The 72,089-nt window shown below is 43.2% G+C and overlaps 2 protein-coding genes and 1 long non-coding RNA gene across 7 annotated transcripts in view; 1 reads left to right on the forward strand and 2 right to left on the reverse strand.

Moving 5' to 3' along the window:
- The window catches only part of snap29 (synaptosome associated protein 29), a 23,247-nt gene extending 1,764 nt beyond the window's left edge, over positions 1–21,483 (forward strand). The window contains exons 2-6 of the mRNA XM_071354041.1: positions 10,782–11,012; positions 11,765–11,961; positions 12,286–12,371; positions 19,447–19,548; positions 19,760–21,483. Of these exons, the coding sequence (XP_071210142.1) occupies positions 10,782–11,012; positions 11,765–11,961; positions 12,286–12,371; positions 19,447–19,548; positions 19,760–19,920 (777 nt within the window). The 3' untranslated portion in view covers positions 19,921–21,483. The remainder of the gene's footprint in view (positions 1–10,781; positions 11,013–11,764; positions 11,962–12,285; positions 12,372–19,446; positions 19,549–19,759) is intronic.
- LOC139545823 (uncharacterized) lies at positions 106–1,650 on the reverse strand. The gene is made up of 4 exons (XR_011669147.1): positions 1,410–1,650; positions 813–1,292; positions 594–732; positions 106–489 (listed from the first exon to the last, which is right to left on the reverse strand). It is a non-coding gene; the product is annotated as an uncharacterized lncRNA (long non-coding RNA).
- A 2,742-nt stretch (positions 21,484–24,225) lies between the features above and the next one.
- LOC139545820 (uncharacterized) lies at positions 24,226–59,985 on the reverse strand. 5 transcript variants are annotated; one of them, XM_071354036.1, is made up of 16 exons: positions 59,648–59,985; positions 59,240–59,343; positions 45,981–46,087; positions 45,690–45,844; positions 45,362–45,473; positions 44,204–44,282; positions 43,965–44,053; positions 43,503–43,585; positions 43,180–43,383; positions 30,575–30,705; positions 30,319–30,415; positions 30,080–30,193; positions 29,640–29,756; positions 29,469–29,547; positions 29,211–29,332; positions 24,226–29,073 (listed from the first exon to the last, which is right to left on the reverse strand). In XM_071354036.1, the coding sequence occupies exons 2-16, from the start codon at positions 59,275–59,277 to the stop codon at positions 28,303–28,305; spliced, it is 2,298 nt and encodes a 765-aa protein (XP_071210137.1). In that variant the 5' UTR covers positions 59,278–59,343; positions 59,648–59,985; the 3' UTR covers positions 24,226–28,302. The 5 variants fall into 5 exon arrangements, with proteins under 5 accessions (XP_071210137.1, XP_071210138.1, XP_071210139.1 ...); XM_071354037.1 differs by having other exon boundaries at positions 59,644–59,985; XM_071354038.1 differs by adding an exon at positions 46,470–46,539 and having other exon boundaries at positions 59,240–59,985.
- Between the last annotated feature and the right edge of the window lie 12,104 nt (positions 59,986–72,089).

The following is a 72,089-nucleotide window of genomic DNA, read 5'->3' on the forward strand; positions in this document are numbered from 1 at the left end:
CGCCAGCTCCTACGGGGTTCTATGCTAACCTTTTTCCCAAAGAGTACATGCGCTCCTAAATGAAAAGGAGCGCACAAAGAAATTTAGGAGCACAGTGAGAAATGTAACAGAGTTTATTAACAAACAATTTATTACATACATATTTATACAGCGTGTGTGTGCGTGTACTAAGGGACACACATCTGTGGAACAGCACATGCCACCAAAATCACACATTGACCCATGCCTACTTGACGCAAAGGATATCAGTTGTCCAGCTGCTTTTGTATGTTGGCCGTCTGGCACGCTTAGAGGTCAGCCAGCGGTCCACGGCAGGAGTGGGCTCGAACTCCTCGACAGAAGACCGCTCCAGGCTGATCCTCATCAGGTCTTCGGTGGTGGAGAGCTTCTTGTCGAATTCTTAATCCGGTTCTGCGCAGAGAAGCCTTGCTCACACTCGGTGGCTGAAATGGGCAACACCAGCATAAGCCGCACCAACTCCAGTATGTTCTAGGGAAAAGATTATATCTTCCAATTTCATTTAAACTCTTACCATTAACGTATCAAAACCAACCATAGGATACCATTACATGGACTCAGGACTGTTAGTCTACCTTGTAATCGTGCCTGTAGGGGTCCTTTGTCAACATGGTCTCCCACATGCCACTGTAGGACTTGTCCTTGAAATTGTGGCTAACCAGAAGTTTCAGCCCCTGCCACTAATCCTGGATTGCAGCCATGTTGCACCCCGATCTACAGGATTGAACAGAGCAAGTGAGTATGCAAACGTAACATTGTCTCATATGGCAATGCAGTGTCAAATAAATTCTTACCTCTCTAGAGGCTCCTTGAAATGCCTCATCAGGTATGCCACACCATCATCGCCAAAGGTGAGGAGGCTGGCCTGGTCTTCTGGCCATGTGTCAGGGTTTAGCATGCTGGAAGACAGCTCTAGTCTGTGAAAGTCAGAACAGAATCTTCGAAACAATTATTCTCCTCCCCCCCCCATGTCTCTTGTGCAACATAAAATAATAATTCTGTGGTATCTACCATTCCAGCACTTAGCGCACGCACACACACACACACACAGAGTATTGTGTAACATTCTCTGCCAGCAAATAAAACTAGATCATAGAGAATTAATTAGTTACAAATCTATGTGGCATACAGTGGATTGGGATTATGTGCCCCCCTGCCTCTCTCTGCATGTGGGCAATCACTCCCCCATGTTCACGGAGGCACCATCTGCCCCGAAGGAGATGCACTTCTTCATCCATGATCCTCCTCTGGGCCCTTGGTGGCATCCAAAACACCTTGAATGACAAATCAAAAAAACAATTATACAAAAGTATTTCTGACAAACTAAATAAAAGTATCTCTTATGAATAAACTTTACACAAGAATAAAGCCTATGAAGAGGAACAACTCACCAATGGCATGAGTGCTCAAGGGTCTGTTGTCCGACCAATAGATTGACTGGCTTCCCATCCTCCAACAAACGTACGTAGATTGGACTGCGTCCTCACAGAAACCTCTGTGGTTGGGGCATGCTTGTGGAATGTGGGACTTGTAGTTTTTAAACAATTAGCAGCGGGGGAAAAATAGATTACGGTAGGTTGTAATCTTTAATCGCACACTGTGCTCGTAAATATTTTTCGGTTTGCACATCTATTTTTAGGGGCAAATGCGAGTGAAATACTTGCATTGTAGAGCCCTGTTCTAATGAGCACCATAGCACAAACTAGTCTTCGAACGTTCTATTCCCAGCTCATTGTTTTGCACAATAATGCTAGCTTTAATGTTAGCAATGAGATCTACCTGCATAAACCTTATGGGTTTACCTCAGGAAACTTGACATTAATGCAACCGCTGTGTCAGATTTCAAGAAAACTTTACGGAAAAAGCACACCACGCTATAATCTGAGTACAGCGCTCAGAGCCCAAACAAGCCATACATATATCCGCCATGTTGTGGAGTCAACAGAAGCCAGAAATAGTATTATAAATATTCACTTACCTTTGATGATCTTCATCAGAATGCACTCCCAGGAATCCCAGTTCCACAATAAATGTTTGTTTTGTTCGATAACGTCCATAATTTATGTCCAAATACCTCCTTTTTGTTCGCGTTTAGTACAGTAATCCAAATGCGCAGGCACTAGGTCCAGAAAGTCAAAAAATTCCATTACAGTTCGTAGAAACATGTCAAACAATGTATAGAATCAATCTTTAGGATGTTTTTAACATAAATCTTCAATAATGTTCCACCCGGAGAATTCCTTTGTCTTCAGAAATGCAATGGAACGCAAGCTAACTCTCACGTGAACGCGCATGGTCAGCTCATGGTAGACCTTACTCAATCCCCTCTCATTCGGCCCCCCTTCACAGTAGAAGCATCAAACGAGGTTCTAAAGGTTCTAACAAGGTTCTAACAAGGTTCTAAAGACTGACATCTAGTGGAAGGAAGTGCAACATGACCAATATCCCACTGTCTTCAATAGGGAATTCGTTGAAAAACGACCAACCTCAGATTTCCCACTTCCTGGTTGATTTCTCAGGTTTTTGCCTGCCATATGAGTTCTGTTATACTCAAGGACATCATTCAAACAGTTTTTGAAACTTCAGTGTGTTTTCTATCCAAATATACTACCAATATGCATATTCTAGCTTTTATGGCTGAATGGCAGGCAGTTTACTCTGGGCACGCTTTTCATCCGGACGTGAAAATACCGCCCCCTACCCCAAAGAAGTTAAGGCAGGTTTCAGAGCTCTACGTGATTTCTGTGATTTTCTGAAATCACACACACACACAGTCAATGTGGAGTGACACAGTGTGAGGATAATAGACACACAGAGCCTGTAATAGTTACCTGCGTTTGAACTATCAATGAACCGTCAGACCTAGAGCTCTGAAACTTGATATACGTGTTCTAGAGCTCAAGTCGATAGTGCACGTGGCTCTAGAAGGTTCTCAGGCCGAGAAACAGCCTTGTACATTTGCAACGACTTCAATTCATTTTGACCATCGTGAAAATGACGACATTTTAGAAAAGTCCCAGAGTCACAAGACTAGGTGCACTGAAACCGCATCGGCCCATAGACGGACCCTGAAGTTTCTGTCCGATAGCTTCAGGGACCCCGTAGCAACGTCCGGAAAAATGTTCTGCGCTAATTAAGGTCGCTGCTTGGAATCTGAATGACCTATCCAGCTGAAATTCGGGGTCGCTTTAGCTAGGCCTATACATAATGTCGGAACTGGACCCGCAGCTAGAACGTAACTACGGGTTTAATGTTTTTATTGTGGTTTAAATAAGCATGCCCCTTTCAAAAAATGTAGACCTAAGAACAGATATAGACCTTGGTTCAGTCCAGACCTGACTGCCCTTGACCAGCACAAAAACATCCTGTGGCGGACTGCAATAGCATCGAATAGTACCCGCGATATGCAACTGTTCAGGGAAGTCAGGAACCAATACACACAGTCAGTCAGGAAAGCAAAGGCTAGCTTTTTCAAACAGAAATTTGCATCCTGTAGCTCTAACTCCCAAAAGTTTTGGGACACTTTAAAGTCTATGGAGAACAAGAGCACCTCCTCCCAGCTGCCCACTGCACTGAGGCTAGGTGACATGGTCACCACCGATTTAATAATAATGATAATCGAAAATTTCAATAAGCATTTCTCTACGGCTGGCCATGATTTCCTCCTGGCTTCCCCAACCCCGGCCAACAGCTCCGCACCCCTCGCAGCTACTTGCCTGTGCATCCCCAGCTTCTCCTTCACCCAGATCGCAGATGTTCTGAAAGAGCTGCAAAACCTGGACCCATGCAAATCAGCTGGGCTAGACAATCTGGACCCTCTCTTTCTAAAATTATCCGCCGCCATTGTTGCAACCCCTATTACCAGTCTGTTCAACCTCTCTTTCATTTCATCCGAGATCCCTAAAGATTGGAAATCTGCCGCGGTCATCCCCCTCTTCAAAGGGGGTGACACTCTAGACCCAAACTGTTACAGACCTATATCCATCCTGCCCTGCCTTTCTAAAGTCTTTGCAAGCCAAGTAAATAAACAGATCACTGACCATTTCGAATCCCACCGTACCTTCTCCGCTGTGCAATACGGTTTCCGAGCTGGTCACGGGTGCACCTCAGCCACGCTCAAGGTACTAAACGATATCATAACCGCCATCAATAAAAGACAGTACTGTGCAGCTGTCTTCATCGACCTGGCCAAGGCTTTCGACTGTGTCAACCACCGTATTCTTATCGGCAGACTAAATAGCCTTGGTTTCTCAAATGACTGCCTCGGCTGGTTCACCAACTACTTCGCAGACAGAGTTCAGTGTGTAAAATCGTAGGGCCTGTTGTCCGGACCTCTGGCAGTCTCTATGGGGGTACCACAGGGTTCAATTCTCTGGCCGACTCTTTTCTCTGTATATATCAACGATGTCGCTCTTTCTGCGGGTGATTCTCTGATCCACCTCTACGCAGATGACACCATTCTGTATACTTCTGGCCCTTCTTTGGAAACTGTGTTAACTAACCTCCAAACGAGCTACAATGCCATACAACACTCCTTCCGTGGCCTTCACCTGCTCTTAAACGCTAGCAAAAACTAATGCATGCTTTTCAACCATTCGCTGCCCGCCCGACTAGCATCACTACTCTGGACGGTTCTGACCTAGAATATGTGGACAACTACAAATACCTAGGTGTCTGGCTTGACTGTAAACTCTCCTTCCAGACTCATATCAAACATCTCCAATCCAAAATCAAATCTAGAATCGGCTTTCTATTTCGCAACAAAGCCTCCTTCACTCACGCCGCTAAATTGTAATTACTTTGCTACTATAGCCTATTTATTGCCATACCACCTCATGCCATTTGCACACACACTGTATATAGACTTTCTTTTTTTCTATTGTGTTGACTGTACGCTTGTTTATTCCATGTGTAACTCTGTGTTGTTGTTTTTGTCGCACAGCTTTGCTTTATCTTGGCCAGGTCGCAGTTGTAAATGAGAACTTGTTCTCAACTAGCTTACCTGGTTAAATAAAGGGGAAATAAAAAAAGGCGCTGTGAATTTTGGGCCTGCTCTGAAATATGTGATAGTTGGCTTCTAAAAGAGTTGGGTTTGGTGTCAGAATGATATCTTATTGACTGATGGGCACTGACTTGATGGCTGACTTTTGTCCAATTGCAATAATTTTAAAAGTGAGGAACCATCACTAAATTGACATGCAGAAATCAACACCAACGAGCGATGGAAAGGAACCACTATCACTGCCCTGCCATCCCGAGTTCAACGGGCCAGTCAATTGGGCATATCTGCAGTATTTTAGAGCATGCCAAATTCGTGATGGTAATTGCCCATTGAAAGACATTGCAAATGGACAGCCGTGCACCTGGTGATCGGAACGGGTTTCCAAGAGCACATTTTTAAAATGGTTTTTAATGCCTTTAGGGGGGTTGCAAGGGGTCCACGGCTGTGTAGGGAGCACCCCACCCATGCCCATCCAATAGGGAGCGCCCCTGGTAATGTTGGACGTTTTTCTAAAAATCTTTCAAAACACATGACAAATAGACCTAGGTTGATTCAGGGCTTAATATACACTGCTCAAAAAAATTAAGGGAACACTAAAATAACACATCCTAGATCTGAATGAATGGAATATTCTTATTAAATACTTTTTTCTTTACATAGTTGAATGTGCTGACAACAAAATCACAAAAATTATCAATGGAAATCAAATTTATCAACCCATGGAGGTCTGGATTTGGAGTCACACTCAAAATTAAAGTGGAAAACCACACTACAGGCTGATCCAACTTTGATGTAATGTCCTTAAAACAAGTCAAAATGAGGCTCAGTAGTGTGTGTGGTCTCCACGTGCCTGTATGACCTCCCTACAACGCCTGGGCATGCTCTTGATGAGGTGGCGGATGGTCTCCTGAGGGATCTCCTCCCAGACCTGGACTAAAGCATCCGCCAACTCCTGGACAGTCTGTGGTGCAACGTGGCGTTGGTGGATGGAGCGAGACATGATGTGCTCAATTGGATTCAGGTCTGGGGAACGGGCGGGCCAGTCCATAGCATCAATGCCTTCCTCTTGCAGGAACTGCTGACACACTCCAGCCACATGAGGTCTAGCATTGTCTTGCACCCAGGGCCAACCGCACCAGCATATGGTCTCACAAGGGGTCTGAGGATCTCATCTCGGTACCTAATGGCAGTCAGGCTACCTCTGGCGAGCACATGGAGGGCTGTGTGGCCCCACAAAGAAATGCCACCCCACACCATGACTGACCCACTGCCAAACCGGTCATGCTGGAGGATGTTGCAGGCAGCAGAACGTTCTCCACGGCGTCTCCAGACTCTGTCACGTCTGTCACATGTGCGTGTGAACCTGCTTTCATCTGTGAAGAGCACCGGGCGCCAGTGGCGAATTTGCCAATCTTGGTGTTCTCTGGCAAATGCCAAACGTCCTGCACGGTGTTGGGCTGTAAGCACAACCCCCACCTGTGGACGTCGGGCCCTCATACCACCCTCATGGAGTCTGTTTCTGACCGTTTGAGCAGACATGCACATTTGTGGCCTGCTGGAGGTCATTTTGCAGGGCTCTGGCAGTGCTCCTCTTTGCACAAAGGCGGAGGTAGCGGTCCTGCTGCTGGGTTGTTGCCCTCCTACGGCCTCCTCCACGTCTCCTGATGTACTGGCCTGTCTCCTGGTAGCGCCTCCATGCTCTGGACTCTACGCTGACAGACACAGCAAACCTTCTTGCCACAGCTCGCATTGATGTGCCATCCTGGATGAGCTGCACTACCTGAGCCACTTGTGTAGGTTGTAGACTCCGTCTCATGCTACCACTAGAGTGAAAGCACCGCCAGCATTCAAAAGTGACCAAAACATCAGCCAGGAAGCATAGGAACTGAGAAGTGGTCTGTGGTCACCACCTGCAGAACCACTCCTTTATTGGGGGTGTCTTGCTAATTGCCTATAATTTCCACCTGTTGTCTATTCCATTTGCACAACAGCATGTGAAATTTATTGTCAATCAGTGTTGCTTCCTAAGTGGACAGTTTGATTTCACAGAAGTGTGATTGACTTGGAGTTACATTGTGTTGTTTAAGTGTTCCCTTTATTTTTTTGAGCAGTGTGTGTATATATATATATATATATCAGTATCATTTGGTCAGTATAAATGCCATTTGGACATGGATCACTGACTTTTGGGTTCAGAAGCCACCTTCCTATGATCATATATGGACATAAAATCCTGATTTGGTATTTTCAATACTTATGTATGGCATTTGGCCATGGTTCACTGACTTGACTTCCTATGGTCATATATTGCAAATGGACAAAACATAGGCCTTGTGGATAAAGAAGACATAGGTATGTTCATATGGTTGTTATATATGTATTATTGACAAATCAAAACCATTTCTAAAAAAGGGTCCAGAACGCACTTTTTTAGAAGGAGTTGTGTTTTTGAAGAAAAAATAAACATTTTCAAAATTTGACCCTTGGAGCTTGACTTTATGTCCGTTTGCAATATGAACATTTACAGTGGAGCGTGCTCGCCATCTTTGGGATTTTTACTGTATGACATTAGGCATATGCCAGTTGCCATAAGCTTAGAATGAACTGCCGTCCATTTGAGTGGTATTTGCGATCGTGTGTATGTTTCGCCCAATGGCAATATGTTGCCATTAATTTTTGTCCATTTCATGGGGGTCTTCCCTTACCATGGGACACCTCTCTGAAATGCCATGTTACATGCTTAAATCCTCGCCCGAACGGCACTATTTCGATATTGAGATGAAGTGGATGTTCCTGGCATTTGGATGCTCCTCTCGTATGCTCCTCAGTACTGGGTCAAGGTGAGCCCATGTGTCTGTGGTGTCGTGTTGAAGACAGGCTGACAGTGACGCAAATGACTCCACCCTGCCCCCACCGATATAACTCCAGTATGGAGGGTTACCTGCTGGTTGCCACCTCAAATTTGTTTTCTTTATTTCCCTGGTGTATTTACAAGTGTAGTTCTGACTAGTCTGTGAACCACTACATCATTCTGGGTCAGGGTCTCAATCTCCTCAGTCTTTCAAACTGGTGCTTGATGTTATAAATGTGTCTGGAGAAGTTTGAGAGGTGGTCCTGTGTGAGGTCCACCAGCTTTCCAATGGAGGTATGCCTCTTCTCAAGAAACCCATTCCTCACTTCCTTCTCTTCAGTGGGCCCATCTTTGCATTTCTTTGTTATTGGTACAGATTTAGTGACCCACTCCTCCCATACGATGATGTTTGCTTTCGTTGAAGGATCCAGTGCTGTGTAAAATCTTATGCTTGCAATTGCTGCATGTCCTGTACATGCAGGACATGTCATCGTCACTACACACAATGGCCTGTATAGTGTCCCTTGCGGTCATAGAAACATCATCCCCAAGCTGGTGCAGCTTCTTTATCTTCAAGCCAAAGTTTTCATGCGTTTTGCAAGCACATGTTTCTCTGTCTGATTCTTTGCTGGCCAATCCAAAATGGCTTAAGTTTAAAGAATTGAGCCTTAGATTCTCAGACAAATCTTTTATGAAAATGTGCCATAGTGTGCATTTTTTTAAGGCTCTCTTACGGAATATCTGGCCCTTTTTCTGAATTTCTCCTGTTTTCCCATTTATTACAGTGGAGACTTCATCTTGATGAAGGAAGCGGCTAAGAAGTGTGCGCATTAGTTTTCACTTGATGTTATTGGGTAATGTTCTCTGACCTCTTTGTAGTTTTCTTCTGGACCTCTCTGCCTTCTATGTTGACTATTACCTGCTTCCTCTTGGTCATCTCAAGTCTTTTCTTTAGGTTGACCTTCTCTTTGGTCCTCTCCAGAAGTAGCGCAACTTTGACCTCAATTTTGATAGTGTTTTCTTTCTTCTGTTCCTCTTTTTGGGTGATTCCTTTGGGGTAGATGTCTTCATTGGTCCTGGTGTCTGTAGATATGTTCATTCTTTTAGGAGTTGAGTTGATGGCAGGGGCATTTACCTGCTGAGGTGAGAATGGCTGTTCTCTTGGAGGCTGTGTCTTCTAGAAGATTTTGAATGACTTAATTTTGCTTCTTGAACGTGTTGAAGTGTATAATCTTGCTCGCTTGATGGTGTTATGTCCAATACAGCTATTAGCGATTTCTTTTTTCTGTAATATCTTTTGAGTTCCCCTGCCACTTTTCTTCTTTATGTTGCTTCTTTGTCAGATCTTTTTTTATTGATTTGACAATTTTGCTTTCGTTTTTGAAATCTGGAAATGGAAAGGAAGCATGACATGAAATGAGCATGTCTGAAAGCATAGGGAAAATCTTACTGTTATGGACACATCATCCTATAGTAAAGACTGAATGGCTTACAGACTGGAATCCTATAGTACAAACTAGATGGCTTACTGATTGTGTGTGATGGACGTGTGAGCTCGCATATGTAGACTTCCTAACACTGTAGGGTATTGACTTCCTATAGACACTGTATGAGGGTGTAGGCTTCCTATAGATTATACAGTTGAAGTCAGAAGTTTACATACACCTTAGCCAAATACATTTAAACAAAGTTTTTCACAATAACTGACATTTTAATCCGAGTAAAAATTCCCTGTCTTAGATCAGTTAGGATCACCACTTTTTTAAAGAATGTGAAATGTTAGAATAATAGTAGAGAATTATTTATTTCAGCATTTATCACATTCCCTGTGGGTCAGAAGTTTACATACACTCAATTAGTATTTGGTAGCATTGCCTTTAAATTGTTTAACTTAGGTCAAATGTTTCGGGTAGCCTTCCACAAGCTTCCCACAATAAGTTGGGTGAATTTTGGCCCATTCCTCCTGACAGAGCTGGTGTAACTGAGTCAGGTTTGTAGGCCTCCTTGCTCAGACACGCTCAGACAAGCCATTTTGCCACAACTTTGGAAGTCCGCTTGGGGTCATTGTCCATTTGGACGACCCATTTGCCATCAATCTTTAACTTCCTGACTGATGTCTTGATGTTGCTTCAATATATCCACATAATTTCCCCTCATGATGTCATCTATTTTGTGAAGTGCACCGGTCCCTCCTGCAGCAAAGCACCCCCACAACATGATGCTGCCACCCCCATGCTTCACTGTTGGGATAGTGTTCTTCGGCTTGCAAGCCTCCCCCTTTTTCCTCAAAACATAATGATGGTCATTATGGCCAAACAGTTCTATTTTTGTTTCATCAGACCAGAGGACATTTCTCCAAAAAGTACGATCTTTGTCCCCATGTGCAGTTGCAAACCGTAGTCTGACTTTTTTTATGCTGATTTTGGAGCAGTGGCTTCTTCCTTGCTGAGCGGCCTTTCAGGTTATGTCGATATAGGACTCGTTTTACTGTGGATGTAGATACTTTTGTACCTGTTTCCTCCAGCATCTTCACAAGGTCCTTTGCTGTTTTTCTGGGATTGATTTGCGCTTTTCGCAACAAAGTACGTTAATCTCTAGGAGACAGAACGTGTCTCCTTCCTGAGTGGTATAACGGCTTGGCTGATTTGATTTTCCCATGATGTCAAGGAAAGAGGCACTGAGTTTGAAGGTAGGCCTTGAAATACATCCACAGGTACACCTCCAATTGACTCAATTATGTCAATTAGCCTATCAGAAGCTTCTAAAGCCATGATGACATTTTCTGGAATTTTCCAAGCTGTTCAAAGGCATAGTCAACTTAGTGTATATAAACTTCTGACCCACTGGAATTGTGATGCAGTGCCTGCTGTGTCCACTCCACTGTCATAACTCTGCTGTTCTGTTGAAAAGATGGCGTACCCCAGAACCCACAACCCATTTGCAGATGATGAGGAGGAGGAGCAGTGCCGGTCAAGTGGGGGATTTGATGACCCCCAAGAGAGGGGAATGAGTGAGGCAGAGAGCAAGCAGAGATGCCTCCAACAGGAAGTGATGCGTACGGCCAAGTCGGCGGTGGACAGCAGCCACCGCTCCCTGGGGCTCATCTATGAGTCGGAGAAGATCGGCGCTGAGACTGCAGAGGTAAGCCTATGCATTCAGAAAGTATTCAGATCCCCTGACTTTTTCCACATTTTGTTACGTTACAGCCTTATTCTATTTCAAGCTACACACAATACCCCCCTTTTAATTAAAAAAACATGTTTTTAAAAATGTTTGCAAAATGTTTTTATAACTGAAATATCACATTTACCTAAGTATTCAGACCCTTTACTCAGTACTTTGCTGCTGGAAAAACATCCCAACATCGTGATGCTGCAACCACCATGCTTCCCCGTAGGGATGGTGCCAGGTTTCCTCCAGACGTGACACTCGGCTGCAGGCCAAATAGTTATCTTGGTTTCATCAGACCAGAAAATCTTGTTTCTCATGGTCAGACTCCTTTAGGTGCTCTTTGGAAAACTCCAAGTGGGCTATCGTGTGCCTTTTACTGAGGAATGGCTTCCATCTGGCCATCTGGCCACCATCTGCGGAGATGGTTGTCCTTCTGGAAGGTCCTCACACCTCCACAGAGGAACTCTGGAGCTCTGTCAGAGTGACCATTAGGTTCTTGGTCATGTCCCTGACCAGGCCCTTCTCCCCCTATTGCTCAGTTTGGCCGGGTGGCCAGCTCTAGGACGCTGATCTGTAACTTGGGGAAAGTTCACCCTGGAGCATCTGTATTATCAAAGTCCAGCATTGTTAGATGTATTTCTCCATGTTTTTGGCCAACTGTAAAGAGTGATACAGCCGAGTGCATTTGATAACATTGATTTCCTCTCTGTGTCCATCCGTAGGAGCTGATGCGTCAGGGGGAGGCTCTGAAGAGGTCCGAGAGGATGGTGGACAACATGGGCCAAGACCTGAAAACCAGCCAGAAACACATCAACAGCATTAAGAGTGTGTGGGGAGGCCTTGTCACTTACTTTACGGCCAAGCCTGAGACCACCAAGCCCCTGCCAGAAGAGCCTGTTGCCTACCAAGCCAGCAGCAAGTAATGCCCAGTCCCTCCCTGCTTATTCCTGTACCTCTATCTCTTTACTCTGGCATGTGCTGTTGCTATATACATTGCTAGTGAAAAACTTTTCATGGGGTATCCCAAACATTCCACCATCAGTAGCCCTGCCATGTTGCCCATACAGGTTCTGTGTGAAGAATGAAGAGGTGTAAGATGGCAGTAGAGGGCTCACTTACACTGCCGGTCTTTACTTTTTCTGTGTTCAAGTCTCTGATTAAACTGTGAAGTGTGTAATGTCTTTAGTATTTGGTCAAAGATCATCCTGACTTGAGTCTCTGACTGTGTGTGTGTGTGTGTTAGATTGCAGAATGCCATGTCTCACAGTCAGGAGCATGAAGGCAAGTACCAGGCCAGTCACCCCAACCTGAGGAAGTTGGACATTGGAGGTAAGGCCACAAACCTCAGCCACAGAATAATATCTCCTTTGTCATCCCTTGTTCCCTTTCAGTTGGTCAACTTGGTACAACACAGCTATGAGGAGTTTGTGTGCTAGAGTCCTCTACTGAAGAATATTATAATTACGTTTGACAAGGCCAGTGAACACCATGCCTCACTGGGAGCTCTGCCTTCCACAGGTGATAAACCCGAGGCATGGATTAATTCCTTCAATTCTTCCGCTCTTCACCTTGAGCTGAGCAGAACAATTTACGAATTTTAAGGATCATTTTCCGTTCCAATGTTATTTATCAGGCTTTACGCCAACTTAACTGTCTTATGTAAGGAGGGCGTGCTCATCCTTCTGGACATTGTGTTAAAGTTTGGTAACTAGTTTTGTGAAGTTCCCTACAATTTGTTAGTTATGCTTTGGCCTGTTTAGCCTCGCTAACTGGTTGTTATTAAGATGACCAGCACGAACGAGTCGACAAAGGCTGGTTTGAGTTCACGATCTTGCCCACAGTCAATGTCTTTGAATGATACTCATGAGTGTTGTATGTCTCGGCTGGGTACATGCTCAGGCTGCCCTGGATCGAACCAGCCCATGTATATTCATTATGTATCTTATTTATCACATGCGCAGAGCATACAGATAGAAGCTTTGAGTGAAAAATCTGTCCGACACCTCTGTTATAAGCCCAATCAATACGCAATAATTCTTAATATAATCGTTTTTTGGCCAAGATTCAAAAGAGCTATTTTTATTTCTCAATTGGTAACTGAATGCAGGCTTCATCAACACGTCACACACCACTTTGCAATGAGCTGGAGGCAGTATGCATTTTGAAAACACATACTTTTGTATATATAGTGTATGTATGTGGACACCCCTTCAAATTAGTGCAAATTGGTTTCAAAGAAAAAGCCATCTCAGACTGATCAATAAAAAAGATTAAGATGGGCAAAAGAACAGAACAGACACTGGACATCGCTTCTTCACTGTTGACATTGAGACTGGTGTTTTGTGGGTACTATTTAATGAAGCTGCCAGTTGAGGACTTGTGAGGTGTATGTTTCTCAAACTAGACACACTAATGTACTTGTCCTCTTGCTCAGTTTTGCACCGGGGCCTCCCACTCTTTCTATTCTGGTTAGAGCCAGTTTGCGCTGTTCTGTGAAAGGAGTCGTACACAGCGTTGTACGAGATCTTCAGTTTCTTGGCAATTTCTCGCATGGAATAGACTGATTTTTTTGCCTGTAATGGAACCCACAAATGCTGATGCTATAGATACTCAACTAGTCTAAAGAAGGCCCGTTTTATTGCTTCTTTAATCAGGACAACAGTTTTCAGCTGTGCTAACATTTTTGCGAAAGGGTTTTCAAATGATCAATTAGCTAATCCAAGTTTAGCATTTTAAAAGGCTAACAACATGCCATTGGAACACAGGAGTTATGGTTGCTGATAATGGGCCTCTGTAGATATTCCATAAAAAATCTGCTGTTTCCAGCTACGATAGTCATTTACAATATTAACAATGTCTACACTGTATTTCGGATCAATTTGATGTTATTTTAATGGACAAAAACAAACTTTTGTTTGTGCGTATGTGTGCTAGCTAGCAGATTTTGCTGTTTTGGTACTGCCCATATGTAGATTGGTTGGGAATGGCAAAAAAGAAATACATTTACTTAAGAGTTAACTCTGCAAATGGCTGGGTGATTTTGATTAGTCAATTGGTCAATAATATAATACTCTTAGCAAAGGTGTTTATCTTTAATTTACAATCTGTAGAAACTATGAGAATATAAATATTTTGTGAAACAGCACAGTGGATAAATATATGGCAGCTAGAAATCAACCTGATGGTCTTCAGGGATAGATTGGAGGGGTTGAGGGTTGCTGAAGGCTGGGACTAAAAACAAACAAGAGTTTACATTAGTTATGTCTGAAATGTATGTATAAGCTGGAAGTAAAAGCCTAAGTGTTGTTGTCCATTCGTTTACTCAATTTAGGGGGGAGTAATAAACATTTAATATATGTAATATATAATTAGTTTACTCCAATTAGGGGTAATAGGGTTAGGGAAAATATTAAAGGCAGAAAAATATATATAAAAGTCCCTTTTTCAGGACCCTGTCTTTCAAAGATAATTTGTAAAAATCAAAATAACTTCAGATATTCATTGTAAAGTGTTTAAACATTGTTTCCCATGCTTGTTCAATAAACCATAAACAATTAAGGAACATGCACCTGTGGAATGGTTGTTAATTGCCTACTGTCTGTAAGCTGTTAGTGTCATAAGGTCACAGGTATGAAAACGTAGGACACTAAAGAGGCCTTTTTACTGACTCTGAAAATCACCAAAAGAAAGATGCCCAGGGTCCCTGCTCATCTGCGTGAATGTGCCTTAGGCATGCTGCAATGAGGCATGAGGGCTGCAGATGTGGCCAGGGCAATAAATTGTAATGTCCGTACTGTGAGATGCCTAAGACAGCGATGCAGGACGGACAGCTGATCGTCCTCGCAGTGGCAGACAACACCTGCACAGGATCGGTACATCCGAACATCACACCTGTGGGACAGGTACAGGATGGCAACAACCACTCCCCAAGTTACACCAGGAATGCACAATTCCACCATCAGTGCTCAGGCTGTCCGCAATAGGCTGAGAGAGGCTGGACTGAGGGCTTGTAGGCCTGTTGTAAGGCAGGTCCTCACCAGACATCACCGGCAACAACGTCGCTTGACCAGACAGAACTGGCAAAAAGTGCTCTTCACTGACGAGTTGAGGTTTTGTCTCACAAGGGGTGATGGTCGGATTCACGTTTATCGTCTAAGGAATGAGCGTTACACCAAGGCCTGTACTCTGGAGCGGGATCGATTTGGAGGTGGAGGGTCGTGGTCTGGGGCGGTGTGTCACAGCATCATCGGACTGAGCTTGTTGTCATTGCAGGCAATCTCAACGCTGTGCGTTACAGGGAAGACATTCTCCTCCCTCATGTGGTACCCTTCCTGCAGGCTCATCCTGACATGACCCTCCAGCATGACAATGCCACCAGCCATACTGCTCTTCCTGTGCGTGATTTCCTGCAAGACAGGAATGTCAGTGTTCTGCCATAGCCAGTGAAGAGCCCGGATCTCAATCCCATTGAGCACGTCTGGGACCTGTTGGATCGGAGGGTGAGGGCCAAGGCCATTCCCCCACCCCAGAAATGTCCGGGAACTTGCAGGTGCCTTGGTGGAAGAGTGGGGTAACATCTCACAACAAGAACTGGCAAATCTGGTGCAGTCCATGAGGAGGAGATGCACTGCAGTACTTAATGCAGCTGGTGGCTACACCAGATACTGACTTACTTTTGATTTTGACCTCCCCCTTTGTTCAGGGACACATTATTCAATTTCTGTTAGTCACATGTCTGTGGAACTTGTTCAGTTTGTCTGTTGAATCTTATGTTCATACACATATTTACACATGTTAAGTTTGCTGATAACAAACGCAGTTGACAGTGAGGGGACGTTTAATTTTTGCTGAGTGGTATGTATTTATATAAAAATGGGACTCGACACCTGGATTTGGTCTTATGTAGCTAAATTGTGTTTTACATTTGATAAAAGTAGAGAAAATGGGATATCTAGGGCCTCCCGGGTGGCGCAGTGGTCTTAGAGCACTGCATCGCAGTGCTAGCTGCGCCACCAGAGTCTGGGTTCGCGCCCAGGCTCTGTCGCAGCCGGCCGCGACCGGGAGGTCCGTGGGGCGACGCACAATTGGCATTAGCGTCGTCCGGGTTAGGGAGGGTTTGGCCGGCAGGGATATCCTTGTCTCATCGCGCTCCAGCGACTCCTGTGGCGGGCCGGGCGCAGTGCGCGCTAACCGAGGAGGGCGGGTGCACGGTGTTTCCTCCGACACATTGGTGCGGCTGGCTTCCGGGTTGGAGGCGCGCTGTGTTAAGAAGCAGTGCGGCTTGGTTGGATTGTGCTTCGGAGGACGCATGGCTTTCGACCTTCGTCTCTCCCGAGCCCGTACGGGAGTTGTAGCGATGAGACAAGATAGTAATTACTAGCGATTGGATACCACGAAAATTGGGGAGAAAAGGGGATAAAAAAATTTTTTTTTTAAATAAAGAAAATGGGATATCATACACTGCATTTTTGAGGAACAATGGGAAAGTAATTCTGCTTGAAAGTTGATATTTTGCCGGTTTTGATATCTAGTGAAGAGCTCTTTGTCTACACCCATTCAGCATCGTTCACACCCTCTTAAGCTTTAGCCTCACCCATCTCGTTTTGCTCTCGGAGCGTTCAAAGCGTACGCTTGACGCTCTGGCCGCTGATTTGTTTACCTCTGGATAACATGAAACAGCCTAACCAGCTCTGCTGGCAACAATTTCATTACGCTTTTTTGCCGACGTTTACTGACACCGGCCATATTCAACAGGTGTTGTACACTTTAGCTTAAGACATGTAGCTAGCTAGCTAAACAATGAACCTAGCTAGGTAAACAACGTCATGTAACGTTAGCTAATGAGCCAGCCAGCTAGTTGAACAACAATGAACATAGTGCCAAATCATGTCATTACTACCCTGCATGAATCTGCTGGGAACTAACCAACCAGGTTCAATGTTGGCTATCTAACATTAGGCTCTAACTAGCAAAGCAAATGGCTCTGGGATACAAATAATAACATCATACATGTAATGTTAGCTAGGGAGCCAGCCATCTAACGTTAGCTAACAGTACACTTTGAAATTAAACCACTTTCTGTCAAAATTAGAAACGTGTAATATCTGAAAATGTAGCTAGCTAGACTATCTTACCCGTATACATCATCATGCATAATGGATGCGTCTCCCTGTCACGGATGCCATGCCACGGTTGCCCTTAGTTTGAAGTTGTAATCCGGAGACACGTGTTTTCTCCATCTCTTTAGCTATCATACTCCAATTCCACTTATTTCAAAACTCGATCCTCCAGAAAGTGGAGAGCAACACTTATGCAGCTCCACTACATGATTCATTTTTTAAATGACCAACAAAGACTGACCAGCTGAAATAGACAGTTGTGAAATTGTTAGATTACTTGTTAGATATTACTGCATGGTCAGAACTAGAAGCACAAGCATTTCGCTACACTCGCATTAACATGTGTATGTGACAAATAACATTTTATTTTATTTGAAGCCTTCTATATGGCAGAACAATCCAAACTCCTCTCGGCATGTCCAGCCCACTCATTATCTAAGCCAATCATGGCTAGTGGGAAGGTTGCTGACTTTTTTTTTTCTGTGGCTTAACCAACAAGGCTCATAATTTAACAATTGTATATTTACAGATGGCATATAAGTTTGTTATTAAGGCACATGAAAGTTCACATTCCAGAAGGCATTTCGATGAATTTTTTTTCTTCAAATGGCTCTCCTGTGGAGTCGTGACTTGCGACATGCGCCTAGTTTCCTGAAATGGGTCACGTGTGAGTGTGTGTGTATACACACGCACGTTATGACAATAACTGCTGTTCCCTGAAGGAGGGAACCTTGATAGAAGCCACAATCTGTAATATTACATTTTATGTATGCTGCCGGTCAAATGTCCAGTGCCACATTTTCAGAACGGAAACCCTGTTACGTGCCCACTCCACCAGGTGTGTTTTTAAATGGTTGCCTGTAGGAGATAATTGTGCTGCGGCAAGTTTGGCATCACCATGCTTGGATGGCACTGCCCACAGTGTGCTTACGGCAGGGGCAGGAGAGGGTCATTAGGCATCGCGCAACAGGTTTTCCTGTTGCGTTGGATCTCTCGGTCTGCCGTGGGCCATTTTAATTTGGTGTTTGCTTGGGGTGTGATTTCATGTCCTCATCGTTGTGTACTACCGAGTTGACTGACTGAAAGAGAACATACAGTTATGGCTATCTACTGTTCCCTGAAGGAGGGAAACGATGTTCGGCCCTCTGGTTTATCACCTGTGGAAAGGTGGGGCTTATTAGCCATGTCAGCCGTGATTCGACTGTAGTTCAGGAGAGGGCGCTTGCGTTCACTACTCCCCATAACTGTGTTGTACCTCATTTCCCTCCTTCAAGGAACAGTAGTTATGACTATATGTTGCACACGATTATTTTTAAATGTATTTTGTTAACCCATAACCAAATGTTATTGGTTCATCCTTTAATTGTAGTTGTGGCCAACACAAAGTAAACCAAAAACACCCCATCTCAAACATACGTTTTCAAAATGATAAACGCAACAATTTCAAAGATTTTACTGAGTTACAATACAGTTCATATAAGGAAATCAGTCAATTGAAATAAATTAGGGCCTAATCTATGGATTTCAAATGACTGAGAATACAGATTTGGATCTGTTGGTCACAGATACCTTAAGAAAAATAAGGGTGTGGATTAGAAAACCAGTCAGTATATGGTGTGACCACCATTTGCCTCATGCAGCGTATAGAGTTGATCAGGCTGTTGATTGTGGCCTGTGCAATGTTGTCCCAAGTTGCTGGATATTGGCAGGAACTGGAACAAGCTCAATAGGTGACATGTCTGGTGAGTATGCAGGTTATAGGAGAACTGGGACATTTGTAGCTTCAAGGAATTGTGTACAGATCCTAGTGACATGGGGCTGTGCATTATCATGCTGAAACATAAGGTGATGGCGGCGGATGGAACCACAATGGGCCTCAGGATCTTGTTGCGGTATCTCAGTGCATTCGAATTGACAATCAATAAAATGCAATTGTGTTCGTTGTCTGTAGCTCATGCCTTCCCATACGATAACCTCACCGCCACCATGGGGCACTCTGTTCAACTTTGGCATCAGCGAATAAGCTTTTTGTGCATATATAAAATGTCTGGGATCTTTAATTTCAGCTCATGAAACATGGGTCCAACAGTTTGTTGCGTTTATATATTTTTGTTCAGTGTATTTCCTGATTATGTGACCTCACATACTTTGGCTGAGACAGGCCCTTCTGATTTTTTGATAACTTTTATGCAAATGCAAACTTCTTTATTTAGCTCATATTTCATAAATCTGGAACACTTGTCAGCTACTTTAAGCTACTTTATCTCCTCCTGTGTGTGGTGTAGGGTTCGGCGCATTTGCATCAGATGACAGCTCATCCAGTCAAAATGGCTACCCTGCAAACAGACAGCTTAGAGCCGCCCACCAGACACTGGACAACAACTTAGGTAAGAGCCTTCCAGGACCTATGGGGAAATAACAATTACATTTGTCTAAATTTTATTCATGACTTTTGATGGCGATCAACAAGATTCCAACTCCTTATCAGCAGTAACATCTGTTTTTGTGTGAAGCCGAAAGCAAATTTCCACGTTTTGTGGAGAATTAAGTTTTTGTTTTTTTATTCTAATGAACCCCTGTTTTCTTGAACTGCTCCAGATGAGATGTCCCTGGGCCTGGGAAGGTTAAAGAACCTAGGACTGGGCCTCCAGTCTGAAATTGAGAATCAGGATACTTCTCTGGACAATCTGCTGGGCAAAGTGGACAAGCTGGACCTCAAGATCAACAACACCAACCACCAGATCAAAAACCTCAAATAATAAGTCCCAAACATTCTGACTCACCTGTCAGACACCGGTCAACTCAACTCCCCTTACCTGGGTTTCGCTACACAGCAGCTCTCTGTGCACCAAGATGTCTTATTCCTCTGATAGAGTACCAATGTTATTGATACTCTAATGAATGATATTCATTTCTTCAAACAGCTCCACATAAATGCATAGACCACCCTGTTCTTGACGATTTATGATTTATCTTGTGATTTTTAGAAAGGAAGGATCTCTGAGTAGGACCTGTGTAGTAGGTTTAAAGGGTAGTTGAGAAGTGTTAATGGTCTGTTATTGTTGCCCTCAGTTTGCATTGTGGTAAATTGCATTTTAATTCAGTTTGGTAAATTTAATTCAATTTCAACTCAGTGAGGGATCCTCTTTGAGAACAAAGGGCCACTTGCATTCATGAATTGAATTTAAGAGTCTGCTGACTTGACATGCTATTGGCCCCAACCTTGATCGCTGTGTCCAGAAGCCAGAAAAATAAATTGAGTGTGGTGCTTGTTTGAAACTGGAATGTCATACTGTGGTATGTATGCTGCCTGCTGATTAGATGATTCATATCTAATTTGTAACTTTTGAGATGACATCCCCACAGAACTCAAATTAATGATTCATTACATTTCTTTAGACTCACCCACACTCTTGTACAAAACACCCCCCCCCTTGCTGGACCTGTGCTTGGTTCATGTAGAAATAGACAAAGAACCACACCTGTTCCCCTGGAAGAATCAAGTGCCATCCACTCGTCTTACACCAGGTCTTAGGCTCGAATTCAATCTGATGCGCATTATAGAGTGCTGTCGACAATGCACCTTTTTGAAGGCAATTTTTTTCTTCCCGTTTTGCGGAAGTTGCATTCACGGTAAATGCTTAAATATGTCACACGTGCTCCAACGCGTCTCGGATTAAATATCGGCCTTTTATTTGGGGATCTGAAAGAATGTAGCCAAGTGGTTAAGAGCGTTGGGCCAGTAACTCGAAAGGTCGCATCTCAGAGAAACATCTGTCGACGTACCCTTCAAGGCACTTAACCCTAATTGCTCCGGATAAGAGCGTCTGCTAAATGACTCAAATGTAAATGGGCAACCTTCATGTTGATTTAACCTATCCTGTGACTTAATGTTTGTAGATGAAGAAAGGAAGCCACTCTACGCTATTGAAATGCACCCCCAGTGTCTCACAACACAAGTGGCTTCTTGTATGTGTAGCCTCTTATGTTTCTCATTGTTTTTGCAAGATACCGCTCCAAACTTTGACATCCCTTCAGAAAAGTAGCAATGTGTGGAATGGAAATTGCATTGTTAATTCTTCCTTAATTTCCTTTTGCTTTTGTTGTGATAAATCGCCTCGTGTATAATCTATTTTGATGTGATTGAGGAGAATATTTAACAGAATGTGACGGCTCTTTGTCTGAAATGTCTTCTGCAAACGGAAGGAACATTTATGCATTCCTGTGTGTGCACAGAAGTATATGAAACCTCTGTATTACCTTTTTACAAACGTCAATGTACACATGCTGAGAATATGGTTTAAATACAGACTTTAAATTGAGAGAGATGTATTCTGTTGTCTTCCTAGAGAAGTAGACGAATATCCCGTACTCTAACTTGTTTGTGAAATGTTGAGGTTACTAAAACAGCTGTAACTTTTGATCTGAATATAATTTCTTGTCCAAACTCCAGATTTGAGTACCAGAGAAGTAGACGAAGCTGGTAAGCCTTTTTTTTTGTGGTTGCAAAGTGGAATTGTTAGCTGATTTGGGTCAAAAGTTGCATGATTTCACTCACAGGAAGTGATGTCACAATGGGGAGCCTTAGAATCTTGAGAAATCCCATGTTAGCGGATTTGGGGGGGGGGTGAACGGACTAATAGTTTAACAGATATCAAAAAGTTGTATACAAGCAACTCGATCGAGACCATTCTGCACGTTTTTGAAGTTGGAATGGCATTTCAAGTTTAAACGGTGTAGGAGTAGCGTGCGGAGGAAGAAGAACAACTAAACTTTACAAGTAAAGTTGTGGGGCTAGCTAAAGCCCTTTAAACGTTTGTTTGTGGTAGTGAACGATGTGTAAAAATTTCATTTTTAATTCCCATCAAGTCAGTAGTTAGATGTGTGGTTGTGGATACTAGATGTGGTCAGAAGTTGTGGTTAGTTGTGTGTATGTGGTCAGTAGTTAAATGTGTGATCAGAAGTTGTGTAATTGTGAGAGAATGTCAGTTGGAAGTGATGTCACAATGGGAAGCTTTAGAATCTTAGCCTCTCCTTTTAATTTTGGCCTGCAGTGTCAGCAAATATCTTATCAATGTTCCAGTTTGGAATCTCAGTATTGACACAGAGCTATTTTCAGCAAGCGAGGCGTTACTTAATGGTAATCGAATGGTAATCCCAAATTGTTTATTTTTTTCCCCGCAGTTGACAAGCAGAGAACTCTCTTGGTTTAGTGGTCAAAATGATAGCAAATTCATTACTTTCCAAACAACTAACTTCTGACATGATTTACAGAGGCTTGAAAGACGGGCTCTAGTTAGATTTGTGGCTTGATTTGAAATCAGACTTCGTATTTGAAAAGCAGATTAGGGGAAGATTTCATACCTTAAATGTCTCTAATTTGTTGCGTTAGTGGTCAAAAATGGCAGCTGTGCTGTAAGTTACATAGTGAAATATTTAGATTCTGCAAACAGATATGAACAGCAGAGAAGTAGACAAATATCCCATACGCTCAATATTTTGGTCTAACTTGCTGCGGTAGCGGTCAAACCGGATGTTTGCAAAAATGTTACAGAAAATGTTGATGCGGTTACTTAAACTGCTGTAACTTTTGATCCAAATAATTTGTCAACGGCAGATTTGAGTAGCAGACGAAGCTGGTATGGCTAAGTGGTTGCAAAGTGGAATTATTCGCTGATTTGCATCAAAAGTTTCATGATTTCAGTTCGAATGAATGTCACAATGGGGGAGCCTTACAAGTCCCATGTTAACGGATGGAGTGTAAGAAGATGACAAAGTGAGTAACGTAAAAGGTTGTATACAAGCAATATGATCGAGACCATTCCTGAGTTTTTGCTGGAACAGCGTTTCTAACTTAAGCGCTGTAGGAGGAGTAGCATGCGGAAGAAACAGAAGTATGACGAATATCTAAGCTTAGATGATAAATTGTGGGGCTTGCTTAAGCTCTTAAACTTTTTGTTGTTGTAATGAAAAGTTAATTTTACTCAAAGCACCTAAAAATATAGTTAAAAAAATTATTGGCCTGGTTACTTTGACAGACTATATCAACCTCATTACTTTGGACAGTGCGTGGAAAGTATTGGTACCAAGTTCCCATTTTCCATATGCACAAAAAGCTTATCCCTCAAATTTTGTGCACAAATGTGAGTTTCTCCTTTCCCAAGATAATCCATCCACCTAACAGGTGTAGCATATCAAGAAGCTGATTTAAACAGCATGATAATTACACAGGTGGTCCTTGTGATGGGGACAATAAAAAACCACTAAAATGTGTTTTGTCACATAACACAGATGTCTCAAGTTGAGGGAGCATGCAACTGGCAAGCTGACTGCAGGAATGTCCACCAGAGATTTGTATTTATCTACCATAAACTGCCTCGAACAAATTTTGGGAGAATTTGGAAGTATGTCCAACCGGCCTCATAATCAGACCACATGTATGGTGTCGTGTGGGCGAGTGGTTTGCTGATGTCGACATTCTGAACAAAGTGCCCCATGGTGGCGGTGGGGTTATGGTCCCGACAACAAACACAATTGCAATTTGAAAGCACAGAGATACCGTGATGAGATACTGAGGACCGTTGTGCCATTTATCTACCGCCATCACCTCATGTTTCAGCATGATGATGCACAGCTCCATGTCACAAGGATCTGTACACAATTTTGGGGAGCTGAAAATGTCCCAGTTCGGCATGGCCTGCATACTCACAGGAGATGTCACCTATTGAGCATGTTTGGGATGCTCTGGATAGACGTGTAAGACATGTTCCAGTTCCCGAAAACATCCAGCAACTTCGCACAGCCATTGAAGAGTGGGACAACATTCAACAGCCTGATCAACTCTATGCGTTGTGCTGCATGAGAAAAAAGGTGGTCACATTAAATACCAACTGGTTTTCTGATCCAAGCTTCTACCTCTTTTTTTAAGGTATCTGTATCCACAGTTGTGAAATCCATAGATTAGGGCCTAATTAATTCAAGTCAATTGACTGATTTCCTTATATTAACTAACTCCATGAAATTGTTGCGTGTATTTTTGTTCAGTATAGATCACACAACTACAATTAGATTACTACTACCCTTTTTATACATTTTATCCTACTATAATACCACAGTATATACAAATTGTCATAATATACAGTCGTGGCCAAAAGTAATAATGTTTTGCTCGGGGAACAAAACATTGATATTTTGGATACATGGCAAGGGAACTCCCCAGACCTTAATCCCATTGAGAACTTGTGGACAAACTCCAAGCATTGATTATGCATGAATGGGCTGCCATCAGTCAGGATGTGGCCCAGAAGTTAATTGACAGCATGCCAGGGTGGATTGCAGAGGTCTTGAAAAAGAAGGGTCAACACTGCAGATATTGACTCTGCATCAACTTCATGTAATTGTCAATAAAAGCCTTTGACACTTATGAAATGCTTGTAATTATACATTTTGGCCACGACTATAGTACTGAAGACAAGGCATTGTCTTTTAAATAAATACACTATCACACTGTATGGATTACAACAGGGGGGTCATGAAGTCTTCTCTGGGCTGGAGGGTGATCAGTCCGAAGAGGGACCCACTGGCCAGAAGGGGAAATCCCTTCTCTGAGAACCTCTGCCCCCAGGGGGATAAACAAGTCAACAGAGCATAGCATACATTTGAGGTACATTATTTAAAATGCATTTTGTTTTACCATAAACATGAAGACGGTCAACATGTTATTCTGCTTTCTCAACATACTTTGACTTTTGTTTTTGTACACTTACATGAATAGGACTTTAAACTAATGCAAGCAGTGAAATGTCATGAATGTTTTGGTCAAGAGTCATACCTGAGAGATGTCTGAAGTTAAAATGCAGTACGTCTGCAGCACACCTGAATGGAGGCCACTTTGTGGTCAAGAAATGAACACTGCATCCAGCAGGTTATTATTTTCTGTGGTAGCAGCTTGTATTAGCTGTGCGTACCCTCTCTCATGAAACAATGTTAAGATGGGTTTGATTGACCTGGACAGCAGATCCTCGTTGAAGTCACCATAGACGATGATCGGATGATTTACGGTGGCCAGAGTCCAGGAGGTTCACAAGATTTGGTAAGAACTGGGCAATACAGTAGTTCCGTGGTCTGTAGACAGTGACGATCAATGCATCGACTGGGACTGTGATCTTGAATTCCAAGTCGGTCACATTCTGTATGTACTGAATGTTGTGCTCTTTAAGGGAGTTTTTTTACAAATTGCTCCATGTTTGTTGGACAGATGTGGGTAGTTTGTGTAAGAGATGTGTCTGTTCTGTTAAAACATGAGGTAGTCTCCTAACTGTAAATTGTCAGGAACCAAAGAGCCAAACAGTGTGAAATGATGTCATCGATGTGTGCAGACAATCCCTCCACGTTGTGGTGAATAGCAATGAGTGTTTGGAGTGGAGTCGTGTGTGTGTGGTGTCAGTGAACTCTTGAAAAGTGGCATTGCGTCGTCACGTATCTTTTCTCATGCTATCCATCGAGCTACATATTTCCAGATCAGAATATATTTTATTCTTGTCAAATTCAGTAATGCGTAATCCACGGAGCAAGTTAGTGCGACTGAGCGCGAAGTATGCCATGCCTGGTTCTAAAATACTTGAGTGAAACCACTGCAGATTCCGTCGTGATGCCCTGAACCTTAAGTCTCGTGCAAGCAAAGGCCAGTTTTATGGGGAACTGACGGCGAGCCACTCCCTTACTGTTCAGATTTTCCTCTATGTACACCAGGTTCAGGTCCGTAGTGATTCTGGCCTGCAAGTGGATTGTCGAGCTCAAGACCAAGCATGTGTACTGATGTAACGTCGTCCTGCATGCGGGTAACTATCTTCACAATCTTGCCAAACGAGCCATTTACCAGTTCGTCATCCGAACAAATTAACAGTTGGTTAGGAGCCCGTAAAACAGCAGCCATCCCCTCCGGCGCCATTCTCGTTGTACTAAGCTCATAAGGCATTTATAAATTATATTCTTCAAGAATGAATTGGTGTAAATAATCAATTGAAATAACCATTGAACAGCTGTAAATATTGTAGAGTTATTGTCCCTTTAATGATCAAAATAAAATAGTTTTGACCTGAATGGGATTGCATGTGACTGATTAGTTCAGAGCTCAAAAGGAGGCAATAGACAACGATATATACATAGACTTGATTGAGATCCAAGGGCACTTTCTTTAACCTCACTAGGGTAGGGGGAAGTATTTTCACCTCCGGATGAAAAGCATGCCCAAAGTAAACTGCCTGCTACTCAGGCCCAGAGGCTAAGATATGCATATTATTAGTAGATTTGGATAGAAAACACTCTAAAGTTTCTAAAACTGTTAAAATAATGTATGCGAGTATAACAGAACTGAAATGGCAGGTGAAAACCTGAGGAAAATCCTACCAGGAAGTGTCATTATTTTGAAATGGCTGTTTTTCCAATGAAAGCCTGTCCACCATTTAAAGGGATAGGACTCAGATTCCGTTCCCTATGGCTTCCACTAGTTGTGAACAGTCTTTAGACATTGTTTCAGGCTTTTATTCTGAAAAATGAGGGAGAATGACAACTGAGTCAGTGGATAGTGGGATGTCCGCAGAGCTGTTTCCTTTCTCGTTTTTCTTTTATATTGACGGCGCTATTGTCTGGTTGAAATATTACCGATTATTTAGGCTAAAAACAACCTGAGGATTGATTATAAACATTGTTTGACATGTTTCTACAAACTTTACCGGTACTCTTTGGAATTTTCGTCTGCCTGTTGTGACCGCATTTGGGCCATTGGAATAATGAACAAAATGGAGGTTTTTGGATATAAAGAGGGAACAAAACTAACATTTATTGTGTAACTGGGAGTCTTGTGCGTGCAACCATACAAAGATCAAAGGTAAGTGATTCATTTTATTGCTATTTCTGACTTTCGTGACTAATCTACTTGGCTGGTAACTGTATGTAATGTTTTGTGTGCTGAGCGCTGTCCGTAGATAATCGCATGGTTTGCTTTCGCCGTAAAGCCTTTTTGAAATCTGACACGGTGGCTGGATTAACAAAAAGTTAAGCTTTATTTTGATGTATTACACTTGTGATTTCATGAAAGTTTAATATTTATAGTAATTTAATTTGAATTTGGCGCTCTGCAATTTCACCGGATGTTGGCCAGGTGGGACGCTACCGTCCCACACCCCCTAGAGACGTTAAAGAAAACAACATAATATGGCCTCACTCACTGTGATTGGAGATACCTTGCAATACTGTGAATGGTATCACTTAATAAAATAGTAACACAAACTGTATATTCTATTCAAACTAAACTAGGCCTACTTTACTGTAACCAAACAGGATTTGTCTGAAATCGTATACAGTAATCCCTCGTTTATCGCGGGGGTTACGTTCCGAAAATGACCCGCGATAAGTGAAATCCGCGAAATAGAAAACTTCTTTTTTTTTTACAATTAGCAACTATTACATGTATACAAATACAGTGACTCACGTGTAGGCCGTTTCACTGCTCTTCAGACTGGGCCGCTGCATCCTGACTGCGCTCTGCAGTGTTCTCTTCTTCTGAAGCCCGCGGTGCAGGTGTGTTTGTTCGGGAGAAGAGCATAGTGATAGGCAGCTGTTGTCGCTCTTTTTTCTTCTTTGCAAAAAGATCCTTGTACACCGACATGCCACCATCGATTACGTTGGAGAACTGTAATGAACGGCTCATCAAAGGGTCCCATTCCTCAGCTACTCGCTTAAGTTCAGTGGCCATTCGCACCATGGTTGCTAAGCGACCAAGCGTTAGTCCTTCCTTCCTTCCTGGCCAACTTAATGTAAATTTGCCAAGCTGTTTTATGTACGTACACATAACTGCACGAGACGACAAAATGATAGCACAATTCGTAGCATGTTTTGATACAAGAAGCGGGAGTGAGTTTTTAGCGAATCAGAATGCAGAGCACAATGCACCAAAAAAAAATAAAAAATGCATTATGAAAATCCGCGAAATAGCGAATCCGCGATAAGTGAACCGCGAAGTGGCGAGGGATCACTGTATTGGGTGACTCATTCAATCTCTCACACACACCCAATGTGTAGATATCTCATCATTAACGACTTGTGAGGATTAGTTTGTGTTAATTTCCTGGGTTCTGCGCTCATGTTTTTGTGTGGGTTGTCCTTGTGAATTTCGTTTTGGAGGCCATTCTTTTCGATGTGGTCCTTGACTTTCCTGGCATCCTCCCAGCTGACTCCTTTAGTTCCACTTCCTCTCTGTTGACTAGTTCTTTGTCCTCGTCCAGTTCGAGCATATGTGGCATCAACAGTGTGGAGCTCTCCTGCTGCAGATGCTCTCTTTCCAAGAGGCTGCCTCGTGGTGGCTCGCTTGCAGTTTGAGGCATGCTCATGTTTGTGTCCTGCTGCCCTGCAGGAAAAGCAAGAGCACATCCACCTCTGCAGGAGCATTTTTCTCCAGTCACAACATGCCCATACTCCTGGAGGCTTGGTTGGGACCTTTGGCAGCTTTGGCATGGAGACAGCTTCACCGTGTTCTCCAATCCACAGCTTGAGCCAGAAGGAGGCTGGGTGGCACAGCAGCACGGCCTATGGACAGCGACTGCGGTATTTGGCAATACGGAGTCTGAGTCCAGCTGTTCTGAGACCTGCTGAGTGGCAGTGGAGATACTGTCCTGCTCTGCCTTGTCCTGAGTAGAGACAACAGGATGCATCTTGATTGTGGTAGAGGAGGTACCACAGAGATGTGTGTTGTTCCTAGCCATGTTGCAGTCTTTTGTACAGTCATTATCCATTTGGATAACCACCTTGTATTCTCTCAGGTCAGGGGAGTCCCCCACTGTTCGGCTGCATGTCCTTGTCTTCTCGGTGTTCTCCGCAGCGGAGCTCTTTTGATTCTTCAAGGCTTTGTACTTCTAATACAGAGACATAAGAGGCAAATGTGAGGAATGAAAAGAGAGCAAGCACTTTGTGGAGGCGATATGTGTCAGTGTCTTGTTGTCAAACGGCAGCAATTACTAAGTATGAATGCCATTGGGTCTATGGCGCATACCTGTAAGTTCTGGAAGTGTATGAGGGACTTGCAGTGAAAGTGCCTGGCCGTGGACTCGAAATAGAAGAACTTATGGCACAGTCTGCAGAGGAAACCAGCCACTGGGACAACAAAGCTTGAACCTGGAGAAAATAATGGAGAGATATATAAATGAGGTGGGAAATAAATAACAATGCTTCGTCTCACTTTGTCCTACAGTTTCGTTTTTTTCAATCCTTTGAGTGGGTGGGTGTGTCATCATAACAACAGCATATTCACCGTATTGTGTTTCGGAATCAAACGCTTCGTAGTCCCCCACATGCTCTAGCAGGACGGCTCTTTGACCGGGCTGCGATCCCTGCAAAAACAGAGTGAGAAATTAAACACTTGGAAAGAAATGTACATGACGCATGGCAGTTATGTTCCTTGGGAAATTTAGTCCATTAATACCCTGCTATCCTCATCCTTGTGGGTCTCCTCCTCAAAGTCCTCTTCTCCCTCGAAACATCCCACTGCATCCACAGTGATGAGTTCCTCAATAACCTCTGGCTCTCCTTCCTCCCGGAGCTGGGCTCAAAAGGAGGACATGGGGTGAATCAACATTGAGCTAAACAGGTCATGAACGGTGCATTGTGCTTCATGAACGGTGCATTGCTCAGTGAGGGACAAATACCAACTGTCTAATTTTCACTTGGTAATGCATTGAAATGTTGACTGAAGTGGCTAGTAGCCAAACGAGACTAGTCAATAGTCATAGATGATAAACAAGGACAAATGCCCCAAACCAAAAATTAAAGGTCCATGGATGACAATGAGAAATTCTACAATATTTGCTATTTCATAAAACACACATTATTATGCACTACTGTTGTTTATTCACATGCACACACCTCCTCCACCTTCTGCTTGTGTTCTCGGGACTTCATGTGCTCCACAAACTTCCGTGGTGTCCTGAACTGGCGATTGCAGACGGTGCAGAAGGGACGTGAGGACTGCTTTGATAGCTTAGAAACCAGAGGGAAGAAAATGTTAACAATGTTATGTCTCTACCTGCTTCCATTATCCACAAAGCCCATTTGGTCTATTTACACTCCCCAACCTTAGTGCTTCTCTCTGACGTCACCTTTACCTTGTGCTCCTTGGTTCTCCGGTGCTCGATGAGTTCGCCGGTAAAGTGTGTTTGGCAGGTTGCACACCAGCGCTGCACCCCTGCTGGCTTTTTGCCCCTGGAATATAGCCAAACAGAATTTGAAATCCACCCTGTTGTATTTGCCAGGCTGCCTGACTACTGCCAGCCCCTGTGTCTCAGTCTCACCAACACTGATAGCGGATTGTGATGATAGAGAAGTGTAGTGAGTAATATGGTAATAGAGTTTGCCCCTTACCCAGCTTTGTGTGTGCCCTGTAGGGAGTCGCCGACCCGTGGTAATAGATTGACCAGACAGGCATTGCTCACTTGCTGAATCTCCATCATACGCCGTTGATGTTCCAATCCGTTCATATGGTTCTGGAAATTCTGCAGGCAGGTAAGGGGCAGACAGACAAAATTCATTTGAGGGGTGGAAAGACCATTTCACAGCAAGAGCATCTATACTTACATACAGTAGTAATTTTGTCAACAATAACTATGACGAAAAATACTCATTAACAACCTATTTTTCCTGACTAAAACTATAACGAGACTCCCTGGAAAAAACTATAACAAATTGCTTTTCATTTTAGTTGACGAGACGAGAATTCCACGTGAGACTAATAGAAATATAATATGAAATGAAGCTCCTTTTCATCTGTTTTGTCCAATCCTAAGCATGCATGCAGACTTTAAAAGCTATCCTCTCATTGGCAGAATTGACATCTTTTAGTTGCATGGTCTGATTGAGCTGATATGCCTGGCTCTCCCACACACTCCCAAATGGTCACTTCAGTCACTCGTCAATTTTTTAAACTGATGCAAAGACTGGACACTTGACTTGTAAATAACCTCAACTAGAAACAATGTTTGCTCTCTTACTTTCATGTAGGCCATTTTTGATTTGATCACATCTGAAGCTCTATTTTCCCTTTGTGCATCTGTTATTCATTCATCGGTGTTGCTGCTCTCACGCCATGGTCCGCAAATACGAGTTGCGGTAGCTTTTTTCCTATGAGAATTTGTTGAATATTAGGAGTATAGTAACACTTCTGTCATTTTTGTAAAGCTCAAATTCTCCCATTTCAAGGAAACCCCTTATTTGCCCCCTTGATGGTTATGATAGGAAGAAAATCAGAACTGTAAATTGTTTAACCTGTAGCCAATGCTTTATAGCCTATATGGTTAACTATGGCTGGCATTGGTTACAATCTCCAACAATATCAATGTTGTCTACTATGGTATACGAGGGGATAGTAGACCTAGTTGGAGAAGGATATCTGAATGTGCACAATGCACTGACTATTATGTGACTAAAATGGCTGTGACAAACTAGGATATAATTATCCAGAGTTTTGGTCGAATGATAACTAAAACTAATGAAGGATGAAATTACTAAAATGTGACAAAGGGTATTTCAAAACTAAGACTAAATCTAAAATAGCTGCCAAAATTAACACTGCTCACATTTGGTATTCAGACCCCTTCCCCACATTGTTATGTTACAGCCTTATTCTAAAATGAAAAAAAAAAAAAAAAGTCCCTCAATCTACACACAATGACAAAGCAAAAAAGGATTTTAGAATACTGAAATATCACATTTATATAATTATTCAGACTAGAGGTCAACCGATTATGATTTTCCGATTAATCAGCCGATTTTTTACATTTGTAATAATGACAATTACAACAATACTGAATGAACACTTATTTTAACTTAATAAAATACATCAATAAAATCAATTTAGCCTCAAATAAATAATGAAACATGCTCAATTTGGTTTAAATACTGCAAAAACAAAGTGTTGGAGAAGAAAGTAAAAGTGCAATATGTGCCATGTAAGAAAGCTAACGTTTAAGTTCCTTGCTCAGAACATGAGAATATATCAAAGCTGGTGGTTCCTTTTAACATGAGTCTTCAATATTCCCAGGTAAGAAGTTATAGGTTGTAGTTATTATAGGAATTATAGGACTATTTCTCTCTATACCATTTGTATTTCATATACCTTTGACTATTGGATGTTCTTATAGGCACTTTAACATATGTTCTTATTGGCCAGTGTAACAGTATAGCTTGTGTCCCTCTCCTCGCCCCCACCTGGGCTTGAACCAGGAACACATCGACAACAGCCACCCTCGAAGCATCGTTACCCATCGCTCCACAAAAGCCGTGGCCCTTGCGGAGCAAGGGGAACAACTACTCCAAGTCTCAGCGCGAGTGACGTCACCGATTGAAACGCTATTAGCGCGCACCCCGCTAACTAGCTAGCCATTTCACAAATCGGTTACACCAGCCTAATCTCGGGAGTTGATAGGCTTGAAGTCATAAACAGCTCAATGCTTAAAGCATTGGGAAGAGCTGCTGGCATGAATGCGTATGAGCCTGCTGCTGCCTACCATCGCTCAGTCAGACTGCTCTATCAAATCATAGACTTAATTATAACATAATAACACACAGAAATACGAGCCTTTGGTCATTAATATGGTCGAATCCGGAAACTATCATTTCGAAAACAAAACGTTTATTCTTTCAGTGAGATACGGAACCGTTTCGTATTTTATCTAACGGGTGGCATCCCGAAGTCTAAATATTGCTGTTACATTGTACAACCTTCAATGTTATGTCATAATTATGTACAATTCTGGCAAATTAATTACGGTCTTTGTTAGGAATAAATGGATTTCACACAGTTCGCAACGAGCCAGGCTGCATATACCCTGACTGCTTGCACGGAACGCAAGAGAAGTTACAATTTCCCTAATTATTAGAAATTCATTTTAGCAGGCAATATTAACTAAATATGCAGGTTTAAAAATATATACTTGTGTATTGATTTTAAAGAAAGGCATTGATATTTATGGTTAGGTGCAACGACAGTGCTAAATCATCACCCGTTTGGCGAAGTAAGCTGTGATTCGTTGAGAAATTAACAGGCACCGCATCGATTATATGCAACGCAGGACAAGTTAGATAAAATAGTAATATCAACCATGTGTAGTTAACTAGTGATTATGTGAAGATTGATTGTTTTTTATAAGTTTAATGCTAGCTAGGAACTTACCTTGGTTTCTTGCTGCCCTCGCGTAACAGGTAGTGAGCCTGCCATGCAGGCTCCTTGTGGAGTGCAATGTAAGGCAGGTGGTTAGAGCGTTGGACTAGTAACCGGAAGGTTGCAAAAAGCTGACAAGGTAAAAATCTGTCGTTCTGCTCCTGAACAAGGCAGTTAACCCACCGTTCCTAGAACGTCATTGAAAATAAGAATGTGTTCTTAACTGACTTGCCTAGTTAAATAAGGGTGTAAATAACATTTAAAAAATTATTATTATTATTTTTTTTTTTTTATCGGCCAAATCGGTGTCCAAAAATACCGATTTCCGATTGTTATGAAAACTTGAAATCGGCCCAGATTAAATCGGTCGACCTCTAATTCAGACCCTTTACTCAGTACTTTGTTAAAGCACCTTTGGCTTCAGTATACTGTACAGTGCATTCGGAAAGTACTCAGACCCCTTGACTTCTTCCTCATTTTGTAGTGTCATACCCAAGAAGACTCAAGGCTGTAATCGCTGCCAACGGTGCTTCAACAAAGTACTGAGTAAAGGATCTGAATAGTTATGCAAAGGGGTTTTGTTTTTTTGGATTTACAGTGCATTACGGAGAGTTTTCAGTCCCCTTGACTTTTTCCACATTTCACAGCCTTATTCTAAAATGTATTGAATTGCTTTTTTCCCCTTCATCAATCTACACACAATACCCCATAACGACAACGCAAAACAGGTTTAGAATTATTTGTGAACTTATTAAAACGTATAAAAAAATCTAAAACATCACATTTACATAATTATTCAGACTCAGTAGTGAAGCACCTTTGGCAGCGATTATGGCTTCCAGTTTTCTTGTGTACAAGCTTGGCACACCTGTATTTGGGGAGTTTCTCCCATTCTTCTCTGCAGATCCTCTCAAGTTCTGTCAGGTTGGATGAGAAGCATCGATGAACAGCTATTTTCAGGTCTCTCCAGAGATGTTCGATCGGGTTAAAGTCCAGGCTCTGGCTGGGGCACTCAAGGACATTCAGAGACTTGTCCAGAAGTCACTCCTGCATTGTTTTGGCTGTGTGCTTAGGGTCATTGTCCTGTTGAGGTCCTGAGCGCTCTGGAGAAGGTTTTCATCAAGGATCTCTCTGTACTTTGCTCCGTTCATATTTCCCTTGATGCTAAAAAACATCCCCACTACATGATATTGTTATCCCCATGCTTCACAGTAGGGATGGTGCCAGGTTTCCTCCAGACGTGACGCTTGGCATTCAGGCCAAAGAGTTGAATCTTGGTTTCATCAGACCAGACAATCTTGTTTCTCATGGTCAGAGTCCTTTAGGGGACTTTTGGCAAACTCCAAGCGGGTTGTCATGTGCCTTTAACCTCTCTGGTATAAGTGGGAAGGTACCTCAACAACAGCAAGTGAAATTGCAGGGCGCCAAATTTAAAGCAACAGAAATCCCATAATTAAAATTCCTCAAACAGACAAGTATTATACACCATTTTAAAGATAAACGTCTTGTAAATCCAACCACAGTGTCCGATTTCAAAAAGGCTTTACGGCGAAAGCACACCACGCGATTATGTTAGGTCAGCGCCTAGTCACAGAAAACCATACAGCCATTTTCCAGCCAAGGAGAGGGCTCACAAGTCAAAAATAACGATTAAATTATTCACTACCCTTTGATCTTCATCAGATGGCACTCACAGGACTTCATCTTACACAATAAATGTGTGTTTTGTTCGATAGTTAATCTTTATGTCCAAAAACCTCAGTTGAAATTGGCGCGTTATGTACAGTAATCATTGTCTCAAACAAACATCCAGTGAAATTTCAGAGCCACATCAAATTACAGAAATTCTCATCATAAACATTGATGAAAAATACAAGTTTTATACATAGTATTAAAGATAAACGTCTTGTTAATCCAGCCGCTGTGTCAGATTTCAAAAAGGCTTTACAGCGAAAGCACACCACGCGATTATGTTAGGTCAGCGCCTAGCCACAGAAAACCATACAGCCATTTTCCAACCAAGGAGAGGTGTCACAAAAGTCAGAAATAGCGTTAAAATTAATCACTTACCTTTGATGATCTTCATCTGGTGGCACTCCCAGGTCTCCATGTTAGACAAATGTTCGTTTTGTTCGATAATGTCCCTCTTTATGTCCAAAAACCTCAGTTTTGTTGGTGCGTTTAGTTTAGTAATCCAAAGGCACAATGCGTGCTCTCAACATCCAGTCAAAAAAGTACAATAAAAATTAATAGAAACATGTCAAACGATGTTTAAAATCAATCCTCAGGTTGTTTTTGTCATAAATAATATTTCAAACAGACAAAAGCTTCGTCAATAGAAAAGGAGAAACAAGAAAGGCTCGCTCCCGATCATGCGCTGGGCTCATGTCTGGAAATTTCCACTGTCCACTCATTGAAAGTGCTGTATCTCCCTCATTTTTCAGAGTAAAAGCCTGAAACAATGCCTGAAGACTGGCCACACGTAGAAGAAGCCACTTCCTCTTGAATTTGCAGACGTGTTGCTGTGCGTTTTGTTGCCAACTTTACTTTGCTAGCTTTGCTTTGCTAGCTGACAACTTTACGTTTTTTTTCTTCTTTTTAATTACCGTTTATATTTTTAGTTTTTCCATCACAACTTTTTTCCCTCATTCAACTTTTACACTCCGGACGCTTTATCTGGACATGGTTCGTCAGCACCTTCAACAGCCGAAGCTAAGTAGTAACATTAACATGATGTCTTCTAATTGCATTCGCTGTACTCATAATATACAGAAGAATGATCGCCTTACGGCGAGGATAGCAAGCCCAGCTTCAGACGCAATCGTTAGGCAAGGGTAATTTCAGTGTAGGAAAGGAAGAAACAGCGTCTGTGCCACCAGTAAGTACAGATAGTAACGTTAGTATAAATCCCCCCGCACTGTCCCCGCAGCCGGACAATTTTCTCATGGCTTCTGGAGGGAAATGCTGTTGGAATGCTCAACCGGTGTCGCTCTTTCAGCCGACAGAAACATTCAACCGGTTTTCCCCATTGAGTAGCGAGTCGGAGTCTGAGGCCGAGTCTTCTCTTGTCTCTACTCCTCCCGTTACGGGGTCTGAGACGCCGAAGGCTCCCACCATTAGCTCTGACAAATTGAAAACCCTAGTCATTGGCGACTCCATTACCCGCAGTATTAGACTTAAAACGAATCACCCAGCGATCATACACTGTTTACCAGGGGGCAGGGCTACCGACGTTAAGGCTAATCTGAAGATGGTGCTGGCTAAAGCTAAAACTGGTGAGTGTAGAGAGTATAGAGATATTGTTATCCACGTCGGCACCAACGATGTTAGGATGAAACAGTCAAAGGTCACCAAGCACAACATAGCTTCAGCCTGTAAATCAGCTAGAAAGATGTCGGCATCGAGTAATTGTCTCTGGCCCCCTCCCAGTTAGGGGGAGTGACGAGCTCTACAGCAGAGTCTCACAACTCAATCGCTGGTTGAAAACTGTTTTCTGCCCCTCCCAAAAGATAGAATTTGTAGATAATTGGCCCTCTTTCTGGGACTCACCCACAAACAGGTCCAAGCCTGACCTGCTGAGGAGTGACGGACTCCATCCTAGCTGGAGGGGTGCTCTCATCTTATCTACTAACATAGATAGGGCTCTAACTCCTCTAGCTCCACAATGAAATAGGGTGCAGGCCAGGCAGCAGGCTGTTAGCCAACCTGCCAGCTTAGTGGAGTCTGCCAATAGCACAGTCAGTATAGTCAGCTCAGCCATCCCCATTGAGACTGTGTCTGTGCCTCGACCTAGGTTGGGCAAAACTAAACATGGCGGTGTTCGCCTTAGCAATCTCACTAGGATAAAGACCTCCTCCATTCCTGCCATTATTGAAAGAGATCGTGATACCTCACATCTCAAAATAGGGTTACTTAATGTTAGATCCCTCACTTCAAAGGCAGTTATAGTCAATGAACTAATCACTGATCATAATCTTGATGTGATTGGCCTGACTGAAACATGGCTTAAGCCTGATGAATTTACTGTGTTAAGAGGCCTCACCTCCTGGTTACACTAGTGACCATATCCCCCGTGCATCCCGCAAAGGCGGAGGTGTTGCTAACATTTACGATAGCAAATTTCAATTTACAAAAAAAAAAATGACGTTTTCGTTTTGAGCTTCTAGTCATGAAATCTATGCAGCCTACTCAATCACTTTTTATAGCTACTGTTTATAGGCCTCCTGGGCCATATACAGCGTTCCTCTCTGAGTTCCCTGAATTCCTATCAGACCTTGTAGTCATAGCAGATCATATTTTAATTTTTGGTGATTTTAATATTCATATGGAGAAGTCCACAGACCCACTCCAAAAGTCTTTCGGAGCCATCATCGACTCAGTGGGTTTTGTCCAACATGTCTCTGGACCTACTCACTGCCACAGTCATACTCTGGACCTAGTTTTGTCCCATGGAATAAATGTTGTAGATCTTAATGTTTTTCCTCATAATCCTGGACTGTCGGACCACCATTTTATTACGTTTGCAATCGCAACAAATAATCTGCTCAGACCCCAACCAAGGAGCATCAAAAGTCGTGCTATAAATTCTCAGACAACACAAAAATTCCTTGACGCCCTTCCAGACTCCTTCTGCCTACCCAAGGACGTCAGAGGACAAAAATCAGTTAACCACCTAACTGAGGAACTCAATTTAACCTTGCGCAATACCCTAGATGCAGTTGCACCCCTAAAAACGAAAAACATTTGTCATAAGAAACTAGCTCCCTGGTATACAGAAAATACCCGAGCTTTGAAGCAAGCTTCCAGAAAATTGGAACGGAAATGGCGCCACACCAAACTGGAAGTCTTCCGACTAGCTTGGAAAGACAGTACCGTGCAGTACCGAAGAGCCCTCACTGCTGCTCGATCATCCTACTTTTCCAACTTAATTGAGGAAAATAAGAACAATCCAAAATTTCTTTTTGATACTGTTGCAAAGCTAACTAAAAAGCAGCATTCCCCAAGAGAGGATGGCTTTCACTTCAGCAGTAATAAATTCATGAACTTCTTTGAGGAAAAAATCATGATCATTAGAAAGCAAATTACGGACTCCTCTTTAAATCTGCATATTCCTCTAGGGCTTAGCTGTCCTGGATCTGCACAGCTCTGCCAGGGCCTGGGATCGGGAGAGACACTTAAGTGTTTTAGTACTATATCTCTTGACACAATGATGAAAATAATCATGGCCTCTAAACCTTCAAGCTGCATACTGGATCCTATTCCTACTAAACTACTGAAAGAGCTGCTTCCTGTGCTTGGCCCTCCTATGTTGAACATAATAAATGGCTCTCTATCCACCGGATGTGTACCAAACTCACTAAAAGTGGCAGTAATAAAGCCTCTCTTGAAAAAGCCAAACCTTGACCCGGAAAATATAAAAAACTATCGGCCTATATCGAATCTTCCATTCCTCTCAAAAAAATTTGAAAAAGCTGTTGCGCAGCAACTCACTGCCTTCCTGAAGACAAACAATGTATTCGAAATGCTTCAGTCTGGTTTTAGGCCCCATCATAGCACTGAGACTGCACTTGTGAAGGTGGTAAATAACCTTTTAATGGCGTCAGACCGAGACTGTGTTTCAGACATAAGGAAGTGGATGGCTGAAAACGTTCTACTTTTAAACTCGGACAAAACAGAGATGCTTGTTCTAGGTCCCAAGACACAAAGAGATCTTCTGTTGAATCTGACAATTGTGCCAGCAGCATACCACCCTGCATACCACTGCTGGCTTGCTTCTGAAGCTAAGCAGGGTTGGTCCTGGTCAGTCCCTGGATGGGAGACCAGGTGCTGCTGGAAGTGGTGTTGGAGGGCCAGTAGGAGGCACTCTTTCCTCTGGTCTAAACAAAGATCCCAATGCCCCAGGGCAGTGATTGGGGACACTGCTCTGTGTAGGGTGCCGTCTTTCAGATGGGACGTTAAACGGGTGTCCTGACTCTCTGAGGTCATTAAAGATCCCATGGCACTTATCGTAAGAGTAGGGGTGTTAACCCCGGTGTCCTGGCTAAATTCCCAATCTGGCCCTCAACCATCACGGTCACCTAATAATCCCCAGTTTACAATTGGCTCATTCATCCCCCTCCTCTCCCCTGTAACTATTCCCCAGGTCGTTGCTGCAAATGAGAACGTGTTCTCAGTCAACTTACCTGGTAAAATAACGGTAAAATAAAAATTAAAAAAATTAATCTTGATGGTTGTAAAGTCGTCTCAAATAAAACTGTGAAGGACCTCGGTGTTACTCTGGACCCTGATCTCTCTTTTGACGAACATATCAAGACTGTTTCAAGGACAGCTTTTTTCCATCTACGTAACATTGCAAAAATCAGAAACTTTCTGTCCAAAAATGTAGCAGAAAAATTAATCCATGCTTTTGTTACTTCTAGGTTAGACTACTGCAATGCTCTACTTTCCGGCTACCCGGATAAAGCACTAAATAAACTTCAGTTAGTGCTAAATACGGCTGCTAGAATCCTGACTAGAACCAAAAAATGTGATCATATTACTCCAGTGCTAGCCTCCCTACACTGGCTTCCTGTTAAGGCAAGGGCTGATTTCAAGGTTTTACTGCTAACCTACAAATCATTACATGGGCTTGCTCCTACCCATCTTTCCTATTTGGTAATGCCATACATACCTACACGTACGCTACGGTCACAAGACGCAGGCCTCCTAATTGTCCCTAGAATTTCTAAGCAAACAGCTGGAGGCAGGGATTTCTCCTATAGATCTCCATTTTTATGGAATGGTCTGCCTACCCATGTGAGAGACGCAGACTCTGTCTCAACTTTTAAGTCTTTACTGAAGACTCATCTCTTCAGTGGGTCATATGATTGAGTGTAGTCTGGCCCAGGAGTGTGAAGGTGAACGGAAAGGCTCTGGAGCAACGAACCGCCCTTGCTGTCTCTGCCTGGCCGGTTCCCCTTTCTCCACTGGTATTCTCTGCCTCTAACCCTATTACAGGGGCTGAGTCACTGGCTTACTGGTGCTCTTTCATGCCGTCCCTAGGAGGGGTGCGTCACTTGAGTGGGTTGAGTCACTGACGTGATCTTCCTGTCTGGGTTGGCGCCCCCCTTGGGTTGTGCCGTGGCGGAGATCTTGTGGGCTATACTCGGCCTTGTCTCAGGATGGTAAGTTGGTGGTTGAAGTTATCCCTCCAGTGGTGTGGGGGCTGTGCTTTGGCAAAGTGGGTGGGGTTATATCCTTCCTGTTTGGCCCTGTCCGGGGGTTTCTTCTGATGGGGCCACAGTGTCTCCTGACCCCTCCTGTCTCAGCCTCCAGTATTTATGCTGCGGTAGTTTATGTGTCGGGGGCTAGGGTCAGTTGGTTATACCTGGAGTACTTCTCCTATCTTATCCAGTGTCCTGTGTGAATTTAAGTATGCTCTCTCTAATTCTCTCGTTCTCTCTTTCTTTCTCTCTCTCGGAGAACCTGAGCCCTAGGACCATACGTCACGGCAAACCGGGCATGATGACTCCTTGCTGTCCCCAGTCCGCCTGGCCTTGCTGCTATTCCAGTTTCAGCTGTTCTGCCTGCGGTTATGGAACCCCTACCTGTCCCAGACCTGCTGTTTTCAACTCTTAATGATCGGCTATGAAAAGCCAACTGATATTTATTCCTGATTATTATTTGACCATGCTTGTCATTTATGAACATTTTGAAAATCTTGGCTCTCTCTAATTCTCTCCTTCTCTCTTTCTTTCTCTCTCTCGGAGGACCTGATCCCTAGGACCATACGTCACGGCAAACCGGGCATGATGACTCCTTGCTGTCCCCAGTCCGCCTGGCCTTGCTGCTATTCCAGTTTCAGCTGTTCTGCCTGCGGTTATGGAACCCCTACCTGTCCCAGACCTGCTGTTTTCAACTCTTAATGATCGGCTATGAAAAGCCAACTGATATTTATTCCTGATTATTATTTGACCATGCTTGTCATTTATGAACATTTTGAAAATCTTGGCTCTCTCTAATTCTCTCTTTCTTTCTCTCTCTCGGAGGACCTGAGCCCTAGGACCATACGTCAGGACTACCAGGCATGATGACTCCTTGCTGTCCCCAGTCCACCTGGCCTTGCTGCTATTCCAGTTTCAACTGTTCTGCCTGCGGTTATGGAACCGCCACCTGTCCCGGACCTGCTATTTTCAACTCTTGATCGGCTATGAAAAGCCAACTGAAAATTATTCATGATTATTATTTGACCATGCTTGTCACTTATGAATATTTTGAACATCTTGGCATAGTTCTGTTATAATCTCCACCCGGCACAGCCAGAAGAGGACTGGCCACCCCTCATAGCCTGGTTCCTCTCTAGGTTTCTTCCTAGGTTTTGGCCTTTCTAGGGAGTTTTTCCTAGCCACCGTGCTTCTACACCTGCATTGCTTGCTGTTTGGGGTTTTAGGCTGGGTTTCTGTACAGCACTTCGAGATATTAGCTGATGTACGAAGGGCTATATAAAAATAAACTTGAGATAGTGAACTGGGTCCTAAGTCTTTGTATGGTGGATAGGCTTTCAATGGAAAAACAGCCTTTCAAAATAATAGTACTTCCTGGATGGATTTTCCTCAGGTTTTCGCCTGCCATATCAGTTCTGTTATACTCACATACATACACTCTACCATAAAGGCCTGATTGGTGGAGTACTGCAGAGATGGTTGTCCTTCTGGAAGGTTCTCCCATCTCCACAAAGGAACTCTGTCAGAGTGACCATCGTGGTCAGGGAGGTGATCAAGAACAAGGCCCTTCTCCCCCGATTGCTCAGTTTGGCTGGGCGCCCAGTTCTAGTGAGAGTCTTGTAACACAATAGCTATGTCAGAGACTTTTAAACTGTGGGACCTTATATAGACAGGTGTGTGCCTTTCCAAATCATGTCCAATCAATTGAATTTACCACAGGTGGACTCCAATTAAGTTGTAGAAACATCTCAAGGATGATCAACGGAAACAGGTTGCACCTGAGCTCAATTTCGAGTCTCATAGCAAAGGGTCTGAATACTTACGTAAATAATATTTTTTATTTGTAATAAATTGGCAAACATTTCTAAAAACCTGTTTTCACTTTGTCATTATGGGGTATTGTGTGTAGATTGATGAGGAAATGTTTTTATTTAGACCATTTTAGAATAAGGCTGTAACGTAACAAAATTTGGAAAATGGAAAGGGGTCTGAATGCTTTCTGAAATCATTGTTTATATATATATATATATATATATTTATACAAAACTGTGTTCTATTGTGTGACGCTGCAAAAAAAGTAGTATTATTTCAATTCTATAGTTGGATGTACACAGGTGCATCACTTCTGAATGTGAGAAAGCCTAACATTCTGCTTTTCTAGGTTCAAAGGAACTAACAAGCATGACATTGACAGTCCATTCCCCAAGCAGCTGTTTGGTTTTATAGTGATGGGTCCTGACATCTAAACTTGAAATATGAGCCAAGGGCTTGGAATCTTACTAAGTAACGGAAAGGCAATCACATGGTTGCAGTCACTGAAGAGTGGAGCTGTGGATTAGTGAGGAACGGGGGCCAAGGTCAGGTCAAGGGAGAAGGAACCGTTTATTACCCACATCACTTAACTTCCTGCCTAGCAATAAAGATGTCATGTTTAGAGGGAAGGAGGAGAATTGTGCTGTGGGAACATGTCTGTCTGTTCAGCTGTCTGACTCATTGCGTGAATAAAACTTGGTTTGAGCTTTTCATAGTTGTCCGTCAGGTTTTAAATAACAGGGTAAAAACTAACAATAGTACTTGTGCTAGCTTTACGTGTGTGGCTTTGTCCTCACCTGCTGGTTGTGGTAGGGGTTGCTGCAGATGTAGCAGTAGTGGCTGTCAGTCGCAGCTCCACTGTCCTCACCTTGTCCCTCTACACCACAGGGGGTCCCCGTGGCTGTTGCTGCAGCCAACTCCTCTAGGCCTGTGCTGAATGCCCGGCTCTCGCTGCTCTGCTGGATGGTGACTTTCAGGGATGTGCCTACCCCCAGAACATGCTTTAGCCCAACACACAGGACAACATCCAGTGTCAGCACAGACAACACTCGCAGATGGAAAAACATTTTTTTTTTGAAAATCAGGTTTACGAAATTAAATTCCTTTAGTGTCCACCTACGTCAGCTGTTATACTTTCTTCGCAACATTCCTCCGCCACTTCAATGGAAGTGCTTCCTCCTCTGTACTCGAGAGCAGAGATATCTATCGAAAAGCAAAATAAATTGTGCGCTAAAACAACAATGGATGAATTAAAACAAAAGCTGGACCTGCAGGATACATATAAAAATAAACAATATATAAGGGGAATGGTTTAGCTGTAAGCAGAGCTATATTCACTAGAAATCAAATGGAAGCAAACAGCCGAAGGGACTATGCTGAACTTGTCCAATTACAAACACTTGTTTTCATTGCTAATTTTTTCTGTTGCTAAGAGTTTGGCAACAGTGTGCACTAATAAATACACCCCTGATGACCTAGTTCATGTCAGTTGCAAATATCTATACCATTGATATGATTCCTATTTCATTACAACAGCAATGTGTCAGAATCAAGAGTGACATAAAATCTTCAAAACACACACCTACAGGCTGAGATACATCTGTTGACATTTTTTTATCATACTTCTGGACTGCCTCTTGTCCAATTTGTATATTCACAGGCTCTTCTGACCTGTGAATAAGACCGGTCCAGAAAATAAAAAGAGAATAAAAAAAAAAAAACAGGTTTAAATTAGGTAGACAACAGAGTGACAGACTTTTGTTTTCCATGGCAAAACATTGTGCGGTGAGCCCTACTGAACAACTCCTGTTAGATACTTACCCATTCATCTTCTGCTTCTTCATCTCAGGCACCTGTTGCTTTGCAAAGAATTGTCCAACTGATTCCGCTTCCTGCATCTCTGTAAAACAAGGATAACACATACGCAGATCATAACAAATTGAAATGGGCATATCAAGACACTTTAAATTGTTGGGTTCTGACTTATAAACTTGAACGTTTACATTCTAGCAGAACATGTTATTGTTAGACATCAGGTATCTTATGATAACGAGAAGGTCCACAGTCTGGCTTCAGTTGTTGTAATTTGAAATACTTGCTACACCAGAAGTGAATGATTATACGTAAAATTAACAAATATGGTGGAATCAATTATGGTTGAATATGAGCCAGGGGCTTGGAATGTTACTAAGTAAGGGAAAAGGCAATCACATGGTTGCGGTCACTGATAAGGGTGGAGAGCTGTGGATTAGTGAGGAATGGGGGCCAAGGTCAGGTCAGGTCACATTAAGGGAGAAGGAACAGTTTATTACCCACATCACTTTACATCTTTATTGCTAGGCAGAAAGTTATGTTTAGAGGGAAGGAGGAGACTGCACCTAAATTGGGGTATATACACTTGCGCTGGTGGGAACATGTCTTTGTCTGTTCAGCTGTCTGACCCATTGCGTGAATGGGGCGGCAGGGTAGCCTAGTGGTTAGAGCGTTGGACTAGTAACCGAAAGGTTGCAAGTTCAAATCCCCGAGCTGACAAGGTACAAATCTGTCATTCTGCCCCTGAACAGGCAGTTAACCCACTGTTCCTAGGCCGTCATTGAAAATAAGAATTTGTTCTTAACTGACTTGCCTAGTTAAATAAAGGTAAAATAAAAAAAAATTAAAAAATAAAAACTTGGTTTGAGCTTTTCATAGTTGTCCGTCAGGTTTTAAATAATAGGGTAAAAACTAACAAAATCAAGTGCCATCTTTCTTCATGACACCAAAAGTACTTCTATATTCAATTTATTTGTTTAGGTAACAGTATATAAATGTGGTACTTTATTTTTGACAACCCAGACCACCATTTTCTTTGTTCACACACAGAAGATTGACTGTCAAACATGGATTTTTATTGTTACTTTCTCATGGCTGTGGTTGCCAGGTTAGCTAAGAGGGTTTACAGAGTCGGGTGTATAAGTGAGATAAGACCATGGGACTCACCTGTATTGGTAGTCCTATCATCCCTCTCCCCGGGCCCCTCTGCACTGCTGGAGCTCAGCTGGCCCCCAGCACTTCCTGTCTGTTCCTTCTTCCTCTTCCTAACACTAATATCCTGTTTGGACACAAACACAACAAAACACCACACATCATTAAATCATTAGTCAATAGTTTACACTCACAGATCATTTTAGGATGTGCAGTTGCTCCATGTTAATTTAAGTAAAGAAGATAATACTGTAGTAGTAGTACTGTAGATGTAGCCTATACTGTAGGGGTCCTGCACAGAAAGGTTCTCAGATTCTGAGTGGTAGAAGAAGAGATGATGAACCTTGTTTAAAAAGTGTGTAAGGGAATGATTGGGTCCTGATGAGGACAATCCCACTTGGGGGATTGGAGCTGGTCCAAGGAGAGATTGCCTTGTCCCCTCTGACAAAAATGAAGTAAAGGGTAGCCCACTACCCATGGCCAAGCCTCGCATGTTACCTATAGATAGAGGAAGACATTGTATGTACTTGGAGGATAATTCCTTTTCCCTATAACATCCACAGCATTATGACTCTTCTATATGCTACTAAAAATATCAACCACCTTCCTGTGTGAGAAGAGAAGACAGACTTACCTCGCATCGGTTGTTGCATGAGCAGTGCCCCTTGCAGCATGGGGTTGGTGGCAAGGAGAGAGGCCCGGGGAACTGGGCAGAGGTAGATCATGCTAGGTGGTGGTGGTCTGATTGACATCAAAATTAGAAAATTAGACAAAAATGTGGATAAGGTGCTTCTGAATTTATTACTAGGTTCAGTATCTGAGGAATGCTCAAATCCGTTCTCTTATATCAATCGGAGTTTAGTATCGATAACCGGTTACTAGCAAATCGTGTGACAACATTGAGTCACCAACAGTCAGAGCCCAATATTGGAATCAAGGAGCCTGACGTTGATCCCTAGTCCAAGGACCTTACATGTTCTGTTTAAAGGGCAAATTGGCTCTGGATGCCAAAACAGCCAAATACTCCATCTAAACGTGAATTGGTTGTCAATTGCGGTATGGTTTTAGAAGCATAAATCCCTCTACTTTAAGATAATGTCACAAATGCAAAATACACACTTACTGTACACCGTTTTACCACACAGTTGCAGCCGACAATTTTTCAGTGACAACATGTTTGTTGGGTCAGTCTTCTGTTTCCCCCCAGAGTTTTTAGAGATGCAGATAGGGGCAACAGTCATTTAATTAGCACAGGTAGTCAAATCAAATTGCATTGGTCACATGGTTAGCAGATGTTAATGCGAGTGTAGCGAAATGCTTCTAGTTCCGACAGTGCAGTAATATCTATCAAGTAACCTAACAATTCCCCAATAACTACCAAATACACACACATCTAAAAGGGATGGAATAAGAATACGTACATATAAATATATGGATGAGCGATGGCATAAGATACAGTATTTACATATGAGATGAGTAATGTAAGATATGTAAACATTATTAAAGTGGCATTGTTTAAAGTGACTAGTGATCCATTTATTAAAGAGGCCAATGATTTGAGTCTATGTAGGCAGCAGCCTCTTGAGTTAGTGATTGCTGTTTAGCATTCTGAAGGCCTTGAGATAACCAGCTGGGACCGAGACAGCTTCTTTCTTTTTGTAGTCTGTAATTGCCTGTAGACCCTAATACATGAGTCTCGTGTCTGAGCCGTTGAATTGCGACTCCACTTTGTCCCTATACCGACATTTCGCTTGTTTGATTGCCATGCAGAGGGAATAACTACACGGTTTATATTTCGACAATATTCTCAGTCTTCTTTCCATGTTTAAATGCAGTGGTTCACGCTTTCAGTTTTGCACGAATGCCTCCATCCATCCATGGTTTTTGGTTAGGGTAGGTTTTGATAGTCACAGTAGGTAAAGTATCTCCAATGTACTTTCTTATAAACTCACTCACCAAGTCAGTGTATAGATCGATGTTATTCTGAGGCTGCCCGGAACATTTCCAGTCCACGTGATCAAAACAATCTTGAAGCGTGGATTCTGATTGGTCAGACCAGCGTTGAATGGTTCTATTCACGGGTACATCCCGTTTGAGTTTCTGCCTATAGGACGGTAGAAGCAAGATGAAGTCATGGTCGGATTTGCCGAAGGGAGGGCGGGGGAGGGCCTTGTATGCATAGCGGAAGTTGGAGTAGCAATGGCCCAGTGTATTGCCCGCGAGGTGCTGCAATCAATATGCTGATAAACTTGACAACAAGGCTACCTAAATTCTGCTTTGTTAAAATCCCCAGCTACAATAAATGCAGCCTCAGGATATATGGTTTTCAGTTTACATAGAGTCCAGTGAAGTTCCGTGATGGCCGTCGTGGTATCTGCTTGAGGGGGTATATACACAGCTGTGACAATAACTGACGCGAATTCTCTTGGGAGATAATATGGTCGTCGTTTGATTGCAATGAATTCTAGGTCAGGTGAACAGAAGGACTTGAGTTCCTGTATGTTGTTATGATTACACCATGAGTCGTTAATCATGAAACATACAACCCCGCCCTTCTTCCCAGAAAGATGTTCATTTCTGTCGGCGCGATACATGAAGAAACCCAGTGGCTGTACCGACTTCGACGACATATCCCGAGAGAGCCATTTTTGAAAAAAGCAAGTAGCCTAAACAGCTACCCTGGGGAATTCCTGATTCTAACTGGATTAAATTTGAGAGGTTTCCATTAAAGAACACCCTCTGTGTTCCGTTAGACAAGTAAGTCTTTATCCACATTATAGCAGGGGATGTAAAGCCATAACACATACATTTTTCCAGCAGCATACTATGATCAATAATGTCAAAAGCTGCACTGAAGTCTAACAAGACAGCCCCCACAATCATTTTATCATCAATTTCCTTCAGCCAATCATCAGTCATTTCTGTAAGAGCTGTGCTTGTTGAGTGTCCTTCCCTATAAGCATGCTGAAATTCTGTTGCCAATTTTTTTACTGTAAAATAGCATTGTATCTGGTCAAACCCAATTTTTTCCAGAAGTTTACTAAGGGTTGGTAACAGGCAGATTGGTCAGCTATTTGAGCCAGTAAAGGGGGCTTTACTATTCTTGGGTAGCAGAATGACTTTAGCTTCCATCCAGGCCCGAGGGCGCACACTCTCTAGTAGGCTTAAATTGAAGATGTGGCAAATAGGAGTGGTAATATCGTCTGCTATTATCCTCCAGATTGTCAGACCCTGGTAGCATGTCATTATTGATAGACAACAATAATTTTTGACTTCATCCACACTGACTTTACGGAATTCAAAAAGTACAAATCTTTTCTTTCATAATTTGGTCCGATATACTTGAACATGTGTTGTCAGCATTTGTTGCTGGCATGTCATCCCTACATTTAATTACTTTTTCATTGGCAAGATAAGCAAAGTAGTTTGCAATATCAGTGGGCTTTGTGATGAATGAGCCATCTGATTCAATGAATGAAGGAGCCGAGTTGTTTTTCCCCCCCAATAGTTCATTTAAGGTGCCCCAAAGCTTTTTACTATCATTCTTTATAGAATTTCATTGTTTAAGTGTAGTTTATTTTTCTTTTAATTTAGTTTATGATTTCTTAATTTGCCAGACTTAATTGCCATACCGTTTGCCTCATCCCTCTCAACCATACCATTTTTAAATCCTAATCAATCCAAGGGGATTTAACAGTTTTTACAGTCATTTTCTTAAAGGGTGCGGGGCTTATTAGAACTGGAGTAAGCAATTTCATAAATGTGTCAAGTGCAGCATCTGGTAGCTCCTCATAACACACCACAGACCAGCAAATATTCTTTACATCATCAACATATGAATCACTACAAAACGTATTCTATGACCTCTTATACACTATATTAGGCCCAACCTTAGGAACTTTGGTTTTCCTAGATATGGCTATCATATTGTGAACACTACATCCTATGGAATTGGATACTGCTGCAAATATCTGCAGCATTAGTAAAGATGTGATCAATACATGCTAATGATTTAATTCCTGTGCTGTATGTAACTACCCTGGTAGGTTGACTGACAACCTGATCCAGGTTGCAGGCACTGGTTACAGTTTGAAGTATTTTCCTGAGTGGGCAACTTTATGATAGCCAGTCAATATTTAAAATCACCCAGAAAATATACAGTTGAAGTCAGAAGTTTACATACACCTTAGCCAAATAGATTTTAACTCAGTTTTTCACAATTCCTGACATTTAATCCTAGTAAAAATTCCCTGTTTTAGGTCAGTTACGATCACCACTTTATTTTAAGAATGTGAAATGTCAGAATAATAGTACAGAGTGATTTATTTCAGCTTTTATTTCTTTCATCACATTCCCAGTGGGTCATACATTTACATACACTCAATTAGTATTTGGTAGCATTGCCTTTAAATTGCTTAACTTTGGTCAAACGTTTCAGGTAGCCTTCCACAAGCTTCCCACAATAAGTTGGGTGAATTTTGGCCCATTCCTCCTGGCAGAGCTGGTGTAACTGAGTCAGTTTTGTAGGCGTCCTTGCTCGCACACGCTTTTTCAGTTCTGCCCGCAAATTTTCTGTAGAGTTGAGGTCAGGTCTTTGATGGCAACTCCAGTACCTTGACTTTGTTGTCCTTAAGCCATTTTTGACACAACTTTGGAAGTATGCTTGGGGTCATTGTCCATTTGGAAGAACCATTTGCGACCAAGCTTAACTTCCTGACAGATCTCTTGAGATGTTGCTTCAATATATCCACATAAATTTCCTGCCTCATGATGCCATCTATTTTGTGAAGTGCACCGGTCCCTCCTGCAGCAAAGCACCCCCCAAAACATGATGCTGCCACCCCCGTGCTTCACGGTTGGGATGGTGCTCTTCGGCTTGCAAGCCTCCCCCTTTTTCCTCCAAACATAACAATGCTGAACGGCCTTTCAGGTTGGGTCGATATAGGACTCGTTTTACTGTGGATATAGATACTTGTGTACCCGTTTCATCCAGCATCTTCACAAGGTCCTTTGCTGTTGTTCTGGGATTGATTTGCACTTTTCACTTTTTTTTCCCTGAGGTCTTGACTGATTTCTTTTGATTTTCCCATGATGTCAAGGAAAGAGGCACCGAGTTTGAAGGTAGGCCTTGAAATACATCCACAGCTACACCTCCAATTGACTCAAATGATTTCAATTAGCCCATCAGAAGCTTCCAAAGCCATGACATAATTTTCTGGAATTGTCCATGCTGTTTAAAGGCACAGTCAACTTAGTGTACAGTGGGGAGAACAAGTATTTGATACACTGCCGATTTTGCAGGTTTTCCTAATTACAAAGCATGTAGAGGTCTGTAATTTTTATCATAGGTACACTTCAACTGTGAGAGACGGAATCTAAAACAAAAATCCAGAAAATCACATTGTATGATTTTTAAGTAATTCATTTGCATTTTATTGCATGACATAAGTATTTGATCACCTACCAACCAGTAAGAATTCCGGCTCTCACAGACCTGTTAGTTTTTCTTTAAGAAGCCCTCCTGTTCTCCACTCATTACCTGTATTAACTGCACCTGTTTGAACTCGTTACCTGTATAAAAGACACCTGTCCACACACTCAATCAAACAGACTCCAACCTCTCCACAATGGCCAAGACCAGAGAGCTGTGTAAGGACATCAGGGATAAAATTGTAGACCTGCACAAGGCTGGGATGGGCTACAGGACAATAGGCAAGCAGCTTGGTGAGAAGGCAACAACTGTTGGCGCAATTATTAGAAAATAGAAGAAAATAGAAGAAGTTCAAGATGATGGTCAATCACCCTCGGTCTGGGGCTCCATGCAAGATCTCACCTCGTGGGGCATCAATGATCATGAGGAAGGTGAGGGATCAGCCCAGAACTACACGGCAGGACCTGGTCAATGACCTGAAGAGAGCTGGGACCACAGTCTCAAAGAAAACCATTAGTAACACACTACGCCGTCATGGATTAAAATCCTGCAGCGCACACAAGGTCCCCCTGCTCAAGCAGGCGCATGTCCAGGCCCGTCTGAAGTTTGCCAATGACCATCTGGATGATCCAGAGGAGGAATGGGAGAAGGTCATGTGGTCTGATGATTCAAAAATAGAGCTTTTTGGTCTAAACTCCACTCGCCGTGTTTGGAGGAAGAAGAAGGATGAGTACAACCCCAAGAACACCATCCCAACCGTAAAGCATGGAGGTGGAAACATCATTCTTTGGGGATGCTTTTCTGCAAAGGGGACAGGACGACTGCACCGTATTGAGGGGAGGATGGATGGGGCCATGTATTGCGAGATCTTAGCCAACAACCTCCTTCCCTCAGTAAGAGCATTGATGATGGGTCGTGGCTGGGTCTTCCAGCATGACAACGACCCGAAACACACAGCCAGGGCAACTAAGGAGTGGCTCCGTAAGAAGTATCTCAAGGTCCTGGAGTGGCCTAGCCAGTCTCAAGACCTGAACCCAATAGAAAATCTTTGGAGGGAGCTGAAAGTCCGTATTGCCCAGCGACAGCCCCGAAACCTGAAGGATCTGGAGAAGGTCTGTATGGAGGAGTGGGCCAAAATCCCTGCTGCAGTGTGTGCAAACCTGGTCAAGAACTACAGGAAATGTATGATCTCTGTAATTGCAAACAAAGGATTCTGTACCAAATATTAAGTTCTGCTTTTCTGATGTATCAAATACTTATGTCATGCAATAAAATGCAAATTAATTACTTAAAAATCATACAATGTGATTTTTGGGATTTTTGTTTTAGATTCCGTCTCTCACAGTTGAAGTGTACCTATGATAAAAATTACAGACCTCTACATGCTTTGTAAGTAGGAAAATCGGCAAAATCGGCAGTGTATCAAATACTTGTTCTCCCCACTGTATGTAAACTTCAGACCCACTGGAATTGTGATAGTGAATTATAAGTGAAATAATCTGTCTGTAAACAATTGTTGGAAAAATTACTTGTGTCATGCACAAGTAGATGTCCTAACCGACTTGCCAAAACTATAGTTTGTTAACAAGAAATTTGTGGAGTGGTTGAAAAACGAGTTTTAATGACTCCAACCTAACTGTATCTAAACTTCCGACTTCAACTGTACACCTCTGTTGATCACATACATACATCACATACATTATCAAGCATTTCACACATATTATCCAGACACTGACTGTTAGCACTTGGAGGTCTATAGCAGCTTCCACAAAAATGGGCTTAGGTGAGGCAGCTGAACCTGTAGCCATATTACTTCAACAGTATTTAACATTAGATCGTCTCTAAGCTTTACAGGAATGTGTTTCTGAATATAGACCGCAACTTCTGTTTCCAGAAGGTGTCAAAGTTATCAATAAAAGTGACTCCAGCAGAGCTACAGTAGTCTTTTAGCCAGATGTGTAATGCCAGCAGTCTGCTGAATCTTTCACACCTGCGTCCCAAAGATGGTACTGGACCTGAAATTGGCCGTTCTTTGGAGTCTTTTAATTCTAAAATCACTTCTGTTAGTCTCTTTCTCACCTGCTCCTGTCTGTTAGTCTCCCTCCCGTTAGTCAGTCTCCCTCTCTCCCTCCCTTTGTTAGTCTCCCCCTCTCCCTCCTGTTAATCTCTCTCCTCCCTCCTGTTAATCTCTCTCCTCCCTCCTGTTAGTCTCTCTCCCCACCCCTCCTGTTAGTCTCCCTCCTCCCTCTTTCCTGTTAGTCTCCCACCCTCCTGTTAGGCCCTCTGCCCCTCCCCCATGTTAGTCTCCCTCTCCCCCATGTTAGGCTCTCTCTCACCCTCTCCCGTCTGTTAGTCTCCCTCCCTCCCTGCTTGTTAGTCTCCCACCATCCTGTTAGGCCCTCTGCCCCTCCCCCATGTTATAGTCTCCCTCGCCCCCCTGTTAGTCTCTCAATTTCAATTCAATTCAAGGGGCTTTATTGGCATGGGAAACATGTGTTAACATTGCCAAAGCAAGTGAGGTAGATATTATACAAAAGTGAAATAAACAATACAAATTAACAGTAAACATTACACATACAGAAGTTTCAAAACAATAAAGACATTACAAATGTTATATTATATATACAGTGGGGAGAACAAGTATTTGATACACTGCCGATTTTGCAGATTTTCCTACTTACAAAGCATGTAGAGGTCTGTAATTTTTATCATAGGTACACTTCAACTGTGAGAGACGGAATCTAAAACAAAAATCCCGAAAATCACATTGTATGATTTTTAAGTAATTAATTAGCATTTTATTGCATGACATAAGTATTTGATACATCAGAAAAGCAGAACTTAATATTTGGTACAGAATCCTTTGTTTGCAATTACAGAGATCATACGTTTCCTGTAGTTCTTGACCAGGTTTGCACACACTGCAGCAGGGATTTTGGCCCACTCCTCCATACAGACCTTCTCCAGATCCTTCAGGTTTCGGGGCTGTCGCTGGGCAATACGGACTTTCAGCTCCCTCCAAAGATTTTCTATTGGGTTCAGGTCTGGAGACTGGCTAGGCCACTCCAGGACCTTGAGATACTTCTTACGGAGCCACTCCTTAGTTGCCCTGGCTGTGTGTTTCGGGTCGTTGTCATGCTGGAAGACCCAGCCACGACCCATCTTCAATGCTCTTACTGAGGGAAGGAGGTTGTTGGCTAAGATCTCGCAATACATGGCCCCATCCATCCTCCCCTTAATACGGTGCAGTCGTCCTGTCCCCTTTGCAGAAAAGCATCCCCAAAGAATGATGTTTCCACCTCCATGCTTCACGGTTGGGATGGTGTTCTTGGGGTTGTACTCATCCTTCTTCTTCCTCCAAACACGGCGAGTGGAGTTTAGACCAAAAAGCTCTATTTTTGAATCATCAGACCACATGACCTTCTCCCATTCCTCCTCTGGATCATCCAGATGGTCATTGGCAAACTTCAGACGGGCCTGGACATGCGCCTGCTTGAGCAGGGGGACCTTGTGTGCGCTGCAGGATTTTAATCCATGACGGCGTAGTGTGTTACTAATGGTTTTCTTTGAGACTGTGGTCCCAGCTCTCTTCAGGTCATTGACCAGGTCTTGCCGTGTAGTTCTGGGCTGATCCCTCACCTTCCTCATGATCATTGATGCCCCACGAGGTGAGATCTTGCATGGAGCCCCAGACCGAGGGTGATCAGTGTTGTTGAGGAGGATACTATACTTCCGGCGCCGAAAAGAGATGGCTGCCTCGCTTCGTGTTCCTTGGAAAATATGCAGTATTTTGTTTTTTTACGTGTTATTTCTTACATCGGTACCCCGGGTAATCTTAGGTTTCATTACATACAGTCGGGAGGAACTACTGAACATACGATTAACGTCAACTCATCATCGTTCCTACCAGGAATATGACTTTCCCGAAACGGATCCAGTGTTTTGCCTTCCACACAATACAATGGATCTGATCCCAGCCGGCGACCCTGTGCGACGCCGAAAAAGGGGAAAACGTGGCGGTCTCGTGGTCAGGCTTCGGAGACGGGCACATCGCGCTCCACTCCCTAGCATACTACTCGCCAATGTCCAGTCTCTTGACAATAAGGTTGATGAAATCCGAGCACGGGTAGCATTCCAGAGAGACATCAGGGATTGCAACGTGCTCTGCTTCACGGAAACATGGCTAACTCAAGGGACGCTAACGGAGTCGGTGCAGCCAGCTGGTTTCTTCATGCATCGCGCCGACAGAAACAAACATCTTTCCGGTAAGAAGAGGGGCGGGGGGGTATGCCTTATGATTAACGAGAAGTGGTGTGATCATCATAACAACACACAAGAACTCAAGTCGTTCTGTTCACCTGATCTAGAACTCCTCACAATCAAATGTCGACCGCATTATCTACCAAGGGAATTCTCGTCAATCATAATCACAGCCGTATACATTCCCCCCCAAGCAGACACATCGATGGCCCTGAACGAACTTTATCTGACTCTTTGTAAACTGGAAACCACACACCCTGAGGCTGCATTCATCGTAGCTGGGGATTTTAACAAGGCTAATCTAAAAACAAAACTCCCTAAATTCTATCAGCATATCGATTGTGCTACCAGGGCTGGAAAAACACTAGACCATTGTTATACTAATTTCCGCGACGCTTATAAGGCCCTCCCCCGCCCCCCTTTCGGAAAAGCTGACCACGACTCCATTTTGTTGATTCCAGCCTACAAACAAAAACTCAAACAACAAGCTCCCGCGCTCAGGTCTGTTCAACGCTGGTCCGACCAATCTGAATCCACGCTTCAAGACTGCTTCGATCACGCGGATTGGAATATGTTCCGCATCGCGTCCAACAACAATATTGACGAATATGCTGATTCGGTGAGCGAGTTCATTAGGAAGTGCATTGACGATGTCGTACCCACAGCAACGATAAAAACATTCCCAAACCAGAAACCGTGGATTGACGGCAGCATTCGCGTGAAACTGAAAGCGCGAACCACTGCTTTTAACCAGGGCAAGGTGACCGGAAGCATGACCGAATACAAACAGTGTAGCTATTCTCTCCGCAAGGCAATCAAACAGGCTAAGTCTCAGTACAGAGACAAAATCGAGTCGAAATTCAACAGCTCAGACACAAGAGGTATGTGGCAGGGTCTACAGTCAATCACGGATTACAAAAAGAAAACCAGCCCCGTCGAGGACCAGGATGTCTTGCTCCCAGACAGGCTAAACAACTTTTTTGCCCGCTTTGAGGACAATACAGTGCCACTGACACGGCCCCCTACCAAAACCTGCGGGCTCTCCTTCACTGCAGCCGAGGTGAGTAAAACATTTAAACGTGTTAACCCTCGCAAGGCTGCAGGCCCAGACGGCATTCCCAGCCGCGTCCTCAGAGCATGCGCAGACCAGCTGGCTGGTGTGTTTACGGACATATTCAATCAATCCTTATCCCAGTCTGCTGTTCCCACATGCTTCAAGAGGGCCACCATTGTTCCTGTTCCCAAGAAAGCTAAGGTAACTGAGCTAAACGACTACCGCCCCGTAGCACTCACTTCCGTCATCATGAAGTGCTTTGAGAGACTAGTCAAGGACCATATCACCTCCACCCTACCGGACACCCTAGACCCACTCCAATTTGCTTACCGACCCAATAGGTCCACAGACGACGCAATCGCAACCACACTGCACACTGCCCTAACCCATCTGGACAAGAGGAATACCCATGTGAGAATGCTGTTCATCGATTACAGCTCAGCATTTAACACCATAGTACCCTCCAAACTCGTCATCAAGCTCGAGACCCTGGGTCTCGACCCCGCCCTGTGCAACTGGGTCCTGGACTTCCTGACGGGCCGCCCCCAGGTGGTGAGGGTAGGTAACAACATCTCCACCCCGCTGATCCTCAACACTGGGGCCCCACAAGGGTGCGTTCTGAGCCCTCTCCTGTACTCCCTGTTCACCCACGACTGCGTGGCCATGCACGCCTCCAACTCAATCATCAAGTTTGCGGATGACACTACAGTGGTAGGCTTGATCACCAACAACGACGAGACGGCCTACAGGGAGGAGGTGAGGGCCCTCGGAGTGTGGTGTCAGGAAAATAACCTCATACTCAACGTCAACAAAACAAAGGAGATGATTGTGGACTTCAGGAAACAGCAGAGGGAGCACCCCCCTATCCACATCGACGGGTCAGTAGTGGAGAAGGTGGAAAGTTTTAAGTTCCTCGGTGTACACATCACGGACAAACTGAACTGGTCCACCCACACAGACAGCGTTGTGAAGAAGGCGCAGCAGCGCCTCTTCAACCTCAGGAGGCTGAAGAAATTCGGCTTGTCACCAAAAGCACTCACAAACTTCTACAGATGCACAATCGAGAGCATCCTGTCGGGCTGTATCACCGCCTGGTACGGCAACTGCTCCGCCCACAACCGTAAGGCTCTCCAGAGGGTAGTGAGGTCTGCAGAACGCATCACCAGGGGCAAACTACCTGCCCTCCAGGACACCTACACCACCCGATGTCACAGGAAGGCCATAAAGATCATCAAGGACAACAACCACCCAAGCCACTGCCTGTTCACCCCGCTATCATCCAGAAGGCGAGGTCAGTACAGGTGCATCAAAGCAGGGACCGAGAGACTGAAAAACAGCTTCTATCTCAAGGCCATCAGACTGTTAAACAGCCACCACTAACATTTAGCGGCCGCTGCCAACATACTGACCCAACTCCAGCCACTTTAAAAATGGGAATTGATGGAAATCATGTAAAAATGTACCACTAGCCACTTTAAGCAATGCCACTTAATACAATGTTTACATACCCTACATTACCCATCTCATATGTATATATACTGTACTCTATATCATCTACTGCATCTTGCCATCTTTATGCAATACATGTACCACTAGCCACTTTAAACTATGCCACTTATGTTTACATACCCTACAGTACTCATCTCATATGTATATACCGTACTCTATACCATCTACTGCATCTGCCATGCCGTTCTGTACCACCACTCATTCATATATCTTTATGTACATATTCTTTATCCCTTTACACTTGTGTGTGTGTGTAAGGTAGTAGTGTGGAATTGTTAGGTTAGATTACTGTTGGTTATTACTGCATTGTCGGAACTCGAAGCACAAGCATTTCGCTACACTCGCATTAACATCTGCTAACCATGTGTATGTGACTAATAAAATTTGATTTGATTTGATTTGATTGACCATCATCTTGAACTTCTTCTATTTTCTTCTATTTTCTAATAATTGCGCCAACAGTTGTTGCCTTCTCACCAAGCTGCTTGCCTATTGTCCTGTAGCCCATCCCAGCCTTGTGCAGGTCTACAATTTTATCCCTGATGTCCTTACACAGCTCTCTGGTCTTGGCCATTGTGGAGAGGTTGGAGTCTGTTTGATTGAGTGTGTGGACAGGTGTCTTTTATACAGGTAACGAGTTCAAACAGGTGCAGTTAATACAGGTAATGAGTGGAAAACAGGAGGGCTTCTTAAAGAAAAACTAACAGATCTGTGAGAGCCGGAATTCTTACTGGTTGGTAGGTGATCAAATACTTATGTCATGCAATAAAATGCAAATGAATTACTTAAAAATCATACAATGTGATTTTCTGGATTTTTGTTTTAGATTCCGTCTCTCACAGTTGAAGTGTACCTATGATAAAAAATTACAGACCTCTACATGCTTTGTAAGTAGGAAAATCGGCAAAATCGGCAGTGTATCAAATACTTGTTCTCCCCACTGTATACAGTGTTGTAACAATGTACAAATGGTTAAAGCACACAAGTTAAAATAAATAAGCATAACAATGGTGTTTGTTCTTCACTGGTTGCCCTTTTCTTGTGGCAACAGGTCACAAATCTTGCTGCTGTGATGGCACACTGTGGAATTTCTCCCAGTAGATATGGGAGTTTATCAAAATTGGATTTGTTTTCAAATTCTTTGTGGATCTGTGTAATCTGAGGGAAATATGTCTCTCTAATATGGTCATACATTGGGCAGGAGGTTAGGAAGTGCAGCTCAGTTTCCACTCATTTTGTCTCTCTCCGTCTCTCCCTGTGCCAATATATCCTCCAAACACCAGCTTCTCTGGCATTATCACTTAAATAATGCATTGCTACCAGCGAAGCTGGCATTGTGATGCAGAACAATGGGCTGGGGAATAGAACTCTCAGAAGGCGAGTGGGTGCCATGATATTCAATAGAACTAATAGGAGCTGCAGGGTGAAAAATACCCTGAAATAAGGTCTGTTTTTTTTCACGATTACTTCAAAACTACAGCAAGCAGTTGGGACATACAGCAAATATTAGGAAACTGGGCTCCATGGCGGATGTAATTAACACGTTTTTATCAGAAATAAAAACGTTAAAAATGTAATGTGTCCCAATTATCTAGGTTCAGTGGGATTGATAGAGAGCACCCATGCAGAAATGTCTTACCGGTTCATCTGGTGCTGATGTGGAAGTTGGGATGGCATGAGTTGGGTTGTTTGCAGCTGCTGGCGTTGTTGGAGATGTTGTTGCAGCTGCCAAATACGTTGTTGCTGTTGGAGGTGTTGTTAATGACCGAACATATTACTAACTAACTAACGTTACATAACTAGCTACTAACCTTTACGAAGTAGCTAGCTAATAGCAAATATGGTTGGCTACATATGTGCTTGTCTAATTAACGGTACAGCTGACATAGTAATTTAGTTTGTCTAGATAACGTTAGCTAACTTTACCACGCTAGACAAATAGTACAGCTAAACTGGCTAGCTAACTATGAAGCATAGCTTCCGTTAGCAAGCTGAAAGTATGAAATTAACAAGAAATGCGCTGTAGCTGTGCATTTACAATACCTACTTCCGTGGCACATATATTTAGGTGGTTTAAAAAACAGTAGCTACTGTTATCACTTTCAAAACTTGTTTGTTGGCTATGTACACAAGCTCCAGTTCAGAAATACTATATCAACGTCTCGTCAGCAACACTAAAAAAGTACTTCCGTATCAGGGGAATTTCGGAAATGTTCTAATTAAAAGTCCCGCATGTAAGAATCCCCTAGAGTCGATTGATATACTGGTGCGTCAATCTAAATTATATAACAACAAAAAAATCCACCACAAAATTCGTCAGTTTGTGTTTTGCATTGGATGCGTCTCAATTACTGCCTCCTCCAGTGTCGCACTTCCGCATCTGCGGTGAACGCACAGGAGAAGTTCTTTGGTGAAAGGTGGCAGAAGATAGAGAAACAGATAGAATAATGAGACAGATAAGCATCCGGTTGGCGTTTCCACTGAGAGAAAGCCCACTAACGCGCAGAGGGAGAAGATGGAACGGGATGGATTTGGCCGAAATTCTGCAATATTTCTAATAAATTAAACATATGATCTCGATACACTTTTCTGTTACCAAAGGTAGCATCTGTTATGAACAGAGTCGACTACGTTTTGTAGACTTTACTCTTTGCAAAAGTTTTTTATAATATGTCTGTTTAGGAGTGCAAATGCCAATTGAGTTATTGCATACGTGAACTTCACTGAGTAGGCGTTCCCAAACGGAAATATGCATATGTTTACTAGAACGCGCCTATAGGATATCGCTAGCGCGTGCTTGGCTCTACCGGCCCCCTTGCTTGTTCTGCCCACTATGACTCATGTGTTCCCATTGGAAACGACGAGCTGTGATCCTTCGTAGTTTAGTGATACAAATATTTGCTAGAGCAGTGTTCTTCTTTGATGTTTATTGGCAGACTATACTCATACGGTGATTTGCTGCCACCTAATGTATGGAGTACTAAATAATACCCCAAAAACATAATATGTTTTGGATGAACAAATTCATACTAATTACCAAAAACCAAAAACACTAACCAAATTCACGCTACTACCCTGAATGTTTTTTTAGTTTAAAAAATATATATAAACTGTACAATTCATATCCCTACACAGGCTTAGGAACATCTTAATTCAGTACTCCCTATAACATTTCAGCTGTAAAGACCTGGTGATCCAGAAATCTATTTGCTGCATTCACAATGATGTCTAGCTTCTTTGATTTTTTTTTGTTTGACTAGTGCAATTGATCACTTGCACTATAAACACAACAAAGCCCACCTTCTTCACTATTAGTGTCGAGCTCCTTCTCCTGCATGTCATTCGCTGCAGACTGTGGGACATCCACTACCATCTTCTCTCTACACACTCCTTCAGCTATTTTCACTGCCTCCACATAGGAGACCTGCTGGATGGCCCTGATCCTAGCTACTGCGACCTTCATTTGTATAGGGCACTCCGGGACCTCGGGAACGTGATTCCCATCACATTTACAACAATATGCTTCACCGGACTCTTCAACTACTACATATTTATTCCTTCGACAAACACTTGCCACATGTCCAAACTTTTTACAATTATAGGACTGCAGCGGCTTCTGCACTTCTCACCGCATATCTCACATACCCAAGTTTTGCATAAGTTGGGAGAACCACTTCATCAAACAATAGGCTTTGCTCCCTCTTTCTGTCTATCATTTGATTCAAGCGACGTGCATCTACCACTCCAACGAGACACCAGAGATGACACCTTTAACCGGTGCCCGACTCTAAAAATCATAGCTTTCCACATCAAACGTCGACGTCTTGTTGAGCCACAGAGCTCTCTCCTTTTGAACTTTTGATACACACAAAATCAGCATCACCGCTCCTGGTCACTCTGACTGATTCCACTTTACCCAATTCATCCTTCACCGTCTTCGAGACTGCAAACGGGTCACTCAAAAAAACGCACTCCAATCGCACTCCAACCATAAACCATAAACTACTGTTCACTTCTTCACCATCATCCACTCATTCTCACCAACTGTACTCGCGCCAAAAGAATCACACAATACTTCCTCTTCCACCATTGCTCCTCCAGTCATCCCCAGGACTCCCTCGCTCTTTGCTGTGAAAGATACAAGAGTTTTTGTTCTCGAAGTAGCACCCATATTGTTCGCGTTCCAGCACAGTTGTTGAGGTTTTGCTTGCCTGAGGTAGAGTATCTCATGATAAGCTGTAGGCCACACTATCTACCTAGAGAGTTTATATCTGTATTTTTTGTAGCTGTCTACATACCACCACAGACCGATGCTGGCACTAAGACCACACTCAATGAGCTGTATACCGCCATAAGCAAACAGGAAAATGTTCATCCGGGGACTTTAATGCAGGGAAACTTAAAATAGTTTTATGTAATTTCTATCAGCATGTTACATGTGCATCCAGAGGGATATAAACTCTTGACCACCTTTACTCCACACACAGAGACGTGTACAAAGCTCTCCCTCACCCTACATTTGGCAAATCTGACCATAATTCTATCCTCCTGATTCCTGCTTACAAGCAATGATGAAATCAGGAAGCACCAGTGACTCGGTCTATAAAAAAGTGGTCAGATGAAGCAGATCCTAAACTACAGGACTGTTTTGCTATCATAGACTGGAACATGTTCCGGGATTCTTCCGATGGCATTAAGGAGTACACCACATCAGCACTGACTTCAACAATGAGTGCATCTATGACATCGTCACAACAGTGACTGTGTGTACACACCCCAACGGGGAGCCATGGATTACAGGCAACATACGCACTGAGCTAAAGGTTGGAGCAGCCGCTTTCAAGGAGCAGGACTCTAACCCGGAAGCTTATAAGAAATCCCCGTATGCCCTCCGACGAACCAGCGTCAATACAGGACTAAGATAGAATTGTACTACACCGGCTCCGATGCTCGTCGGATGTGGCAGGACTTGCAAACTATTACAGACTACAAAGGGAAGCACAGCCAAGAGCTGCCCAGTGACAAGAGCCTACTAGACGAGCTAAATAACTTCTATGCTCGCATCGAGGCAAGTAACACTGAAACATGCATGAAAGCATCAGCTGTTCCGGGCGACTGGGTGATCACACTCTCCTCAGCCAATGTGAGTAACACCTTTAAACAGGTCAACATTCACAAGGCCGCAGGGCCAGATGGATTACCAGGATGTGTACTCCGAGCATGCGCTGACCAACTGGCAAGTGTCTTCACTGACATTTTCAACCTCTCCCTGTCTGTAATACCAACATGTTTCAAGCAGACCACCATAGTCCCTGTGCCCAAGAACACTTAGGTAAACTGCCTAAATGATTACCAACCGGTAGCACTCACGTCTGTAGCCATGAAGCGCTTTGGAAGGCTGGTCATGGCTCACATCAACACCATTGTCCCAGAAACCCTAAACCCACTCCAATTTGCATACCGCCCTAACAGATCCACAGATGATGCAATCTCTATCGCACTCCACACTGCCCTTTCATACCTGGTCAAAAGGAACACCTATGTGAGAATGCTATTCATTGACTACAGCTCAGCTTTCAACAGCATAGTGCCCTCAAAGCTCATCACTAAGCTAAGGACCCTGGAACTAAACACCTCCCTCTGCAACTGGATCCTGGACTTCCTGACGGGCCGCCCCTAGGTGGTAAGGGTAGGTAACAACACATCCGCCACGCTGATCCTCAACACGGGGGCCCCTCAGGGGTGCGTGCTCAGTTCCCTCATGTACTCCCTGTTCACTCATGACTGCACGGCCAGGCATAACTCCAACACCATCATTAAGTTTGCCCATGACACAACAGTGGTAGGCCTATAGGGAGGAGGTCAGAGACCTGACCGTGTGTTGCAAGGACAACAACCTATCCCTCAACGTGATCAAGACTAAGGAGATGATTGTGGACTACAGGAAAAGGAGGACCGAGCACACCCCCATTCTCATCAACGGGGCTGTAGTGGAGCAGGTTGAGAGCTTCAAGTTCCTTGGCGTCCACATCACCAACAAACTAATGTGGTCCAAGCACATCAAGACAGTCGTGCCCATCAAGAGGGCACGACAAAACCTATTCCCACTCAGGAGACTTGATCTGGCATGAGATCTGGCATGGGTCCTCAGCATCCTGACTGGTTGCATCACTGCCTGGTATGGCAACTGCTCGGACACCGACCGCAAGGCCCCACAGAGGGTAGTGTGTACTGCCCAGTACATCACCGGGGCCAAGCTTCCTGCCATCCAGGACCTCTATACCAGGCAGTGTCAGAGGAAGGCCCTAAAAATTGTCAAAGACTCCAGCCACCCTAGTCATAGACTGTTCTCTCTGGTATCGCATGGCAAGCGGTACCGGAGCGCGAAGTCTATGTCCAAGAGGCTTCTAAACCACTTCTACCCCCAAGCCATAAGACTCCTGAACATCTAACCCAGACTATTTGCATTTCCCCCCCCCCCCCCCCCCCTATTCTACGCTGCTGCTACTCTCTGTTATTATCTGTGCATAGTCACTTCAATAACTCTACCTACATGTACATATTACCTCAATTACCTCGACACCGGTGCCCCCGCACATTGACTCTGTACCGGTACTCCCAGTATGTAGCCTCGCTATTGTTATTTTACTGATTTGATTTGATTTATATTTGACATAATGCAAATGAACAATGGGTGTGTGGAGGCATAGGGTATATGTTGTGTCTGAATGAACAAGAATAGATGAGTAAGTAGATGTATAGAGGGGTGTAAATGTGTCTGAGAAGAAGGGAAAAGATGGGAGGTTGGGATAAACTTGGCCTGGGTGGGTAAGGATTGGAGGTGGGTAAGAAAGGGCAAGGATGGGAGGTGGGGATAAGCTTGACTTTGGGGGCAAGGGTGAGTGAGGATGGGAGGGTGGGACAAGCTTGGCTCAGTTGGGTAAGGTAAGATGGAAGGTGGGGATAAGCTTGGTTTAGGTGGAGTAAAGAGGGAAGAACTGGGTAAACCTGTAGAAAAATGAATACGAGTTCTGGACAGATTAAGAAAGGATTTCGAATCATTGGTTTTCCTTTTTTGTCATCACAACTAAGATTTAATGGTGGTTATTGGTGAGACTGGAGAGGGGCTGTATCTGGGAGATTGGGATGGGGTGACTGGGAGGGCATCAGACACTTCTCTAAGGTGTTCGTGGGGCCTCCACTCGTCCCATTTCAGTCTCTTGGAGGACCCACTCACCCAAGTAGACCCCCACCAGCCACTATACTTTAATTCAATTTATAAGGTAATACAAACTAACCACAGTACTTAGTGGCAGTCTTTCTTCAAATTAATGCACAATGTATCTTTTTTTTGGTACATTAGGAGAGGACTCAGAGCTAAAAAAAAAACATTAAAAGGCATAGCGCCTCAACTACAAAGACTTACTTAGCTTTATGTTTTTTAGTTTTTTGCGTGTTTTTTTGTCAAATGTCTGCTCAGACCACATGTCCACACGCTCTATATATGTAATGTATACTGTCACACCCTGATCTGTTTCACCTGTCTTTGTGATTGTTTCCACCCCCCTCCAGGTTTTATTCATCTTCCCCATTATCCCCTGTGTATTTATACCTGTGTTCTCAGTTTGTCTGTTGCCAGTTCATCTTGTTTGTCAAGTCAACCAGCGTTTTTTGTCTCAGCTCCTGCTTTCCACAGTCTCTCGTTTTCTCGCCCTCCTGGTTTTGAACCTTGCCTGTCCTGTCTCTGAGCCCGCCTGCCTGACCACTCTGCCTGCCCCTGGCATGCCTGCCGTCTTGTAACTTTGCCCAACCTCTGGATTACCGACCTCTGCCTGACACGACCCTGAGCCTGCCTGCCGTCCTGTACCTTTCTCCCACTACTCTGGTTATCGACCCCTGCCTGCCTTGACCTGTCGTTTGCCTGCCCTGTTGCTCTAATAAACATTGTTACTCCGACACAGTCTGCATCTGGGTCTTACCTTCAAACCTAATAGTACGAACTGGCCATGACTGACCCAGCAGCCCCGGGCCAGCTGCGCGATAATATCTCCTCCCAAGGAGCCACCACCGGGAGGCACGAGGAACTGCTTCGTGGCCTTATGGAGGGGGTCCAAAGGTTGGAACGCCATGACCGGGTATTGGACAGTTTGTTGGAGCAATTCCGCGGGTTGTCTGGGAGGTATCCCCATAGCCCCTCAGTAACCCAGCTGCTAGCAGCGCTGTCTCATCGGCCACTCCACCTTCTCAGGAGCCCCATTTACCCCCCCCCCAGAACGCTTCAATGGAGAGCCGATCACCTGTCTGGCATGTCTATCTCAGTGTGCCCTCATTTTTGTGCTTCAGCCCTCCTCCTCCCCCTCGGATTGCTCCAAGATAGCCTATCTCATCACGTTGATTTCCGCAAGGGCTCTCACCTGGGCTACTGCTGTATGGGAACAACAGCTGGCCATATGCGTTCGTATGGAAGGGTTCGTGGGAGAGGTGATGTCACGTTCTGACCATAGTTCTTTTGTATTTTCTTTGTTTTAGTGTGGTCAGGGCGTGAGTTGGGTGGGTTATCTATGTTTTGTGTTTCTGTGTTGGTTTTCTCGTTTGGCCTGATATGGTTCTCAATCAGAGGCAGGTGTTAGTCATTGTCTCTGATTGGGAACCATATTTAGGTAGCCTGTTTTCTGTTGTGTTTTGGTGGGTGGTTATATTTTCAGTCTTTGTGTGTCTGCACCAGACAGAACTGTTTTCGGTTGTTTCTTTGTTGTTTTGTTATTCAGTGTTCCGTTTTGATTATTATTAAATATCATGAACACTTACCACGCTGCACCTTGGTCCTCACCTTCTTCCACCGACGACAGCCGTTACAGGTGAAAAAGGGTTTTTTACGCCCTGTTCTCCAGGAGAGAAGCTGCCCGGAAGCTGAGTCACTGCCCAACTCAAATGTTGTGGTTTCGTACATGTTTGTGGAGGATGAGGCATACCCCCTACGGACTGACCTGATGAAGCCCTATCCATTTAGACAGATGGACCACGACCAGAGAATCCTAAACGAATGCCTCTCAAGGGCATGGAGAGTAGTTGAAAATGCCTTTGGCATCCTCGCTAACTGGCTGAGGGTGTTTAGGTCCACCATCTGCCTTGAACCAGACAAGGCTTCCCTCTGCATACACAACTTCCTCATAGAGTGCATACATGCCACCAGCATTTGCAGAGTGGGAGGATGCTGACCACAGGGTCATCAAGGGAGCCTGGAGGAGACATGGACTGGGTGTTCTGCAGCCAGTGGAGCCTAGAAGGGAACTTAACCCCACAATTAGTTCAAAAGAACAATGCAACCTGCTTAGGGATGATTTTGTATCACCTACAGGTCAGGTTCCATGGCAAGAGGATCACATTTAAGTCAATGAAAGGAAAATACCTGTCTATTTGTGGAAAAATCACCCTGATTAACTCTTTAGTTATATCACAGTTGACCTATTTGCCTATGGTCTTGCTTACGAGCAATCAAGCAGAAAAAATTGAAAGGGCATTTTTTTATGAATATGAGTTCGGAGGGCAGAAATGATAAAATATTAAATCATTAGACCTCTCACTAAAGGCATCAGTCATACAAAAGTTATACTTAAAACCAAACTGGTTCTCTAGCAGATTAGTAAGAATGTCTAACACCATGTTCAAGAGTGGCTTTTTTCCCTTATTTCAGATTAATACCTCTCACTTTCAGTTATTTGAAAATGAACTAATCTCCTAAATATCACTATTTTTAAAACAGGCCATAGAAAGTTGATTGCAGTTTCATTTAAGGTACAAAACAATGTACAGCTGTGCCACATAGATTGCAAAATAGTTGGGAAGAGATTTTCGATGTACCGATTCCATGGCACATGGCACACTAATAACTGATACGCAAAACAACACACGGATTCAAAATGATTATACAAAATTCTTGCAACCAATAGAATGTTATATATATGGGGGATAGAAACATTCCAGCTCTGCAGATTTAGCTGCGAGTAGACAGAATCATTAGATCATTTGTTTTGGTACTGTCCATATGTAGCTTGTTTTTGGTCTCAGGTCCAGGAATAGCTGAAGAATTGCAACATTTACCTGGAGCTAACTCTGCAGATAGCATGACTGGGTGATTTTAAAAGTCATAGTCAATCAATCAATACTAATACTTTTAGCAAAAATGCTTATCTTTAATTTAATTTACAATCTGTAGAAACTATGAGAATCGAAAAATTACAGGACAGTTAAAAACATACATGGCAAATAGAAATCCAATATGGATGGTGTTAAGAAATAGATGGGAAGGGTTGAGTGGAGCTGAAGGGTGGGACTAATAACAACAAGATAACTAATGTAAAACATACTGTGTCCGTAAAATCTATATAAACTCAGCAGGGTCCCTTTTTCAGGACCCTGTCTTTCAAAGATAATTAGTAAAAATCCAAATAACTTCACAGATCGCCTATGGGCACAAACCCACCGTCGCTGAACCAGTGTTCTTCACTGACGTATCGCGGTTTTGTCTCACCAGGGTTGATGGTCGGATTCGCATTTATCGTCGAAGGAATGAGCGTTACACCGAGGCCTGTACTCTGCAGCGGGATTGATTTGGAGGTGTAGGGTCTGTCATGGTCTGAGCCGTTGTGTCACAGCATCATCGGACTGAGCTTGTTGTCATTGCAGGCAATCTCAATGCTGTGCATTACAGGGAAGACATCCTCCTCCTTCATGTGGTACACTTCCTGCAGTCATACTGCTCGTTCTGTACGTGATTTCCTGCAAGACAGGAAGGTCAGTGTTCTACCATGGCCAGCGAAGAGCTCGGATCTCAATCCCATTGAGCACGTCTGGGACCTGTTGGATCGGAAGGTGGGAACTAGGGCCATTCCTCTGAGAAATGTCCGGGAACTTGCAGGTGCCTTGGTGGAAGAGTGGGGTAACATCTCACAGCAAGAACTAGCAAATCTGGTGCAGTCCATGAGGAGGCGATGCACTGCAGTACTTAAATGCAGCTGGTGGCCACACCAGATACCGACTGTTACTTTTGCTTTTGACCCCCCCATTGTTCAATGACACATTATTCATTTTCTGTTAGTCACATGTCGGTGGAACTTGTTCAGTTTATGTCTCAGTTGTTGAATCTTATGTTCATACAAATATTTACACATGTTAAGTTTTCTGAAAATAAACGCAGTTGACAGTGAGAGGACGTTTCTTTTTTTGCTGAGTTTAGTAAAAAAAAATAATCATAAGATATGTACAGTATACCATGTATAAGAGGAAAGTAATTTTACAATGAGAGAGAGATAGATTTGTTGTTTGTTGTTCATAGTTGTAATCAGATACAACTGTGACTGCATCCCAAATGGCACCCTAATCTCTATATACACACTAAAAACAAATGGTTTTATATAGTGCCAAATGAGGGTTATTTGACTTGTAGCCATATTGGAAGCCTTTTGGTGCTATATGGAAACTTCTTTAAACAACCATGCTCATCAGGTTCTAAGTGGAACCTGTGTAATGCTATAAAAAAAACTTTCCTAAATGTATTTAAAGAACCATTAAAAAAAGTGTTCCTCTATGGTTAGAACCCTGTTTGGGGCTATATGTGTGCAATAATAGTGTTTAAGATGATTTTTGAATGACATACTCATCTCTGTATCCAAAACATACAATTATCTGTAAGGTCCCTCAGTCGAGCAGTGAATTTCAAACAACGAAGACCAGTTTTCCAATGCCTCGCAAAGAAGTGCACCTACTGGTAGATGGGTACGAAAAAAAGCAGACATTGAGCATGGTGAAGTTATTAATTACACTATGGATGGTGTATCAATACACACAGTCACTACAAAGATACAGGTGTCCTTCCTAATTACGTTGCTGGAGATGAAGGAAAGCGCTTAGGGATTTCACCAGGATGCCAATGGTGACTATAAAACAGTTACATAGTTTGATGGCTGAAGATGGATCAACAACATTTTAGTTAATACTAACCTAAATGATAGAGGGGAAAGAAGGAAGCCTGTACAGCATAAATATATTCCAAAACATGCATCCTGAAATTAACTTAATGTCCTGAATACAAAGCGTTATGTTTGGGGCAAATCCAACACAACACTTCGCTGAGTACTACTCTTAATATTTTCAAGCATAGTGGTGGCTGCATCATGTTATGAGTAAGCTTGTCATCGGCAAGGGAGTTTTTTAGGATAAAAAGAAACTAAATGGAGCTAAGTACAGGCAAAATCCTGGTTCAGTCTGCTTTCCAACAGACGCTGGAAGACAAATGCACCTTTCAGCAGGGCAATAACCTAAAACACAAGGCCAAATATACACTGGAGTGGCTTACCAAGACGACATTGAATGTTCCTGAATGGCCTAGTTATAGTTTTGTCTTAAACCAGCTTGAAGATCTACGTCAACAACCAACTTTTTTGTTATTTTTATAAATATAATGTGCAAATACTGTACAATCCAGGTGTGCAAAGCTCTTAGAGACTATCCCAGAAAGACTCACAGCTGTAATTGCTGCCAAAGGTTATTTAACATGTATTGACTCAAGAGTGTGAATACTTACGTAAATTTGATATTTATTTATTTTAATTTCAATACATTTGCAAACAATTAATTATGTGATATTGGGTGTTGATGGGTGAGATTTTTTTTTATCAGTTTGAATTCAGGCTGTAACACAACAAAATGTGGAATAAGTCAAGGGGTATGAATACTTTCCTTTGTTATGGTTCACTATAGAACCTTTATGGAGAATGGTTCTATAAAGAACCTTTCTCAATCTCAAAGGTTCTTTGTAGAACCTTACAGTTTTTTTTATTCTGGTTTAATAGCCATATTATATTGTACAAATTCCATAGGTTTTATTATTGTCTTTATTAACAAGTTGAATCAGGTGTGCTACAGTGGTTCCTCCTTTAAAAGTTGATTCATACTGCAACACACCTTGCGGGCTGCTGCAGCACTCTGTGGCACGTTATTTATTCTGTTAATGCGAGTTAGTGCTAGTTTGACGACCAGAGGGCATCTTTGAGAAGCATTTGATAGTCTTCCATATTGGCATTACCAGAGAATTTAAAACCTTTTTTGTAATAACATAGTATATGGGATTCATTTGATTAATTAAACCCTCAGTGTTTCCGTTAGGATGGAATGGAAAATATGGCTGTCACGTTCTGACCTTAGTTCTTTTGTTATTTCTTTGTTTTAGTATGGTCAGGGCGTGAGTTGGGTGATCTATGTTCGTTTTTCTATGTTGTTTTTTTCGTTTGGCCTGATATGATTCTCAATCAGAGGCAGGTGTCGTTAGTTGTCTCTGATTGAGAATCATACTTAGGTAGCCTTTTTCCAACTGTGTTTCGTGGGTGCTTGTTTTCTGTCTTTGTGTATGTCACCAGACAGGACTGTTTCGTTTCGTGTCATTCTCTTTTATCGTTAGTTTTGTTGTTTTGTTCGAGTTTTGTTTTCATTAAAAGGCATAATGAATACTTACCACGCTGCACCTTGGTCCTCCGATCCTTACTACTCCTCCTCGTCGGAGGAAGACAGCCATTACAATGGCACTGTAAAATGTGACGGTCGGTAGTAGGCTACAGCATAAGAGGATTGGAAGATTCTAAATTACAATCTAAGGGGCATAACATTTCCACACCCTAATTGTAGTGTCCCCGAACTTTCAATTGAGCGTACTTGCTCTTTGCCTTCTCTACTTCTCTACCGGAAGTTTATGCTGTTGTTATGCAACCTCTTTCTAGCTCGTTAGCATAACACATGACTAGTTAAACATTGTTCGACTTTTGGTGTGTTCTTAAATTCAATCTGGAGTGCCTGCACTCATAAATTCAGAGCGTTGTCAGATTGTCCGTTTGTAAATTCAGACCGTTTTGCTCTCCGAGCATGCACTGGACGTTCGGGCTGAGGAGTAGGGCTGATTTGAACATTCTGGCCTTACAACGGCAGTCAAGCACCCAAGCTAACGTTCCAGACACTAATGAGACCACTCTGACAGTTTTACTCGCCCTAGCAGAGCTGGTTAGGCAGTTTTCGTATTAACCAGAGCGTTGGTGACTGTATCTGTGCTGCTGGAAACAATTGAATTATGCTTTTTTTGCCAACGTTTCCTGACACCGGCCATATTCAACAGGTGTTGAGCGCTCGTACATTCATTATTCTGCACTTTGGTATACTCAGATGAGAGTGCTCTGAAATCGGAGTAGATAGCCAGAGCGAATTTACGAAACACACCCTAATATCCATTGAGAAACGCACAACGACTATACCATTTAGCTAAGCTAAGAATGACGGGAATAATCAAGTCAATAAACGCTGGGTAGTTAGCCTATAGCTAATGTAACGGATGTGAAATGGCTAGCTAGTTAGCGGGTACGCGCTAGTAGCGTTTCAATCAGTTACGTCACTTGCTCTGAGACCTATTAGTAGTGTTGCCCCTTGCTCTGCAAGGGCCGCGGCTT

This window comes from Salvelinus alpinus, chromosome 19 (genome assembly GCF_045679555.1).
Source record: "Salvelinus alpinus chromosome 19, SLU_Salpinus.1, whole genome shotgun sequence".
Lineage (NCBI taxonomy): Eukaryota > Metazoa > Chordata > Actinopteri > Salmoniformes > Salmonidae > Salvelinus > Salvelinus alpinus.

What these genes read in the sequence shown, in the direction of transcription:
- LOC139545820 (XM_071354036.1), bottom strand. Translation starts at nt 59,277, where the DNA reads ATGCCATCCCAACTTCCACATCAGCACCAGATGAACCG. An exon ending in CAGGGCACACACAAAGCTGG is followed by an intron (nt 30,416 to 30,574) that starts GTAAGGGGCAAA and finishes GCTATATTCCAG; the next exon opens with GGGCAAAAAGCCAGCAGGGG. An exon ending in TGATTCCGAAACACAATACG is followed by an intron (nt 29,333 to 29,468) that starts GTGAATATGCTG and finishes TATTTTCTCCAG; the next exon opens with GTTCAAGCTTTGTTGTCCCA.